This window comes from Euphorbia lathyris, chromosome 10 (assembly GCF_963576675.1).
Source record: "Euphorbia lathyris chromosome 10, ddEupLath1.1, whole genome shotgun sequence".
Taxonomy (NCBI): Eukaryota; Viridiplantae; Streptophyta; class Magnoliopsida; order Malpighiales; family Euphorbiaceae; genus Euphorbia; species Euphorbia lathyris.
In genome coordinates this window covers 41,457,290-41,529,378 of record NC_088919.1, presented here as the reverse complement: position 1 = coordinate 41,529,378, position 72,089 = coordinate 41,457,290, and the positions used below count along the sequence as shown (strand labels likewise).

The window sequence follows — 72,089 nt, the reverse complement described above, 5'->3', positions numbered from 1 at the left end:
CCTTATCTCTATATTTTTTTTTATTTTTTTCTCTCTCATTCTTCATTTTTTAATGTTCTACAATTTTGAAATTCCTTGAAATTTCCAATTTTTTTCAAAATCCCAGATTTCCGAAAAAAACGAAAATCAATTTCGTTGATATGGAAACAAGTCTACGAAAATCGCTCTTATCAAATTGAACGAGATTATTAACTACCGCATCAACCCATCGATTCTTCTAAACTATGTCATCTCCATATCTTCCTGAGAATCAACACAATCAACATTATCGTCTTTTGTATGATCTTCTCTGTAATCACATTATGGCACTTGAAGTTGGCCAGAACATTCACAAAAACACATGCTTAGAAAAGAAGTTAGGAGGGAAAAGTTGTTACAATAACTTTTCTTTTATGTCTCAATACCTTAACAAATCATCACGTATAGAAAAAAAAGAAATTAAAATCCGAATCCTAAATCTAAAATCTCAAAATCCAAGAATTTTATGGAAAATCTCTTAGATTATTTCGGCATCAATCAACCATTTGTACATTGATTAGAATTCGGAATTGATTTTGTAAATTTCAGAATGTCTCTTTTGTAATTTTGAGAAATTTGAAAATTCCAAGAAGAAGAAAGAGAAAAAAAAGAAGAAAGAAGAAACTCTTGTGTTATGACACTTATTTAACAATGTGTAGGCAAATTCCTCAATTATATTACCGACAACAACTAGAGACACTTATTTTGAGGGAAAAAAAACAAGTATCAATTTATAAAACAATATAACCACATGTTTTTTTTACATAATAATTTAACCTAAATTATAACCAAATACTTATTTTCAGGTCATCGTTTCATTATATTTCTTTGATTTGAATTTTAATATTAGGTCCCGTTTGTTTGGGGAAAAATATCGTGTTCTGGAAAATTTTATGCAGGGAAAATATTGTACAGGAAAATAAAATATTTTCCTATGTTTGGCAACAACACTGAAAAATATTTTTCGGTGTTTGGCTACAACACTGGAAAATATTTTTCAACCACTAAATATATTCTGTATTTTTTTTTAATTTTCAGTTGTATATATAAAACACAAATAAAAATGTCTCAAACATAAATAATATTCATCATAAAGTTCATACCACATTTTGATAAAAAAAAAATCTTCCAAACACAAAATAAAATAGAAATACGTTATCCATACATAAAGTTCATGTCGTAAATAAAAAATATGCCCAATTACATAATAAAATAACTAAAGGCTTTCATCCATATTTTTTTCAAGTCTAAAGGCTTAGCAAGAAAAGCATTTGCAACAAATTCATGATCAATCAAATAATCATAAGCACGGTTGTCAAAAAAATAATCATAAGCACGAACCAATTTAACCCTTTCAAAACCTTCAATACTCATTACTTCATGTAAAAGAGTCTCCACAAATATTTTTTTTTTTTGCTTTGTTGATGGCATCCCAATCTCTTCAATTGCAGAAGTCAACTTAGTCAGTTGTTCATATATCTTTTCTTCACTTCCATCAACAGTAGAACGAGTTCTCTTCTTATGTGACCTTTTAGCAGATGTTATATATATATATATATATATATATATATATATATATATATATATATATATATATATATATATATATATACTCTCCTTTGATGTAAGCACATCATCATACATAGACAAATCATCAATCAAACTACTTTCATCCAAATCTATGGCCTCATCCATATTAATATTAGAGAAAGATTTTGCAAAGGCACCAGTGGTAATATCCCTCCCAACAACAATTGCCATCTCATCATACATGGCAATTTTTTTATTCAAAAATTTAGCATGACCTGAATGTGCCTGTATAACATATAAGAGATAACATTCTATATTACTTTATTCGAAATAATAAATAACAAAAAAACATAGAACATTAAATTAGTTTATTACCGCAACTTCCTCACCATACACTTGTTGCTCAGCAGTTATCATCTTCATGTTCTCATCTCATCCAAATCCACTCTTACTTTTCAGTGCAATAATAATCTTCCAATCATTTTTTATAGTTCTCAAGTGATTTTCAACATGGTCAGGTTGACAAGTAATAGCCATTTTTTCACTTATTTCATTTGCAACACGAGCAAAGGAGGAAGGCTTAAATGTGGAAGACGGTTTGTTCCCTTTCATTGCCTCATCTGTAAGTATTTAAAGAGCCATAGTGGACATTTGTGTTGTCCATCGAAGCTGCTTTCCTTTGCCTTTTGCTTCTTTTTGTGAAGCACTCATTATAAACTAATAAATAATTATTCACAAATGATATCAATTATAACAATAAAGTTGTAAAATAAAGAAAACAATGCATTGAAAAATACACATAGTTAGATTAGTACACATTAAACTTCAAAAATATTAAGACACAAATCAACATTAGTACACAATAATCATTCATCCAACATAAACTAATTGTTTATTGCAGTATAATCGTTCCACATAGAGTTTGCTATCACATCTCTCTTTGTTGCCCATGCCCTATTTTCATGCATCTCTTCTCTTTGACTCAATTGAGATCTTTGAGTTGTTGGTGCACTTGTGTTGTTCACTTGATTCATTATAACATTTTCAGGATCAACTCCCATAATATGATTATGCAAAATGCAACAAGCTAGAACAACATCTACTTGTGTTTGGTAAGACCAAAATGGTCGAGAATCCAATACACGAAAGCGTGCCTTCAATAACCCAAACGTACACTCAACAGCAGTTCTTAACGAAGAATGTCTCATATTATATAACTCTTTTTGGTTTTGAGGTAAGTTGCTACCATATTCCATAAGATGGTATCGGACACCTCGATATGGAGTTAAAACTTCATTTCTAATGCCATAACCGGCATCACCAAGATAATATTTACCTAAAAAATTAAAAAGAAGTCATCAAAATTCTTTTATATTTTTTAATCATTGGAACTATGTTTTGCAATACTATTCGAATTTCATACCTTCGGGAATCTTAAAATCTTTAGACAAAACATCGGTTAAGACGCGAGAATCATGTGCACTTCCTTCCCAACCAGCTAGCACATATGTGAATCGTAAGTCAAAATTAATAGCTGCTAACACATTTTGTTTGGTTTCTCGAATTTTTCCACGAAATTTTCCTTGAATTTCAAAAGGAACATTTGCTAGTACATGAGTACCATCAATTGTTCCGACACAATCCTAATACAAAAAATATTCAGTGAATATCTTATTTGTATTTTGTCAATTTCATACTTAAAACAAACAAAAAATTTAGATAAGACTTGTTTGTTACCTCAAAATATGGAAAAAATCTTTGGTTACTTGTGATCTGTGTTGGACATTCATGCTCAGGATTCCTAATGAGCTGTTTGTACAATTTTAAAATTGCAGATAATACAATTCTAAAATAACGATGGATTGTTTCTACAGATCTAAAAAATATTGCTCCAACTACCCTAAACCCAGTATTATGCCCTATTACTTGCAAGAACATCATAACTTGTTCCCTAACAGACATATTTATGGTCGGTCGTATGAGATTTTGACTATTGAGAACATCACATAGCTTATAAAAGACCATAAGTTTCATACGAAGTTGATTGATACAATGCATATCACCCCTTTCTAACACACTAGTTATATAAAATTGTTTTTCATGATCTGCCTCTATACGAGGTTGTCTCGTTATTCTGGCTCTTTTTCTTTTGTTAAAAAAACATTGTTACAATGGTTACCACTATAGTAGCAACACCTTTCACTACGACATTAATATGTTCTTGGTCCATCTATAAATCACCAAAGAGATTCACATGTATTAAGCACAAATGAAGCACCAAAACTGCACCAATTAAGATAAAAATATAGCTACAAATTACCCTTGGAAAACTGCCTAAAAACCACAGCAAACTTACCCCCAAACTGCTAAAAAACAGCAACAAATTGCAAAAAAAAAAAAAAAAAACCCAGCAGCAAACGTACCCCCTCAAAAACAGCAGCAAACTGCTCAAAAATAACAGCAAACTGCTCAAAAACAGCAGCAAACTTACCCTCAAAAATTGCACCGATTAAGCTAAAAACAGCAACAAACATATCCCTAAAAACAGCAGCAAAAAACCTTCAAAAACAGCAGCAAACTTACCCCCCAAAACTGCACCAATTAAGCTAAAAACAACAGCAAACATACCCCTAAAAACAGCAGCAAAAAACCTTCAAAAACATCAGCAAATTGAAAAAAACAGCAACAAATATACCCTCAAAAACAGCAGCAAATTGCTCAAAAATAATTAACGTAACGACGAATCAAATGAAGTCCCAAACTCTTCTCCTTCTTAAGCAAGTGTGTCGTTTCTCTACAAAATAATATGTAATAGGATTATGACACGAAAATCCATTTTGACACCCCTGATAGCAACCCAAGGACCCTAATACAACCAACAACAACAATGTGTATGTAAGCAAATATTACTGTCACTAACTAAAGAGACTCTCAAACTGTAAGAGCATAAATTATTAACCGGATTAACAATAAATAATTCTACATGTTGATGGAGAACTGACAAAACTTAAGCTTCTTTTCTTTATTTTGTTAATAAAAAGGTAACGAGAATCACGAAAAATAAGCCACAAATCACAAAGTGATCCAAATGACTGAGATGAGAACAAAGTTGTGATTTTTGAATTCTACATTTTTTAGGCAAAATCAATCAAATTGGCATCTGTAATTAGTTTGATTTGATCCAAAAATGTTATCAATTTTATGTGTAATCAATTACATCAATTTCCCCCATTTCCCCCAGACAAAATCACAGCAGCAACTAGCAATCACAAACCTAATTCTAGCAAGAACACTTATAATAAATCAAATCAGAGAACCGAAATCAGCAAGCGCAATTATGTTAATCATGAAATTGATGGGAATCGAAACATGAAACGAAATGGAAGCTTACCTTTTCAAGATTTGAAAGTGGAAGATACGAAGTAGAGCTTAGTTGGATACTCTAGCACCAGAAGCACAACGGCCAGACTCGATAGAGAGGCTGAGAGAATCGAGATGAGAGTGAGACTAGTAGACTGCGACAGGGAGATCGGAGATTCAGATTCCGGTCATCACAGAGGCCTGAGAGATGAGATTGGGTTGGCAAAGTCGAAGAGAAGAGATATGAACAAAATAACCAAAAATAAATAAATTACTTGGATCAACGACAGAGGAGAGAAAGGAGACTGGCAATGGAGAGAACGATGAAGAGACGAGAACGCGTAAAGAAGAGGATGACGTTCACGCGTGTGTTTTGGAAAATGTTTTACCCTTCTCAAAAGGGTAAAGCATTTTCCCTTGTTTCTTCCTTAATTTTCCATTGACTGACAACTTATTTTCCTTTGACTTATTTTCCTGCCCAAACAAACACTGGAAAATTGAGAAAATATTTTCCCCCAAACAAATAGGGCCTTAGTATTTGCGCCGTTTTCTCTGAAATCCAAATATTTCCATACTATGCCTATATATTTCTTGTGGTTTATTCACTCTTTTCTTCCCAATGATGGTTTAGTCTCTCCCTTATGAGAGTGTCTCCCTCGCGAGAGTGTTTTCTGCTTTCTGTTGTATGACTTCTAGTTAAGTCTTCCGATTCAGTTCGACTTTTGGGCGTTGGTGAAACGTAATTCTGTTTTTTGGTAATGTAATTGTTTTACATTTTTGGATAATGTTATGCTTTCGGTTGTTTGGCTGTCGATTATGTCTTCAGTTTGTAGTTGTTTAACTGTCGATTATGTCTTCTGCTTTCAGTTGTTTGACTAGTAGTTACGTCTTTTGTTTTCAGTTATTTGACTGTTGGTTACATCTTCTGCTTTAAGTTGTTTGGTTGTCAATTATGTCTTCTACTTTCAATTGTTTGATTGTCGGTTACATATTCTGCTTCCATTTTATGGGTAAATGTAACATGCGTTCTGTTGTTTGATTGTCAATTATGTCTTCTATTTTTGTTTTGTGGGTAATTGGTTTACGTTTTTTAGGGAGATTTATTATTGACATATATGTTTCAATAATAAATAGCGATAGCTTACTTGGTTTTGCTGTTGTATGAGTAACCAAAGAAAGGAGGATTGGCATATCTTTATATTCAATATTTTATCAAATCTTATCTCGATCTCGCTCAGTTTCACTATTCATATAATAGTAGGTGTTGGTATATTAAATCTTTCTCATCTCTAACATTATGATTGCCTAAGTTGGAACTATTGGGGTCTCGACAACCCCCGAGCAGTGTGATCACTAGGTGAGTTATTGAAAGCTCATAAACCAAACTTTGTATTCTTAATGGAAACTTTAATGGATAAAAATAGTATTAAAGGTTTACGAAGAAAATTTAGTTTCGATGGTTATTTTTCTGTTGTGCGCAGGGTCATAATGGGGGACTTGTGGTTTTGTGGAAGGATGCTTGTAAGGTATCTGTGAGTAGCTTTTGGCTCATCATATTGAGGTTTCTGTTGGTGATCTGGTTCGAGGTGACTGGAGACTTATAAGATTTTATGGGTTTGCAGACAAAATTATGTAGCATGAGTCTGAGGATCTTTTATATAAAATTGTGGAAAGTTATACGCTTTATAGCTGTTTCATTGGGGATTTTAACTGTATTCTCAAACAAAAGGATAAGTGGTGTAGGCTTGCAGATCCTCAATATCTAATCAATCAATTCTTGGAGGCAGTCATGTCAAATGAGCTTTTTCAGTTAAGTATGAAGGGTAGTTCTTTTACTTAGAAGCGGGTGAAAGGGTCTGCTCACTAGGTTCGTGAGAAATTAGACAAGGCTCTGGGATCAGCCACTTGGATGCAGAAGTTCACTCATTATAGTCTCTCCAATTTAATTTCTCCTTACTCATATCATTCTCCGCTGTTATTACAAACTGAGGTTAGCATTTCGATTTCGCAGAACCATCGGTTTCGCTTTAAGATGGATTGGAATAACGAAGAGGGTTTTATTGATTTGGTGAATAAGTGTTGGTCGGAACATGCATTAGCATCAGTAACATCTTGATTAGAGGCTTGTATATCACTTCTGGATCGGTGGGGTTCACATTGTCGAATCTGATTTTCTAAAAACATCAGTCGTTATAAACAACAACTGTAGACCCCCCATTATGTTAATCTCTTTTATCATGCCCAATGGAAATTAAATTTGGTGCTTGTATCTATTAGAAAAAATGAGCAAAAATGTACTTACTGGAAGAGGGCGACTGAAATTCAAAAAATTTCCATGCTACTTGCCAATACACGATAAAAAAAGTCAACCAGATTGTGGGACTTACTAATGAAGAAGGAGCAATCCACATGGATAGCAATGGTATGTATGCCATAGTGCATAATTATTTTCATAAGTTGTTTATGGCTTTCAAGGTTTTGGATTACTCTTCTATCAATGTGGTTCTTTGTGCCTTTTACTTTTGATGAATTTACTGTTGATATATCTCAAATGCGTCTGGATAAGTCCCCGGGTCCTGGTGGGCTTAATCCTTGGGGTTTTCAACATTTTTAGCCTCAAATTGGTAAGGATGTATTTACTGCTTGTTCAGGCTGGTTGGATTGTAATGAATTTCTTGTCTCTTTTAATGGTACTATTATAACTCTAATCCTAAAATGTGAAAATCCAAATCGTATGACTGATCTTTGACATATTTCACTATGCAATGTGTTATACAAGCGTGTTGCTGAAGTGCTAGCAAATAGATTGAAATTAGTCCTTCCTAATGAGATATCAAGGAATGAACCAACTTTTGTTCTGGGTAGGTCGTTGATTAATAGTGTTCAAATTGCTTTTGATTCATTGCATTTCATGAAACGGAAACAACGAGGAGGGAAATGAGAGTAGCGCTTAAAATTGATATTAGCAAAGCTTATGATAAAGTTGATTGGGGTTTCTTGCAATCGGTTATGATTCACATAGGTTTTTATGATAAATGGATTAAGTGGATTATGCTTTGTATTAGTTGAGTCGTCTATTTGGTTGTCATTAATGACGAGTTAGTAGAGGTTTTGTCAAGGCTAATTACCAAAGTGGAGACTGAGGGTTTTATTATAGAATGTAGAGCATGTCCTAGCGCTCCAAGTATTTCCCATCTCTTTTTTACAGATGACAGTTTCTTTTCTTCAGTGTGTCTAAAGCAGAGATTAGAAAGGTAAAAGATATTCTCGAAGTTTATGAAACTATGTCAATGTATATAGTCAATTTTTTGAAATAAGGAGTATTTGTTAGTTCGAATGTTAGTGAGGAAGATCGTAATACTATCAAAGCTCTCCTGGATGTTTACTCTCCTTTGGATATGGGTAGGTATCTAGGACTTCTATTTTTTATTGGTAGGTCTAAAAAGGATTTTTGTTTGTTTCTTAAAGATGTGACTTCTTAAACATTTCAATAGCTGGACCTTTCGATTTCTATCTGTTGTAGGGAAGGAAGTGTTACTGAAGTTAGTAACATAGGTTCTCCCCACTTTCTGCATAAGTACTTTTTTCTTCCAAAATCAACATGTTATCCAAAAAGGTGTTCGCTGAGGACTGGGAGAGGAGATTCGGTTTCAATATGGCATGATCCGTGGTTAATAAATGAAGAAGGTTGTCACATCACTCCTATTTGCACTAATGAAAACAAAGATGCGATGGCTTTTATTCTTTTTATACCAAGAACTTACATTTGGAATCGGAGTAGGTTGGTTGAATGGTTCTCACCTCGAAAAGTCGATATTATTTCTAACATGGTGGTGTCTAGAGATGATAAGCCCATTTGACATTTTTCCAGAGATGGTTTGTAATCATCTAAATTCGATTATCGTTTGCTTGAAGATACATGTACGGGGAACCTGGCTAGACCGGACTAGAGTCGATTATGGAGCCTCCATATTCTGGGTAAAATCAAATTGTTTATGTGGAAATATATGCTAAACTATTACCTCTTAGACCAAGACTAATACACCGACATGTTATTATTTCGAGCAATTGCTTATTATGCTCATCGGATGTTGAACATGATTGGCATTTATTCTAGGGTTGTAATTACACCAAGGCGTGTTGGGAAGTGGATGGTTTGCAAGCTCATGGACCCGAATATGATTGGGTGGAGGACTAGGTCTTGTATATGCTATCAATAGTGGGTAGAGAAGAAGGGAGCAGGTCTGCTGTTATTTTATGGGAAATCTGGCAGCAACGTAATGCCAAGTTATGGATGGGGAAGTGCCAGTCTCCCATGGTTGTTGTTACAAGTGCATGTCATTTTCTGTCAAACTGGAAAAAAAGCGCGAAAGGAGGGGCTGGTCGAGTTCAGGAGGCTCGACGTGAACTGGGACAAACGGCGGCCCATTGGTAGAAGCTAGTTGTTGGTTATGTTAAGTGTAACATTGATGTTTCCGTGTTTCAATCAACAAATAGTTTCAGTATAAGAGCCATTCTTCGGGGTTGTACCATCAATTTTATTGCGTGTTGCAACTCTTTTATGGCAGGTAGTACTTAAGTTTTGCTAGCTAAGGTGTTGGCTCTCCGTGACGTGATACTCTGGATAGCTTCACTCCACTTTCAGAATGTTCAGTTCGAAATAAATGCCAAAGGGGTGGTGGATCGCATTTCAACAAAGGTCCATGATATTACTAAGTTCAGGGTTGTTATGAAAGAAATTCAAGATTTATTACTTATCCGCCCAGATTGTTCTGTGGCTTTTGTCTCTAAATTAACGAACGGTATGGCCCATTCAATGGCTAGTCATTCCGGTTCCAATGCTAATTTTTTTAGTGATGTTGTCGATCCTAGTTATTTAGATGATACTTTTTTTATTATGATAATGTTTTCATTTCTTAATCATAGTCAGGTTTTTAAAAAAACAAAAAACAAAAAAAAAACAAATTTAATATTAGTATAAAGTAAAGTTTAAGGATTTTTATTATTATTATTATTGCTTCTTTTAATGCACACAGTTTGTTGAATGATTGTTAATTCATGACTTGCTTACATAAGCGTCATTGTAAGAAAAGAACTTTATTTAAGGGTCTAAGTCCTCCATGTCATATGAAGGATTCTCCACATATTTTTAGACATGTGGCTTGACCTCATTAATGGAGGACGTTTTATGGGTCCAAATCATACATGTTACAAAAATGTGAGGATCCTTCGTTTGCACAGAGAACCTAGTTCCTTATATGATTGTCCAAAAAAAAGCATGCATCAAACAGTATGGATGACAATTCATGGAGGCATATCATATTCACATCATCTCAATTATCGATTGGTATTAAATTAGCCAATCCAAATAAGCCAACTATCTTAATTAGAATTAAAATAACATATAAGAATATAAAAAAGATACAATAATATTTTTAAATATATATTCTTGCGACCAGTTATGATTCGCATGAGTTTCTGTGATAAATAAATTAAGTGGATTATGCTTTGTATTAGTTCATTCGTATATTCAGTTGCCGTTAATGGCAAGTTAGTAGGTCATATGATCCCCGAAAGGGGTTTGAGGCAGGGGGACCCATTATCATCATATTTGTTTATTATATGTAAAGTGTGTCCTGGCGCTCCAAGTATTTTCCATCTTTTTTTAGATGACAGTTTTCTTTCCTTTAGTGCTTTTGAAGTAGAGGGTATGAAGGTAAAAGATATTCTCGAAATTTATGAAACCATGTCAGGGTAGACAGTCATTTTTTTATAAATCATGAGTATTTTTTAGTTCGAATGTTAATGAGGAAGACCGTAATACTATGAAAGCTCTATTGGATGTTTACTCTCCTTTGGACACGGGTAGGTATCTGTGACTTCCATCTTTGATTGGTGATGCTCGTAAAGTATATAGCATTTAATAGGATGAGTGTATCTTATCGCAACAAGTAATATTGTGCTAAGCACGAGATCGAACCACAAAGACTATTTGTTACAACTAGCAAATCTACCTAGAATGATCTAATTGTTTAGAGGGTTGGATAAATGTTTGGGTTTGTGAAGAACTAATTAACTAATTGAAAGCAATAAAGATAACAAAATAAAGTGAACAATTGACAGGGTAGAAGGTGGATTTATATGGATGGCACAATCTAGGCTGAGGAATCCTTTGATTATATCCTATGTATGGGTTTTAGGGAGTTCAAATTTATGTTTTACTAGTGATTGAAGGTAATTGTCCTAAGTGAAAGACTAATGTGATTAGTATTGTCCTTCCTATTCACATGCATTCGGGTGACGGCTTGATTAGACATATACCCTAGGTCATGCAAAGCATTAGGTTTATTGACAACTAAGGCTAAAGTCGTAGCCCAGCCACGAAGCCTCATTCCTAGTGGTCTCTAGCGAAGTCAGGTTAATACAAATTCAGTATAGACGATTCCGTGGTCAGGTTCTCATCTATCTATAATCCTATTTAATGTCAGGGTCACAGGAATTAAGCACATTATATACATAAACAGGCTAGTTGATCATTATCAATGTTCATTCTAGTATAAATCTTGTTCCTAACATCATCTAGGCATTAAGCATGCATAAACTGATCAATCAAAAGGTCCTAGATCCATAATCATACATATTCATACAATCAATTTCATCCTCATCCCAAATTGGATGGGGATCAGTTCATAGACAAACCAATCATAGCAATAGAAAGTAAGGGAATAATGGAAAAACATCTTCAATTGAATATAATCGCAAAAGATAGAAGGGAAAGAGAGAAATCTAGAACCCGTTTTGCCGATTCCAATTACAGAAATAGAAGATGAGGAACTTCTCCCATCAATTGTTCTTGAAAGAAATAAAAACAGAAATTGAAATTAAACTAACCTAGAAAGCAGAAAATCTAATCTAAACAAAAATATAAATCTACATTGTGGAGAAGAGAAAGCCCTAGCGGCTCTCTGATTTATTCAGTGGCTCATCCCCCCTCAAGAATTAGGATTAGCTCCCTATTTATAGAGTTAGGGAGGAAACCCTAATGTCTCAAGGGTAAAAAAAGAAAAATTACAAAGTGTTTTAATGGGCTTTTAGGGCCCGATCCACACATTCCAGCAAGGGGAAGGCGCTGGTGCGCCTTTCCCCGCCTCGTCTCATCGAGACAAGGAGTGTCTCGACGAGACGAGGGCCTGTCTCGACGAGACATGTAGTGTCTCGACGAGACAGGTCCTAAATGGGGCAATTTTGCTCCGGAATTTATCTGTTTAGGTCCCTGGGCTTCCGAAAAGTGCTCTAATGGTCCCTGATGAATCCCAAAAGCGCTCTGATGGTCCCTGAATAATCCGGAAATGCTCCAATAGGCTTGGGTCTAGTTCGAAAATGCTCAAATAGGCCTAAAAACACATGAAAACACAAAAAATGTCAAAAATAACGGAAATTACTAATTCTAACTAAAAGATAACAAAACGATAATAAAATTAAAAGGAAATAAAGCAAAAACGAGCTAAAATGATCCTAAAAACCCTATACAAATGGGAGCTATCAATTGGTAGGTCTAAAAGGGATATTTTTGGATTCTTAAAGATGCGACTTCTTAAATGTTTCAATAGCTGAACATTTCGGTTTCTATATGCTATATCGAAGGAAGTGTTGCTAAAGTCACTAGCACAGGCTCTCCCCACTTTCTACATGAGTACTTTTCTGCTTCCAAAGTCAATCTATGATGAACTGCAGAAAATGATGAATTCTTTCTAGTGGGATACGAAGGAGAATGGAGCTCGATGAATTCACTGGTGTAGTTGGAATAAGTTGAGCATGCGTAAAGATCATGATGGTTTGGGTTTTTAAAATTTACAGGACTTTAATTTGGCACTGCTGGGAAAACAGGCTTGGAAACTTATTGATACTCCTAATACGTTGGTTAACCGATTGTTCAAAGCTATATATTATGCTCGTGGGTCTGTCATTTTTTTTAAATTGTGCAATAACCCTAGTTTTGTTTGGAGGAGCGTATGAAGTTCGATTAAAGTTATCCAAAAGGGTGTTCACTGGAGAATTGGGATAGGAGATTCAGTTTCAGTATGGCATGATCTGTGGTAGACCTGTTCAAAAGCCCACTGGCCCGCCCAGCCCGTCCAAACCCGCTCTTCAAAGACTGGGCTTGGACGTATATATTTAGTCATAGACCCGGTCCGGTCCAAACCCGCTTAGGCTCGCATATAGAGTAGGTTGGGCTTGGGATTTGTCTCAAAACTCAGGCCCAGCCCGACCCGAAATTTTAATAATAATTTTAATTTAATAACTTTTATAGTTTAATAAACTTTATATTCTAAAAATAAAATTTTTAAATTTCTTCAACATAAAAATTTCCAAACCATATATTTTTTAGAATTGGTGAACATGTATATATTTTTGTTACTATTTTATTTATTACTATCAAAAAAGTATTTTTTTTGATTTAGGATTGCGTTAATTGATTTTAATTAAAATAATCCTCTAAAATTTAGTTTATTGTATTTTATTATTTATATTTATAGTATAATTTTTTAGTTTAATTTTAATTTTTAAAAAATACAAAGATATTAGTTGGGCAGGGTCGGGTTGGGCTTGGGAATTAGTTCTTTTAGCTTGGCCCAGCCCAGTCCGAACCCGATGTAAATATAGTGCGGGCTTGGTTGGGCTTGGATAAAGTAATTATGTGACAAACCTGGTTAGGTCCGGCCCAGTCCAGCCTATGAACATGTACAATCTGTGGTTAATAAATGAAGAAGGTCGTCAAATCACATCTGTTTGCACTAATGAAAACGAAGATGCAATTGTTTATGATCTTTTTTTACCAGGAACTTACATTTGGAATCAGAGTAGGTTGGTTGAATGGTTCTCGCCTCGAGAAGTCGACATTATTTCTAACATGGTGGTGTTTGCGGAAGCTAGAGATGATAACCTCATTTGATACTTTTCCTAATATATGGTTTGTAATCGTCTAAATCCGGTTATCGTTTGCTTGAAGATACACGTACGGGGAACCTAACTGGTGCAGACTGGAGTCGATTATGGAGCCTCCATATTTCGGGTAAAATCAAATTGTTTATGTGGAAATTATGTGCTAAACTATTGCCTCTTAGACCAAGATTAATACACTGATATGTTATTATTTCGAGTAATTACTTATTATGCTCATTAGATAATGAACATGGTTGACATTTGTTCTAGGGTTGTAATTATGCCAATGCATATTGGAAAGTGGCTAGTTTGCAAGCTCATGGACCCGAATGAGATTGGGTGGAGGACTAAGTTTTGCATATGCTATCAATAGTGGGTAGAGAGAAAGGGACCAAGTCTGCTGTTATTTTGTGGGAAATATGGCAACAACGTAATGCCAAGTTGTGGACGGGAAAGTGTCGGTCTCCCATGGTTGTGGATGGGGAAGTGTCGGTCTCCCATGGTTACTGTTACAAGTGCATGCCATTTTCTGCCAGAATGGAAAAGACGCGGAAGGCGGGGACTGCTCGAGTTCGAGAGGTTTACTGTGAACTTGGACAAACGACGGTCAATTGGCAGAAGCCAACTGCTGGTTATGTTCAGTATGGGAGCAGTTTTTCGGGTTGTACCAACAAGTTAATTGTTTGTGTTGCAGCTCTTTTGCGTCAGGTAGTATTGAAGTTTCGCTAGTTAAGGCGTTGGCTCTCCTTGACGCGATACTCTCAGTAGTTTCATGCCACTTTCAGAATGGTCAATTCAAAACTTGGATGCCAAAGGGGTGATGAATCGCATTTCAACAAAGGTCCATGCTATTACTAAGTTCGGGGTTATTATAGAAGAAATTCAAGTTTTGTTACTATCTGTCCAGAATGTTCTGTGGCTTTTGTCCCTAGATTAACGAATGGTGTGGCTCATTCAATAACTCGTCATTCCGTTCCAATGTTTACAATGTTTTTTTAGTGATGTTATTACTCCTAGTTATTTAGATGATACTTTTTATATTGATAATGTTTTCATTTCTTAATAATAGTCGGTTTTTTAATTTAAAAAACAAACAAAAAAAATTAATATTAGTATAAAGTATAGTTTAAGGATTTTTTTTTTCATTATTGCTTCTTTTAATGCACTGTTTGTTGAATGATTGCTAATTCATGACTTTTAACACGTGAATATCATGTTGAGTGTATTCACAAATCAATATAATTTTACCAATGTAATAATATGAAAATTTTGAATCTATGTTCAAATGTGACTCTTATAATTTTATAACTTCATGACGAGATATTTTAATAATTTTAAATGTAAATATAGTAATCATTTTAATTATACCTATCATTTTATTAGTCCCTTTCCTTTTTACCTAACACAGTGTTTACTTTCTCTACTTTGAAAAGCACACTATAAAGTTTCTATCTTTTATCAATATTGATTCTTTGGTCATTCTATCTATTTTTTTTTCGGATTTTAACTGAACATATCTTAGCTTTTAGGACAGCCATAGTACGATACAAAATGAACATGTTAAAAATCTAAAAAAAAATAGACAGAATGATCAAATGGTTAATATTGACAAAAGATATGAATCTTGTAATGTGTTTTTCAAAATAGATAGACTAAATAGTATGTTAAATAAAAAAGTAGAGATTAATAAAATATTTACCCTTTTCTAATTAAGGGCTCACCCATCATCCTTTACCCATTGAATAAACAGCTCCCTGAATTTGTCATAACAGTAGATTCACTTTCTAAATTTTCCAATCATTTCTAAATTTTGCAAGTGTTTCACCAGACTTGATTATTTTGTATTACCAACTCCTTAAATTGTTTATAAAAATAGATTATATAAAAACCTATTAAACCTAAATTCTAAAAATACTTCTGTTGCAGGGTTGAGAGGTCGAATAAATGAAAATTAAAAGTTTATAAAGTTTAAAAAGTTAAACTACTTTATGGACAAGTTCAGGGAGTTCGTGTTACGGAATAATCAAATTCAAGAAACTGATAAGACACTTACAAACTTAATCTATTATTATGGACAAGTCCGGGGAGCCCTGATGATGTAGTAAGCCAATAAAATAGTAACCCTAGTTCGTTGTTGGTTCATGTAACTCTATCAAACAATAAGAACATTTAAAATATAAATTAGTGACAACTTTTCCTATAAATTGATGTAATCACATACTTTTCATTCAAAGGAATATTAACAAACACACCTATGCAACTTACATTATAGATAGATCATACTTGAAGTAGACTTGTGTATTAGGCATTCCTCTCCAAAGTGTGCTCAAATCCTTCTCATCATTGTCTATGAAGTTTCAATGTCACTGTACTCAGATGCCCCTTCATCAAAATCAGGATCACTATCAAAATTCATATCCTGAGTTTCTCCTGAAGTATTCTCTGAAGTCTCATCATTACCCGCTTTTAGAATGTCTTTCAGGTCATCTAATATATATGGTTCTACCAGTTTCCAGAACCATATAGAATCATTTCTCAGAAATCCTAACCAAAACACTCTTCCCTTTCTCTTCACTCTGCAATTCAGAGATTTTGCTTTCAGTGATTTAACAACCTTTTCGACACCCTCGCTACTTCCTTTTAGCCTCAACAATATGTCGCCGGATGGTGATCTGTATCCCCCATACATATACCAGTACGCAAGAACTTGCGGTGACAACCACCGATGAATTAGCTTCGGTAATGTGGCTCGGCCTTTTGGCCAGAACTGTTCTGCGTAGAAACCAAAGTAAGAGTGTCTGATAGTCGAAAATCTGTACGGTACCTCATCGTTACTATCAGTTAGTTTACAGGAAGGATGTAGCCACTCATGATAATGATCATATAAATGTCTCTTCAGAATAGAATGTGCATTAGAATTCTCGTTTAACTCGAACCGAATCATGTGTTCCTTCCTATCTTCATCTGATTCAATTCGCAAACCACCTAACAGTAACCCCACTAAAATTTCTCTTTGATCTTTGCTTAGCTTGAGGCTAACAGGCTTCTTAACCACTTTCCTGGTCAATGTGAGCACATAATCAAGCTTTTCAATCAATGAAGGTTCAATGTCATATTTCTTCCGACACATGAGATCGTATATTTTCTCCGCCTTTACATGTTCTCCAGAAGAGAGGTAACCTCCAAGAATAATATTGCATGATCTGGGGTTAATACCAACAGCTCCTTCACCGCACATCTGGTTGAAAGTCTCTTCGGCTAGTACAAGGTTACCACTTTTCACCAAAGAATCCAAGTATATAGTGTAAATAGTTCGATTTGGTCTGCAATCCTTAAGGCATGCCGAGAAAGCTAACTTCAGTTTATCATGCATATCTAAATCAAGGTACATGTTCATTAGATCAACAAAAGATGGCATGAGGGGCTTCATACCACTCTCGGTGAACTCTTGCATGAGTGATTCTGCAGATTCGACCTCCTTAGCTTGACATAACACCTCTATGATTTTATGATATGCTGCAACACTAGCAGAACCAAGATGCTCCTGCATTTCCCTGAAAAGCTCAAGTGACTTAATATGATAACCAGCCTTGGCAAAAACTTCCATCATATATACAAAAGCTTGTGTCGGAATATTTCCATCCATTTGTAGGAGTTTGAACCAAGTTCTATTGGCTTCCTCCACATCCCCCTCCTTCGAACATGCTCTCAAAACGGACACCAGCACTTCCTTATCCTCCTGTATTCCTGCTTGCTTCATCTCTTCTCTTATTGATGAAATTCTTTCTTTATCTATTGTGTCCTGATAACTATGTAGCCAAATTAGGCCACCATAAATATCCTTCTGTATCTCAAGTCCAGATGTCACCAAATTATGAAAAATAAATTCAGCCTGCTTAAGATATTGCTTCGCAGAGCCCCCCGGTTTGGTAACAAGAGCTTTAAAGAGAGAATTCTGCAAACTCAGCCGTGGCTGGTAACCTCCAAGCTGAACCATACGATTATAAATAGTACATGCTTCCTCCAGGCAACCAGTAACTGGTGCACTAAGATATGCAATCACCAAAATGTGAAAAGTGGATTCACTCGGAACACGTCCCTGATTGATAATATCATCAAAAACCTCTCTGCACTTGGCAAATTTTCGTTCCTTGCCCAGGTAATCCGCTAGCTTTGTAGACAGAGCAAAATCAAATCTATACCAGTGCTGCTGCATCATCCATTTGTATACCTAAGAAGCAATTAAAGTGACTCTCATTACTCTTCTTTGCTTTAGTTTGTTCAAACAAAAAACAATCATTGAATTCCAAAGTATAGAGGTTTGATCTTGGCTTCATAATTCTAATATAAGTCTCAATGACAACCAGAATTCTAATTTCAAGTGACACAGGAAATAATTTCTAACTAATATGCCAAATTAGCATCTTAATCAGTACTTTAACTACTCAACATCAGCAAATAGATAAACATGAAAAACGCAAATGAATTAGGGATTTTAAAAAGGGAATTGAAAGAAGTACCCTAAAGCCAGTTTCGTTCTCGCGAACGCGGAAGCAATGAACCACAACGTAGGTAACATCTTCCTGCCTCATCCATTTCCTCTGGCCATTTAATATCCTCACCAAGGTCCCAGCCTTATGCGCTGGTAACTGCTTACACAGCCAGGCCAATCTAGACCGCCTCCATTGCTCTGGCAACTCCTCCAACGCCTTGACCTCCAACGCCGGTGCATCCACTTGTTTCAAATCTACACCAGCACCCAAATTTCCCAAATCACCGTCGAAATTAAAAAGGTCAGTTTCATTCTCGTAGTTGCTTGCCAAGTCCCACTTCTCTTCCAATTCCAGAGAAGAGTCGGATTCGCAGGCCAAGTGTTTGGCAGAAGTACTGAGACACTTTAGACTGCGAAAAGAGCGAAAGGTTTTACGGGTGAGGGGGTAATTGCAGAGAGAGTGAAGAGAGAGGCGGTGGCGGAAGTCGTGGAAAGGAGAGTGAGTGAGAGAGCGGAAGAGGGAAAGAGAGGAGAAAAGAGATGAGCGCATAGGGAGAGTGAGGATTGAATGAGGGTCAGGGTTTAAGAGGGAGGTGGGAGAGGTGAGGAGCTCTGGAGCTCTGGCGAGCATAGCCCTGAGTTGGGTTTTAAGAGGGTTATAATCAACGGCGAAGAAGAAAGGAGATGAAGACAGGGTTTCAGTTGGGGATGAGGCTAATGTACTTGCGGGCCAAGTTCCGGTCGAATACTCAAAGGCTATTGCTATTTACCGCCTCCATGTTACTTATCACCGCCCCTTTTTGACCCTGTCCCTCTTCTCATTTTTTTCATCTAAAATTCAAAATCACCACTCTCCCGAGTAAAAAAAACGACTTTTACAAAAATAGAACCGAACATTTCAGAAGAAGATGATTTCGAACACGAGGTATTATTACGATCCTAAATTCCAACAAAATTCGGTTTCTCTTTTTTTTTTTTTTAATTTGGCCTGAACGGGCAGCATGTGCCGCTCGTTCCAGCCGTGGGACGGGCAGTGTGAGCTGCCCGTTCCTACCTATGGTGGAACGGGCAGGCTGCCCATTTAGCCTAAAAAAGGCCCGAAACATCCTCAAATTTAATTTTTTGTATTTTTTCAAGTTTTATTAATACCTGTTATGCATTTTTTGTATATTTAGAAACCGTTAGAAGATTGGAATCCCGATGGCATTGATTATAGTTCCCGTTTCATAATGGACACCGTTTTCCCTTCGTGTCAAGATGTTGTTGATTGGGCAAAACAGATAGCTATTCAAAATGGGTTTGAGATTATAATATCTTTGCACAAACATGGGGGAAAGCAGACGTTGTTGAGATGTTCACGGGATGAACGCTACAGAGGTGTTCTGAGAACTTCTGAAGATACTTTAATAAGAAAAAGTAAAAGTAAAGCGTGCAGATGTAAATTTCAGATTAAAGCCTATCAACATTCAGACCTTTCTGGTTGGGAGATACAGACTTAGGCTGGGTTAACTGGTAAGCATAATCATACGTTACGTGTGTATCCAGAGGGAAGTCGGCAGATGAGTGGACTCAGTACCGCATCTAAAATAACTGTGCGTGATATGAGTTCAGCTAAAGCAAAGCCTTGTGCTATTTTAGCAGCAGTTAAAGAAAAGCATCCAGCAGACAACCCAACAATTAAACACGTCTATAATTACAGGGATAAGATGAGGAAGGATGAGTTTGAAGGTAGAGACCTGGCTAGTCAGTTCTACCATATTACTGTCGAGAATAAGTATGTTCATTATACGCAAGTTGATCCTCATTCTGGTGTGATAATGCATGTGTTTATGGCACATCCAGAATCAGTAGATTTATTCAGGACCTGTTACTGGTATATCGGTATTGATTCAACGTACAAAGCTAACAAGTACAAAATGCCATTTGTTGAAATTGTTGGGATGATGCCATGCAATAACAACTTCAAAATTGAGTATGCCATAATTAAAGATGAGACTGAAGGGAGCTATCGTTGGGTCCTGCAATGGCTGAGAGTTTTGATGGAGTTTGATCTCAACCCGACTGTTATTGTTAGTGATAGGGTGTTGGGGTTGTTGAAGCCGATCCAAGAGATTTTTCCACATTCAGCACACTTGCTATACACTTGGTATATAAATAAGGATGTAGAAGATCGGGTGTACAGAATTATGGGAGATAAATCATGTGCCACTAAATTCAAGAATGGAAAATGAAGAACAATAATACAATCCTTAACCATTGCGGAGTACGAGAAAAATCTGAGCAAGATGAAGGATGGCGATGACTAGGTATCAAAATCTTATCTCGTACATTGAGGGGACGTGGTTGGTGCATAAGGAGAAGTTTGTTGTTGCTTGGACGAAGGATTTCCTACATTTTGGCAACACAACTTCTTATCGTGTGGAGAGCGAACATGCGAGAAGCGTTGAAGGGTGGGAGAGCTTCTATGATGATAGGAGAGCACAGTGGACCAGATTGGTTAACATTAGGGGCAATTAGTTGTTATTATGTATTTTGTAGACTTTGAGTATTAGTTGTTATTGTGATCCAGTTATGTTTCAGTTAGTTGTATTTATGTTACAGGTACTTACAGTTGTGTTAGGCCATGTTCTTTATCACTTAATTTCAGTAACAATCAGTTCAGTTCAATTCAGTTCAGTTTCAGCATTCAGTTTCAGCATCCAGTTTCAGCATTCAGTAATTTATCATTATTTATTATATTATAATAATTATTATTATTTATCTATAATTTATTATTATTGTTATAAATTATTATTATTATTATTTATACTTTATCATTATCTATAAATTAGATAAAAGTGAAGAAATGATAGTTTATTAAAGTATATATCGTTTAATAAAAAAAAATTAAAACTAAAGTATGCATCCATATTTAAAAATTAGGAATTGCATCCATATTATGAATTGTTTCTAAAATTTACCGAATTTATCAATGTTAAGGATAAAATTGCACCATTTTAGACGTTAGGGGTAAAATTACTCCTGATCCAAAACGTTATTTTTGCACTTTAACCCTTAATTAGAATAAAAAGTTAAGAGTTTATATTCATATGAAAACTTGTATTTAATTTTATAGGCTTTAAATTATATGTAAATTTGTGTTTGTATGTAATTTGTATTTTTAATTTAAATTAGACTCATTTTTATTTAATTTCATAGGCTTTTATCGAGCCAAGATTTTATCAACCCGAGCTTTTATTTGATATTCAATTTAGTTTTATCTTTAATAATATATTTATTTATTATTGATATTATTAAATTTATTAGAACCATTATTATTATTATAAGTTTATTAATGTCCAATATTATCATTAAAATTATTTTAAAGTCTAATATCATCATTATTGTTAAGTTCGGTTAAGTTCGGTAGCATTCAGTTAAGTTCAGTAGCATTCAGTTAAGTTTAGTAGCATTCAGTTAAATTCAGTTCAGTTCAGTTCAATCCAGTTCAGTATTCAGTAGCATTTAGTTCAGTTCAATTCAATTCAGTTCAGTTTTTTTCAGCGATAAAGAACAGAGCCTTATATGTTGTTTGTGAAAGAGTTCTGTAATATTCTGGAATGATCCGGTTCTATTTCATTTAGTTACAGTCATGTTTCAGTTAATTACAGTTGTGTTACAGGTTGTTTGTGAAAGAGTTCTGTAATGTTCTGGAATGATCCGGTTCTGTTTCAGTTAGTTACAGTTATGTTTTAGTTAGTTATAGTTATGTTACAGGTTGTTTATGAAAGAGTTCTGTAATATTCTGGAATGATCTGGTTCTATTTCAGTTAGTTACAGTTATATTACATGTTGTTTGTGAAAGAGTTTTGTAATGTTCTGGAATGATCCGGTTTTGTTTCATTTAGTTACAGTTATATTACAGGTTATTTGTGAAAGAGTTCTATAATGTTCTGGAATGATCTAGTTTTGTTTCATTTAGTTACAATTATGTTTCAGTTAGTTACAGTTGTGTTACATGTTGTTTGTGAAAGAGTTCTGTAATGTTCTGGAATGATCCAGTTATGTTACAGTTAGTTACAGTTATGTTACAGGTTGTTTGTGAAAGAGTTCTGTAATGTTTTGGAATGATCTGGTTCTGTTTCAGTTAATTACAGTTATGTTTCAGTTAGTTACAGTTGTGTTACAGGTTGTTTGTGAAAGAGTTCTGTAATATTCTGGAATGATCCGGTTCTATTTCATTTAGTTATAGTTATGTTTCAGTTAGTTACAGTTGTGTTACAGGTTGTTTGTGAAAGAGTTCTGTAATGTTCTGGAATGATCCGGTTCTATTTCATTTAGTTACCATTATATTTCAGTTAGTTACAGTTGTGTTACAGGTTGTTTGTGAAAGAGTTCTGTAATATTCTGGAATGATCCGGTTCTATCATCTATACATCATCCGCCATCTCCTGACATCCAACACGCTCGGCCTGTGAAGCATGTGCCCTCTGGGCGTCCGCCATCATCCTCTGCTCCGTCCGCATCCTCCGAGCAGAGGCAGTAACAACACGTGAGGATGTATGCCTGTGTCCAGAACGCGCTTCAGCAATATCATCCTGTAAATTAACCAAAAAAACAAGCAAATACATTTTTATTTATTATACTCAATTTCTCGTTTTTCGTGTTTTTTTACTATTTCGGACCTGCCAACGGGCTGCCCGAATATTTTTTTTTAAAAAAATTGAAAAACGGCCCGTTTTTTGCCTGGGCGGGTGACTCACACCATCCGCCCCAGGCCAAACGAGTGGCGCACCATGTTCCACCATTACGCATGGCGCACCCGTTGCCACCATAGGTGGAACGCGTAATTCATGCGTTCCGCCTATGGTCGCAATGGGAGGCGCACCCGTTTAGGCAAAAAAATACGAGTTCCTCCTCCGATTTCGAAGGCGGAACTCGTGATTTCGTTCAATTTTTGTAAAAAAAACTTACCATAACCTTCATCAAGCCTTTTTCCATTCCTTGCTTTGGTGCCATGTCGTTTTAGGTCGGTTTTTTTTAAAATCTTAAAAAGCTAGAGAGGATTTGAGAGGTTTTGAATTTTTAGTTTGGAATTGTGAAAAGGGTAAAAATGTCAAAAGGAGGCGGTGATAAGTAATTTAGGGGCGGAAATAGCAGTTCACATACTCCAATTCGTAACAAAATCTACTGTATCTAATGCACTTTTATCGTGTGGGTTGTTTTAGCTTATAAAATATATTATTTTAATTAAATAGGATTACGTAATTTGGTTATTATTGTTTCAAAAAAATTAATCACTAATTTTTTATTATCAAAGTATCTAAAATGTTTGTCGTGTTACAAATAACCAACAAAAATATACGAAACTACTTTAGTTTCGATAAACTTGTTTGGAAAGTTTGATATAATTGCCAAATAAATGTCAAACAAGTTATTTCAAATTTTCAATTTTTCTATTTGATAAGAATAAAATTGATATTTTTTTGGAAATATTAAAAATAAACTTTTACCATATATATTAGGGTTAAAATTGCACTTCCCATTTATCTATATTCTTTTATTTTTTTTATCTTATCTAATCCTCATTAAATAATTATAGGAAAAAACTTGTCCAAACGGGAACTAAGGTTTTCGTTTGCGGCGAGGAGATGATTAAGATTTTCGCTTTACAAAAACAAGGATATCAAAATTAAAATGAACGTTGATAATCTAAAAATTGAAAATTTCAAAGAGTTGGTGATGTTTTAAACAACTTTAATTCTTCAATTTTTTATTTTTGAGGTCATTTAGACGTTGTTTGTGAATGATAGAGAAAGTGAATGTTTAAAGAGAAAGCTCCGAAAATAGTGATTTTGAAAAATAAAAAATTTGGTTCCATAGTAAATGTGGTACTAAATAATTTTAATTCTTAGAATTTTTTATTTTGAGATCGTTAACGACCATTTTTATAATGTCAAACTAAACGATATTCGTTTTCAGCAAAACGAAAACCATCTTTCCTATTTAGACCAAAAAAAAAGATTGATATTTGACATCACATGAAAACACGTTTTTTATTAACTTTACCCATAATTATATTAGAAAAAAAGTCATGATACTTTTTTATCTTTTCTATTTTTTTTATATTGTTGATTTTTTAATTTGACACATTTAACTTTTGCTCAATTTTAACTACACTCAATCTCTACCCTACAAGTTCAATATAAAATGTATTTAGGTGTGGCTCAGAAAGATGCGATGATCTTTATAATGGAATGATCATTACATTGAAGGCCTCCTACCATATTTAGTTGCGTGTTACAATTTTTTTTGTAATGAATTGAGAAAACTATGATTCTCATTACATAGAAAAATGACTTCAATTTCTATTACATCCAAAATATGTAGTTCTAATTTCCACTTTCAAAACTCCATCTAACTTCATTTATTGAATATCACATCTCACCCTTGTAAAACACGTAAAAAGTAGAAAAACGTGAAAAATAAAAAATGATAAAAAAATGAAAAAACATGAAAGATAAAAACAAAAAAACGTAAAAAGAAGAAAATAGAAAAACGGTGAAAACGTTAAAAATTGAAACTAAAAAAATGAGAAAAATGTAAATAAAAAGTATGAAAAAGTGAAAAACTATACACTGATTTATTGATTCAGTTAATATAAATTTGTATTTCATTCCAATTCAATTTTTTTGCTTTTTTTGTGTTTGCCATTTTTTTTTTATGTTTTTCTCATTTTTCAGGTTTTTATGTTTTTCTTTGATTTTAATTATGTAAATAAAATTTTACGATTACATTTAATTACAAAAACATAAGTATTGTAATGGTAATTACATTCTGTTATTTTTTTATTTCTCAACTAAACATGGTATTTAATGACATTACAACTTTGATTACATTGTATATTATATTACACAGGGCCGGCCCTGGGCATAGGCTCGAGGTGCGGCCGCCCAGGGCCCAAGACTAAAAAGGGCCCAAAATTTTTAATTTTAATGAATATTTACTATTTTTTTAGTTATAATACTCGTTAGGTCTAAAAATTGATCAAATAATATGATATTTTAGGTCTAAAATTGATCCAAATTTATATTTTTAGATTTTTAAGTATAATTTTTTTTTTTATCAAGGGCTCATTATTTGTTATTTCGCCTGGGGCCCCTAAAATGTCAGGACCAGCCCTGACATTACAGATTGGAATCTTAAGGTCATGTGAACATACTGATACGTAATATATGGGGTAAATTACACCCATGGCCATTGAACTTTATTCATTTTAACATTGTGGCCACTGAACTTCAATTGTATGACTATTGGGCTTTACACTTTTTAACATCGGTGGCCACTCAACGCTTCAAAACGACTGTTGATGGTCTCAAAATAAAAAAAATCGAAAATTTCCATTTGAGGTCATTTGGGTATTGTTTGGTTAGGAGAGGGAGTGAATTTTAACATTGTGGCCATTAAACTTCAATTTTTGAGATTTACACTTTTTAATACTAGTGGCCACTCAACGCCTCAAAACGACAATTGACGGCCTTAAAATAAAAAATTTGAAGAGTCAATAATATTCTAAGGAACTTTAATTCTTGAAATTTTTGTTTTGAGGTTATTTAGGTGTTGTTTGGTTAGAAGAGTGTGAAATTTTCGTTTTGAGGTCATTTATGTGTTGTTTAGTTATAAGAGTGCGAATTTTCAGAGAGAGAATTCACTAATAAATATGATTTTGGAATATAATAAACGTGGTTTCATGGTAAATGTCGTTCTAAACAACTTTAATTCTTGAATATTTTTATTTTGAAGTCATTAACGGTCATTTTAAGGAGTTGGTTAAAGTTAAGTGATACTAATATTAAAAAATGTAAAATTTAATGGTTATACTGTTAAAAATGAAAGTTCAATGGGCATAATGTTTATATTTTATCCGATTTTTTTAATTTTTTGATTTGAAGAAGTTAATAAAATTTGGGTGTTGCTTCTTACCGCCTCCAATTTAGCTCATACCGCTCCCATTTGGACAATTTTGCCTTTTGAAAAAAAAATTAATTTTTGAAAAAAAAAACGTCAAATTTGGTCTAGGTGGGTGCTAGATCCGCCCAGCCAATAGGCTGGGTGGATGGTATTGGCTGGGCGGATCTAGCACCCACCTAGACCAAATTTGGGCCCATGCACAATCCTATACCTTTTAGCGACGAAAAATACAAAATTCTCTAATTTTTTGTGATGAAAAATGCTAATCGTCACAAAAAACATGCATTATGTTCATGATTTTCTTGACAAAAAAAATTGTAAATTTTATTGTTTCCGACTCATAATCATCCATTTTCGAGATTCGAATTGTCGCATATCAATTATTTTCATAATTTTAATTATTATTGTTCGAGTTTGTGATTTTAGAGAAAGAATTTTTAGTTTTTTTTATCAAAATTATGAAAAGGGCAAAAAAGTCAAAATGGGGGCGGTAACAGTAATTTGGGGGCGGTATGGAGCAAATCACTAAAATTTTTAATTGCTTAACAAACATGACTGAAATTATGCTATATTGTACCCAAGGGTTTTCCCAAAATTCTGGCCTGCTTTGACAAGTTCATTGAAGGAAGAGGACCAATTTGATGGAACAAATGTTATCAGAATTAAAAAGGACATCAAATCGGAATGGATCACTTAGTCGAATCGAATGAATTGGATTGATCGAACCAGATAACGTAATAAATAAATAAATTAATTAAATTTATATATATATATTGAATATACATAATTAATTTAAAATTATTTTTATACATTATATATACCAAAAATAAATTATAAACAACTTTTGGTTTGTTATTTTTTTATTAATTTGAGTTTTAAATATATGACGAGTAAATTAAGTTCAGAATAAATTGAAATATATCAACGTATTCTATGCCATGAGATATTTTTTGAAAATATATTATAAACTCAAAACGGACAAGTGGTGAATGAGAAATTGATGCTCATCCCACGTAAAAAAATAAATAAGAAACTTAACTAGTTTATAAGTAAATGCTATTAATAAGCTTTTAACTAATTACTAGGGAAAATACTCTCTCACGTGCAAGGGTTAGGGGTGTTCAAAAACCGAACTGAACCGAAATAACTGATGAATTTCGGTTTTTTCGGTTCGGTTTTCGCTCTATTAGGCTCAGTTTCGGTTTTAAATATTTAAAAATATCGGTCGGTTCGGTTTTTATGATAAAATAACCGAATTAACCAAACCGACCGAAATAGAGATCAATTAGATTTATAATTTAGGTAGAGACTTTATATGACCTGGACTTTGCATTTTCCTCCGACCATCCAAAGAATATAATTATTTATAAATTTTTTTATCAATGTTAAGTCTAATACATTAATATTGTTCTACTAAGAAAAATACATTAATATTGTTCAAACATTGCACTAATATTGATCAAATCAATAACATTAGTACAACTTATGGTTGTAATGTGAATTGTGGTCATAGAATATTAGAATTCAACTATTTATATCTTTAAAATTTGAACCACTTTTGATTTACTTTGATTTGACATCTTTTTTTTGTAATTACATTTTAATAAAGTTTAATTTTTAATTTTCAAATTTTACACAAATTAAAACTTATAAAATTATAAATATTAATTTATCTTTTATTTTAACTAGTTAGTATGTGTTAAAACCGAAAACCGAACCGATCGAAATAATTGATTCGGTTCAGTTTTTATTTTAGGTATTATTCGGTTTTCGGTTTAGTTTTCAAACCGAACCGACCGATGAACACCCCTAATAGGGATGCAATCGATTAACCATCGAGTTAGGAGTATACCCGCACAACATGAGCGATGCGAATGCCGCATCTTAATTTTTTTTTTTATCAATTAATAAGATCCCTTAACTTGGCTTTACTAATTAATTTTTTTTTAATTTTCAATTTTTTTCCAGCCCTACAATTGCCCATTTTTTTAGTTTTCAAAATTTTTCCCAGCCCGCCTAATTTTTTCTAGCCCACCTAATTGTTAGAGATCGGTGTCACACCGGTTTCTGGTCGGACTGCTGGGTTCCGGTTCAATCCCAGATCTCTCCCGGACCGGCCGATCCCGTCCGAAGCTGATAACATTGGGTGGAACTGAAATTGGATTGTGTTGATCCTAACCTCCGTTTAAATTTCTTTCCAAACAAGCAAGGTTAGATTAACCTCCTCCAGCCTCCAAACAAAACAAAACAAGCGACCCTTAGCTATTTTGTTAGCTTATACTGTCTTTCTTGTTCGCTTGATGAACCAGCTTCTTTTACGATCGAGTTCATATCTATGGCGGCATGGCAATCGATTGTTAAAGGTCCAGTTACTTTCCACAAATGCTGCAACTTCTTCCTTCTCTTCCGCCTCCTCGCCACAAATCGACTCTCTGCAGCGTAGAATCTCCACGGCGGGAGATCCTTCAGTCTCGATGATATCAGTTATTGACCAATGGCTCGAAGAAGGCAAAAAGGTTAAGATGTCTGAGCTGCGAAAATTCATCAAGCTACTTCGCAAGTACCGCCGCTGCAAGCAAGCCCTTCAGGTATCTTATTTCTTTCTCATTAGTCTGTGCGCCTAATTATCATTTCAATGGTGAATTTTTGTTATCATTCAGTTTTTTTCAGTTCTTGTACTCTTATGCCTAACATTAACATCTTTGGTTTGATTGAGTATCCCTCTGACTGTGGATTGTTTTAATTTTCTGTAAAAAAAAGCTAGGTTTTTCGAGTGAATAATGTCGAAACAGTGTAATTGATCCAAATTAAGTTCCTAGAAAGTTGGTTTTTAACAGAAGAGAATGGTGAAAAATGAAATGTGTGTCAGTTTTGTAATTGATGTTGTGAAGTTGCAAGGACTGTATGGAGTATCTTTTCTTCTCCTAGTTAATTTTTTTTATGTTTCTAAGTTGTTGTGATGAATTGAACGATGCATGAGTTTTCCCCAATTGTAGTTAACGGCTTCTTCCATACAAGACACAAAAATGTATTTTATAAGCCATTTATGAGGAGCTTTGATTTTATGAAATGTATATGTATAGTGAAATCCCTGAATCTTGGGTCATCTTTATGTTAGATCTCGGAATGGATGACTGGTCAAGGGGGCTTTAGGTTGTCAGGTTCAGATGTTGCAGTTCAACTGGATTTGATTGTGAAAGTTCATGGGTTGGAAAAAGCTGAGGCATATTTTAACACCATCTCTGAAAGTTCAAGAGACTACCAGGTTTATGGTGCTCTTTTAAACTGCTATGCGTACGCTAATCAATTGGAAAAAGCAGAGACCATCATGCAGAATTTAAAGGATATGGGGTTTTTAAAAACTGCATTACCTTACAATGTAATGCTAGGTCTCTATTCTCGGATGGGTAGATATGAAAAGATGGACGCCTTGATGCAGGAGATGGAAGAAAAGGGTATTGAATGCGACACGTTCACTTTCAATATCCGGTTGCAAGCTTATGTAGCCTGTTCTGACTTTGATGGTATGGAGAAACTTCTAACAAAAATGGAAGCAGATCCTCATATTAAAATAGGCTTTCATTCTTACTTAGTTGCAGGGAATGGTTATCTATTATCTGGCCTTACTGACAAAAGTTTGAAGTTATTGAGGAAATCAGAGCAATTAATCAGCGACAAGTCAAGAAAATTTGCTTATGAATGTCTCCTGACTTCATATGCTGCTGCTGGGAGCAAAGCTGAAGTTTATCGTGTTTGGAATCTGTATAAGCAGATGGGGAAGTTTTTCAATGCAGGGTATATAAGCATGATAGGTTCATTAGTGAAACTGGATGATTTGGACAGTGCTGAGAAGATTTGGGAGGAATGGGATTCAGGGATGGAACTATTCGACATTCGCATTCCAAACTTAATGATTAGTGCTTATTCGAGAAAGGGTGACTGGGAAAAGGCTGAGGCATATGTAAAGAAGATAATAGAGAAAGGGGAGGAGCCTAATGTTATATCATGGGATCATTTGGCTGCTGGATATCTGCGCGGTGGTCAGATAACGAAAGGAGTAGAATCGATAAAGAAAGCAATTTCAACATGTAAACCAGGACGTACACCCAGGCTTCATACTTTGGCCACATGTCTAAATGAATTGAAAGATCAAGGAGACAAGGAAGCAGCAGAAGAGCTTTTGAAGATGATAAACGAGCAATGTCATTTGTCGACATTTGCTTATGATAGATTGTCCAGTTGTATTAATGATGAAGACCTTGCGAGCAATGTGTTTGATCAGATTGAAGATGATGATGGGATGTTTGATGAATCACCAACAGAAGCTGCCTTACCTGAAACGGAAACACCTGAAAACTGATTAGTTAAGCCACATTGTTGGTGATTCTTCTTAGAAAACCCCTTTTTGACTATGATAGTTTTACTGAGTACCTGTGTTTGATTAAGCTCTAATGTAGTGATACTATAATTACTAATTTTTATTGAGTACTTAATCACTTTTGTACTGGTACACTTGTACCTAATCTTGAATCGCTAATTTAGTGATTATGGGCAGTCTCTGCAATGTTGTGTTATCATATTTTGAAGAGAGCTGGCAATATGGATAAAAAGGCAAACCTGTTGTACTTAGATAGCAATACATTCAACTTGGTATTTAAAATCGAAACAATTTGATATCGGTTTCTGATTTTGATTTTGTTGTTTCGAACCTGTCAGATTTTGAAAAGGAACCTCAAAAGTTACACTCCATTCACATGAATCCAAGCAAACCATAAACCCTAAATGCATCAAAACCATAAACCCTAAATGCAATACCTTGGTTGACATGCAATATCCTTACGAACTTCCAAAAATAATGACCATGTGCCTTTCAAAGTTAAATTGCAATTTCGTTTCTACCCCTCCCGTCCAGAAAAAAATGTGATTTCAACCCATGAACCACTAACGATGCTTGGTATTATTTAGCTTGCTTCGATTATTTAGAGGTTGGATCGAGAGAAAATGGAGAATAAATGGTTTTGCAAGTTGATCATTGAAGGAAATGAGTTTGAAAATGAAAAGTACGAGAAAATGGGGCTTTTATAGGTTTGCCAAACTATTAGGATATTTTTATCCATCAAAGAAATAAATGGAGCAATTTTATCAGTAACATCTAAAATGATGTAATTTTACCTTTAACATTAGCAAGTGTGTCAATTTTAGACATCATTATAAAACACAAATATTTTGTACCAATTGCATATCAGTTGGTTCTAGAAAAAAAAATCATATTTTCTGTGATTTAATAATAGAATTGGAGATTCCACGAAATATTTGATTTTTTTTGTTCAGGTACAAAATACAATATAATTTTTTATAAAAAAATTCCACATCTATTTACATATTTACGATTGTTACTAATAAACGATAAAAATAACGTAAACGTGAAGTGTAAATAACAAGATTAATAATAGAGAAGACTATTTGATTGATTAATTCAGAAATTGATCTAAAATTACTATTGTCGGTCAATGTTAGGTAAAATCGCATAATTTTAAACATTAAAAATAAAATTAATCAAGTTAGAAATATTTTTGCAAATATATATAAAAAATATCTATAAAAAATGTAACCACATGCATATTTTGTAACCCCTGAATTCTCCAATTTGATGAATAAAAAATTAGAATGGCATTGGAGAAAATTTAACCTCTCCTCAATCAAACCCGCGCCTTAATGAACCAGCTTCTTCTACGATCGAGTTCATATCTATGGCGTCCAGGCCATCGATTGTTAAAGGTTCAGTTAGTTTCCACGAATGCTGCAACTTCTTCCTTCTCTTACCCCCCAACCCCCACCCCCACAGCGCAAATTGGCTCTCTGAAGCGTAGAATCTAGACGGCGGTAGATCCTTCAGTCTCGATGGTTTCAGTTATCGACCAATGGCTCGAAGAAGGAAAAAATGTTCAGATGTCTGAGCTGTGTAACTTCGTCAAGCAGCTTCGCAAAACCCGCCGCTACAAGCACGCCCTTCAGGTATCTTATTTCTCTCTCTTTAGTCTGTGCACCTAATTATCATTTTAATGGTGAATATTAACATCTTTGGTTTGATTAGGCATTCCTCTGACTGTGACATTGTTTTAATTTTCTCTAAAAGCTAGGTTTTTCAAGTGAATAAAGTCGAAACAGTGTAATTGATCCAAATTAAGTTCCTAGAAATTTGGTTTTTAACAGAAGAGAATGGAGAAAAATGCAATAGGTTTGAGAGTTCTGTAATTGATCTTGTGAAGTTGCAAGGACTGTATGGACTATGGAGTCTCGTTTCTTCTCCTAGTTAAATTTTGATGTTTATAAGTTGTGAATTCAACTATGCAATTTAATTCCCCCCAATTGTAGTTAACGGCTTCTGTCATATAAGACACAGAAATGTATTTTTAAAGCCATTTATGGGGATCCTTTGACTTTATGATATGTATATGTATAGTGAAATCCCTGAATCTTCAGTCACCTTTATGTTAGATATCGGAATGGATGACTGATCAAGGGGGCTATAGGTTGTCAGTTTCAGAAGTTGCAGTTCGACTGGAATTGATTGGCAAAGTTCATGGGTTGGAAAAGGTTGAGGCGTATTTTGACAGTATCTCTGAAAGTTCAAGAGGCTACCAGGTTTATGGTGCTCTTTTAAACTGCTACGCGAAAACTAAACAATTGGAAAAAGCAGAGGCCGTCATGCAGAATTTAAAGGACATGGGGTTTGTAAATACATTATCTTACAATGTAATGCTAGGTCTCTATTCTCGGATGGGTAGACATAAAAAAATAGACGTTTTGGTGCAGGAGATGGAAAAAAGGGGTATCGAATGGGACATGTTCACTTTCAACATCCGGTTGCAAGCTTATGTAGCCTGTTCTGACTTTGATGGTATGGAGAAACTTCTAACAAATATGGAAGCAGATCCTCATATTAAAATAGACTTCCATTCTTACTTGGTTGCAGGGAATGGTTATCTGAAATCTGGCCTTAGTGACAAAAGTCTGAAGTTATTTAGGAAATCGGAGCAATTAATCAGCCACAACTTAAGAACATTTGCTTATGAATGTCTCTTGACTTCATATGCTGCTACTGGGAGTAAAGCTGATGTTTATCGTACTTGGAATCTGTATAAGCAGATGGGGAAGTTTTCAAACGACGGCTATATAACAATGATAATATCATTAGTGAAATTGGATGATTTGGATAGTGCTGAGAATATATGGAATGAATGGTATTCAGGGATGGATATATTCGACATTCGCATGCCAAACTTGATGATTAGTGCTTACTCGGAAAAGGGTGATTGGGAAAAGGCTGAGGCATGTCTAAACAAGATAACTGAGAAAGGGAACGAGCCTAATGCTATCTCATGGGATCATTTGGCAGTTGGATATCTACATGGTGGTCAGATAACAAAAGCAGTAGAATCGATAAAGAAAGCAATTTCAACGCGTAAACCAGGACGGTTACCCAGGCTTCATACTTTGGCCACATGTCTAAAGAAATTGAAAGGTCAAGGAGACAAGGAAGCAGCAGAAGAGCTTTTTAAGATGATAAACGAGCAATGTCATTTGACGACATTTGCTTATGATAGATTGTCAAGTTGTATTAATGATGAAAAGCTTGCAAGCAACGTTGATCGGATTGAAGATGATGATCGGATGTTTGATGAATCACTAACAGAAGCTGCCTTACCGGAAAACGCAACTGTTTGAAAACTGATTAGTCATGCCACATTGATGATTCTTCTTCTTAGAAAACCCCTTTTTGACTATACTAGTTGTACTGAGTACCTGTGTTTGATTAAGCTCTATTACTGTAATAATAACTAATGTTTATTATTGAGTACTTAATCAATTTTACACTGGTATACTTTTACTTAATCTTGAATTGATAATTTAGTGATTATGGTCAGTCTCTTCAATCTTGTGCTATCTAGCAAATTTTTTATAGGCAGAACTGTTGTACTTAGATACCAATGTCTTCTAACATGCTTTGTTATTGATTCAACTTTTTGTCTTTAAAGGTTAAACATATTATTCTCTGTTCATAGCGATGGATTTCCTCTGGATATCTAATTTTGGTAGCTCTTTGGTTGTTCATATATATGGTTTGTTGTTGTTTATTGTTTAATGTTGGTGGTAGAATCCTAATCAAACCTTTATATTCTATTGTTTTGGAGTGAAAAGGTAAAAAAATATACTAAAAACATACACTAAATGATGGTGGATTAGTGTCAAATTGGTCTCCTCAACTTGCTATGTAATTAGTTGCCTTGAACTTGATTCAAAATAACTATTAATGTTAATTTTAATGATTAAAGTTTTTTTTCGAAAAGTTTTTTTTTTGTAAGGAGAAGGAGAAGAATATGATATTTGTTTTTTTTTTTTAAAAAAAACAGCTTGTGTTTTATATAGCTGCAAACAGAAAGAAAATTGACTAACATTATTTGCCACATTATCAAGCCAGCAAAAAAATCAATATTACATATTGTGTCATATCAGTAAAGTCAACATGTCACATCATCAAAGTCAAACTGTAATCCTATCGAAGTGTAACACCTTTAGTGTGCGTTTAACATGGTTTTTCCTTCCCATAAAAATAATTTTTTCCAGCTTTCCCGCAAAACAAAAATCAGCATTTGATAAATGTAGAATTATTTTCCTTAAAAGCTGATAAAGTTGCATTCAGAAAAAGTTAAAATATATACTTTTTGGAGAAATCAGCACGAAAACTGATATTACTCTTTTTACAAAAAAAAAAAAAAACTCTAACTTTCAATTTATTTTCAAACAGAGACCTAACTTTCACTTTAATTTTAAAAATAACAATGATTTTTTTTAACTTTTATTATGTATTTATCAAACACTTATCAACTTTTTTATTACCGCATTTTTTCATTTCCTCCACCATTATGTTGACCACAAACAATGCCAAATTGACTCTTAGTCAAACTTTTTTTTTTTTGCTAACTGTTTAAAGCACATACCATCTTTTATAAAGAGAAATTTTGCATTCCTCTACTTGCTAAATACTTTAAAAATTGTAGTTTTTTGATAGCAGTTAAAGATAATAACACAAGTTTTGTTTGGAGTAGTATCTTTTAAGCGAAAGATTTGCTGATTCAAGGTTGTAAGAGAAAGGTTGCAAGTGGTGAAGATATTATAATTGGTCATGATCCTTGGTTGATTGGTGGAATCAAAGGGAAACCATCTACGATTCTTCCCCAAGAAATTGCAGATGCAAAAGTTTCATCTCTTTTTGAAGTTAACTGTAGAAGATGTGATGAAAAAGTCATAAGAGATGTTTTTAACGAGGAAGATCAAAACTTTATTCTTATTTTACCGCTTTCTAGTAATTGCGTTCAAGACATTTGGTTTTGGAGTTTAGAGAAGGACGATTCTTTTTCTGTGAAGAGTGCTTAAAAATGGTTATGTAATGGGACCTGGCTGGTTGATAAATAGTATGTGGAAAAAGATGTGAAGCTTGAAAGTTCCCCCTAAGGTGCGTAATATGCTTTGGCGTGTTTGTAGAGTGTTTTGCCTACAACTATTGTGCTTACGGATAAACGTGTAGCTGTCAATCATGTTTGTGCTATCTGTAATTTACATTTTGAGTCTATTTTACATGTGTTTAGAGATTGCATTCACACTCAGTCTGTTTGGAACGCATATGGTTTGGATAAAGTGTTGGGTGACGATTTTCTTTGCTTTAAAGATTGGTTGGAATCCATTCTTGCGAATTTGTGCTAAGAATTGCTATTTGTAGGCTATGGCTGTGTGGAATATGTGGCTGAATATAAACAATTATATTTCGAATAATTCAAGGAATTATGCATTTTTTTTGTTTTCGTCTCGTGTGCATTGGGTTGAAGGAGTGACATGATGCTCAATCAAAGAGGGTGAATGTTTCTGCCCAGGTTGTTCCAGGTGGGACATGGTCTACTCCGGATGCGATTCGATGGTTACGGCCTCCTCCAACTCGCTTTTAAACTGAATGTGGATGCCTCTATTATCTCGGGATCAAGTTTGCTGGATTTAAGTGCGGTGCTGTCACGTCCGTGTCCAAATTTCTAAAATTTATACCTAGATATTAATATATATTATTATTATGGGGTATGTGATTTTTATTTGGTGTTATAGAAAAAATTGGAGTTAATTTGATGGGTTGATGTGCAAATTAAAAGAATAGGGTAATTATTAAAAGATTATATAAAGATTGAGGATCAAAATGGATATTTGTCAAATTTGGGATATAAATCCCAAATTGTTCCAGGAGCTACGATCATCATCTTCATCTTATTTCTTTCTTTTCTTTTCTTCTGTGTTTCTTTTTCTTTCACCGTTTCTTTGATTTACGGAGATTCGACCGTCCAAATCACTTGAACTTTAAACTATAGCATCCTTAGGCATAGATCTAAATCCTAACCGAAGAGTTTTTGAGTTTCGGAAGCGTTTGGAGGGACAACGTCTTAGACAGGATTTAGAGGCGAATTGAACGAGTTGTTTTCTTCAATTAGCAGTCAAGGTAAGTCACTATCAACTATATTTTAAATTTTATGTATATTGATATATATATATGATCAAAGAAGTTGCAGAAATTGATATTTCAAGGTTTATACGGGTATTTTGTAAAATTTTTGTGTTTCTTTTTCTTTCATTATTATCAAACCGTTCTTCGACCGTTTCTCCACCGTTTCTTTGATTTACGGAGATTCGACCGTCCAAATCACTTGAACTTTAAACTATAGCATCCTTAGGCATAGATCTAAATCCTAACTGAAGAGTTTTTGAGTTTCGGAAGCGTTTGGAGGGAAAACGTCTTAGACAGGATTTAGAGGCGAATTGAACGAGTTGTTTTCTTCAATTAGCAGTCAAGGTAAGTCACTATCAACTATATTTTAAGTTTTATGTATATTGATATATATATGATCAAAGAAGTTGCAGAAATTGATATTTCAAGGTTTATACGAGTATTTTGTAAAATTGAGGTTTTTCATGATTTTGCTTTGATTTTTCTTCTTATTTGAGAGATACTGCTACTGGTTTATATAATAAGTCAGTGGTAATGTCTCACCGTCTTAGCTGATCTTCCTTTAGGTCGGGTTTGACAGGTGCTACGGGACTGCAACGACAAGTTTTGTAGAGCTTTTTTCAAACTTGTGCAGGGTGATTTTTTGCCTCGTGTAGGGGAAGCTATGGGCATTCGGGAAACTCTAAGTTGGCTCAATATAAAGGGTATGAACGGTTGTCTTGTTGAAACCGATGCAGAGGTGATTTTAGATCTTAATCAACATGCCTTCATGTCTTATTACGGCCTTGTTCTTGATGATTGTAATAGGTTGATTCATTCATTTAATGATGTTAGTATCATTTTTATTAGTTGTTCTGTGAATAGTGTTGCTCATGAACTTACAAGGACATTTTATTCTATGTCAAGACTGATGAAGTGGTATACTAGTTCTCCAGATTTTATTGTTCAAGCCTTGTATTCTAATTCTATTTAATGCATGATCTTTTCTTAAAAAAATCAAATATTATAAATTTAATTACCAACTTTTAATTAAAAATACTTAATAGTAATATGCTTTTATTGTTAATATTATTTTTCATAGTTGCATTAATATAATAAAAATTATATAAAATTTATTTAAATAATACATATGTAAATTAATTAAGTGGATTACTAAACCCAGCCATGAATTCCCACCCCTAGCTCCATGAAAAGACCAAACTACCCTTTACCCAAAATTTGAAAAAACACAAAACCTCTCAAATACCCTACACACTCTTTGATCAAATCCGGACTAATTTGTGAACCAAAACATGGAGTGTAACAACAACCGTAAAGGGAAAGCGAAAATAATAAGATTTACCGTTTTTGTTTTTTGATTTAAGCTTAAAAATTGAATCTGTGGGTGATTTTTTAAAAACGCCGGAATCGCAGTCGGGCGTATGAACATCACGCCCGACCTACGGTTCCGGCGTATGAATATCACGCCCGACCTGTGGTTCGGGCGTGAGGCTATCACGCCTGACCTATGGTTCGGGCGTGATGTTCATACGCCCGAAGGGTTTTAATTAATTTAATTAATTTTTTGTAATTTTTAGTTTGTTTAATTTAGTTTAACTAAATTTTTATGTCGTAAATTTTAGTTGTTGTAAATTTTATTTTGTTTAATTTAGTTTAACTAAATCTTTATTTTGTTAATTTTAGTTAAATTTTTATTTTGTTAATTCAGGTATTTACGGGTTAAATTCAATAGCGGACTAATTTTTTTACGGGTTTAATTGAACAGCGGACTAATTTTTTTTACGTAACAGGTATTTACGGATTTAATTCAATAGCGGACTAATTTTTTTACGGGTTTAATTCAACAGCGGACTAATTTTTTTTACGTAACAGGTATTTACGGATTTAATTCAATAGCGGACTAGCTATTTTTTTTGCTCTCCCGACACGCGGGCGTGTGCCTATCACGCCTCACCTTGTGGTCGGGCGTGATAGCCCCACGTCTCACCGTGTGGTCGGGCGTGTAGCGATCACGTCCAGCCACACGGTGAGGCGTGGGGCTATCACGCCCGACCACAAGGTGAGGCGTGATAGGCACACGCCCGCGTGTCGGGAGAGCAAAAAAAATAGCTTTTTCCTCCCCAAAATCCATGAAAGGGTATTTTCGTCCTTTCACGGGGCTAGGGGTGGGAATTTGGGGCTGAGTTTAACAACACCCTTAATTAATACTAAAAGGACGAATTCATTGTTTTATTTTAAATTTTAATCATTAACTTAACAAAATGATAGATATATGGACTTTTAAGAAGATATACGGACTAGGTGGTTAGTTTTATCAAAATTCAATATTCTATTTTCAATTATTTATCGTTTAAGATTTTGTTTAATAACAACTTTCCGCACTTAAAATTAATATATTAAGTGTTTATCGGTTTTAAGCTTGTTTGATAACACAACTTTTTTTTCAGTTAAGTCCAAAATCACTTGTTTTGGTTAGTCAAAGAATTTAACTTAAATTTTTAGGCTTAATGCATATATACAGACTAAAATTCATTACGTATTTTTTTAATACTTAATTTTAAGTTTTATCAAACACCACCTAAAAAAAATTTGAATTATAAATCGTTTTTATTTAAATTCACTCATTTTCTCTATTTTGCTTTTGTTAAAATTTCTCTCTTTAATAATGTATAGTTCCAAGAATATATGGAAAGTTTATCAAACAATAGATTATAAGGTAATATTTCTTTTCAAGTCTTATTTAATGAAGTTACAAAATTTTAGTATATTTTTTTTTAGAATGGAGTGAGATTAATTAATGTAACATGAACTTAGAACTAATAAATTGTAGAATAGATAGTAGTATTATCTTACCATGATTCCGATAATAAAGTTTGACTGACATTAGCATTTATGACCTGATGAGATTAGGGATAAAATTGATCTAAGCCCAAATTGATAGGTAGGTACCGGTTTCTAATTTCAGTGGCGGCAGCGAGGGCATCCCCTCCTCCATCCTCCGCGTTCATTCAGTTGCAAACTACACCATACTTTCTCCTCTTCACTCTTCACCGGCGTTGTTCCGACACTCAATTTCAGTGGCGGCTCATCGACGACTCATTAACCATGGGAGAACAAGAACTAGAACGAGACCACAAAGACTTCGCCGATGGTGGAAAGAGAAAGCTTGACGCTTTCGAACTCGCTAAACAGAAAGCCCAAGAAATCGCCTCTCGTATAGCCAATGACGCTGAAGCAAAACGCCCTCGACTCTCGTCCGACCAGACCGTCTCTGTCTCTCCATCTTTCCCTGGTAATCTCGCCTTGCGGTTTATAGGGTTCGAATGTGTTCATTATTGCTGAAATAAACTACTCTTTGCACAACTGAAAATTTTTAGCTTCAAGAGACTTGACACGAATATATTTATCATTTCACTGCCCATTATTTTTTTTGGGATCTTCGCGGGTCAAATTTTGAACAATTGATCGAAACTTAGAAGGGTTGGGTAATCTAACCATTGTCTGATTGGTTTTTTCTTGTTCTTTGTGGGTTTTTGAATCTTGGGTCGTTGCTGCTGAAAATGTTGCTCATTGAGCTTGCCCATTTGAATAAGAATGGAATGGGAAAATAATGTGAAGATACACGATATGAGATGATGATGGTGGTACGAGAAGTTAGAAATTGTTGTTGTTTATGAGATTGATGCTTTAGCTTTAATTAGATGACAGCATTTTATAGGGTAAAGGAAGAAAGGAACTACACTTCCAAGATGCATGGACTTATTAAAAAAAAAATTTGGAAAACAAGATTAATGTCTAGTAAAAAATTTCTTGCCAAACGGGATGGTAATTAGAGGAATTCTAGGTTCGGTCACATTTACTTTCTATAATGACTGCTTAATTGTCTTCCAGTTTCCAGCCATGCAGTCATTCTTCAAAGTTACAAGTATTAACATCCATGGAAATTAAAATTCAGCTATACTTCAACTAAATTTAAACCCACAAAAAATTTTAATTATGTTTTTTTTTTTAAATCAAACATGATGCTAGGTAGTAGGATGATAATGGGAAATACCATGGCATGCCATTCCTATATGCTGAGTGCTTTATATCTATTGATGTTTTTGTTTTATGACTATCTCTTCAATTCAGTCAATATCTACATTATTTCTTTCTTGTTTTTTTTTTTTTTTATGATTGTTTATAGATAAGTTTCACTTATCTTAGTTTACTAATCTACAAATGTTTTCATATTCTTAAGTTGTAGGTTCTAGAACAAGTATTAATTAATCTTGTAATCATTGTGCATTGATCTATCTAGTTTATCCATATTTCACTAATGCCATAGTTTTTACCTTATGGTTTCTTGGTTAAATTTTGTTTCAGTTCCCTTCATATCTCAACCAATTCAGTATCATGGTTCACAAGGCACAAACAAGAAAATTACAATTCCCAATGGCAAGGTGTGATATTTTTCTTGCTGTCGTATATAATGCAGATTGGCTGGACATCCTTGCCTTACAAAAATTACTTATTTCTTCTAGGTTGGCGTGGTTATAGGGAAAGGAGGAGAAACAATTAAACAGATTCAACTACAATCAGGGGCTAAAGTCCAAATTACTAAGGATCAAGTTGCTGATCCCCATTCTCTGACAAGGGATGTAGAGCTGATGGGTACTTCAGAACAAATTAGTAGGGCAGAAGAGCTCATCAATGATGTGATTTCTGAGGTATTATTTGTCCAAAACACTTTCATGCCTCAAACATTGTCTTTCAGAAATTGAGAAGGATGTTCTCCTTTTAATTATGCCTTTTTATTTTGATGGACCAGGCCGATGCTGGGAGCTCTGCTTCATCTGCAGTTCATGGATTGAATGTAAAGCAATCTGGAGCTGAACAATTTGCAGTGAAAGTTCCTAATGACAAGGTGAATCAAGTATTATATGTTAACCTTTGATGCAAGTATAACAAAAATGTTAGGCTACATTTTTCTAATTTTGTGTTGTTGATTGTTGTAGGTGGGGTTGCTCATTGGAAAGAGTGGTGAAACCATAAATTATATGCAAAACAATGTCATGCTGCATTTTTCTAATTTTGTGCTGTTGATTGTTGTAGGTGGGGTTGCTCATTGGAAAGGGCGGTGAAACCATAAAGTATATGCAAAACAAATCAGGAGCTCGTATGCAGGTATGTGATAGCAAAATCATTTGGAGTTGCTATGCTAGATTTGTTCTTTTTAAGGAGTTTATTTGAAACATTGATCTCCAATTATTTATGACTTGTTTTATGGTAGAACTGAACTGACGATCAAATTAAGTCTTATGATTCAAGGACGAATTTGGATGGGAAATATGAGTTCTACTTTTTTAGAAAATATTTATTGTGCTTTTGCCTTGCATCCTCCCCCCTACGAGTTTTAGGACATTTTTTGTAGGATGATCAAATAAGAGTCTTAGACAGAGAAGTGGAAGAATCCTTGTATATTTCATTCAAAGGGAAGCAATACATTTATACAGATTTGAAATTCTAACTAAGGAAAGATAACAACTCTAGAACCTTTAGTTGCTCCTAAGATTACTCTATTTAAAGCTATACAAATGTAACACTCTCCCTCAAGTTGGAGCATAGATATTGATCATGCCCAACTTTGTACAAATACAATTGATTCGAATTCCAAGTAAAGCTTTGGTGAGCACATCAGCTTATGGTTTCCTATTCTGACATGTGGAGTAGTGATATAAATCCATCCTCTAGCTTTCCCTTGTGAAATGACAATCTACTTCTATACACCAAATCTTTTATTAACATAAGATGGTTGACAATATAAATAGTTAAGGCCCAATTTAAGCTTATAGTTAAGGCCCAATTTAAGCTTATAGTTAAGGCCCAACAACATCTTTTATATCAATTTCTGACACCCCCCACACGCGAATGACCCCTAGGTTTGAAGCGTGTACAACACGGCCCCATCTTACCATATCTTTTTAATTTCACCAATTAATGAGGTTGTCAGGATTCGAGCCCTCAACCACTTGGTCTAAGAGGCTTTGATAGCATGTCAAGGAACCAATTGAATCAAAAGTTTAAGCTGCTAATTAAGGCCTAAGAATAACTTTTATTATTATGTCTGACGCCTCACGTGAATGCCTGCTTCTTTGCCTAAATCTCTAATTTCTGATAATGGGTCCTTGGAGTTTGCTAAGAAGTTTATAGTGGATTGTGGGGCTAGAAACATGTAGAACACATACTCATCCTACCATGTGTAAAAATATAATCAACAAATGGGTTTGCCAGGATTAGAACCCTCGACTGTCTAAGAGGCTATGATACCATGTCATGGAACCATTTGAACTAAAAGCTCAAGTTGTTAATTCAATTGGTTCCATGATAATTACCACACTACAAGTTCCTTAGTTGAGACTGAACAAACTCAATATCACTAAGTAAATAACATGGCTATATAAGTTCACAAGTAGTTGTTGCCATAGCCCTGTATTCGGATTTTGCACTTGAGCAGGATACAACGTGTTTCTTACATTTTCAAGAGACGAGATTGTCTCTAACAAAAACACAACCAATGATAGGTGTCAATTTGGAAGAGCTCTCGCATAATCAACATCTATGAAACCTTTTTATGGTGTGATGACCACAGTTTTGATATAAGATACCACATCTTGGAATACCTTTTTAAATATCTAAACATATTACTAACAACATGCATCCCAATGTGAGGTTCCATGAGAAGACATAAACTGACTTACAACACTTACTTGAAATGCAATATCAGGGTGACTTATGGTAAGATAGTTCAATTTTTCAAGCACCTTTCAATACTTTTCAAGATTCAAGAAAGTCTCAGTCTTCCGGCCCTGGGCCTAGGCCAGGAGTGTGCTGGCCTAGGGCCCAGGGCTGGAGGGGCCCAAAATTTTGTAATATGTCTATATATATATGTGTGCAGATTTTTTTTTTTTTTGTTTTGTTTTTATATATATCTCCAAATACAATTCAGCCTTAGACTCATTAAATTGTTATTTTAGACTTAAAGTCTAACTGTCCATTAACTCTCTTTTTTCTGCCTAAAGCCTAAATATTTAGTAATTTAGAGTTCTTATTCTAATTCTTCTTCAGAAAACGCAGCCCTAAAGCTTTTCAATCTCTAAAAAATGCAGCAGTAGATACTGACCTCTTCTTCTTGGCATATTTTTCCAATCTCCACATTGGCCAAATTTTTGAGGTTAATCCTGAAATTTTAAACAGAAACTATTCATCAAGAAAATTATGAAATGCTTTGTTCTATTTTATATAATGATTTATTCAAACAGAAATATTCCTAATTGCTTTCTTTAGAATATATATTTGACTTCTGCTTTATTTTATTTTATATAATGATATATTCAAAAAATTACAAATGCTTTTTCTAAATATATATTTGAATCCTGTTTGATTAATTAAGTTTTTCTGATGACATGTGCATAATTTAAAGTACATTTTTTTTACGGACTATTTTTTTATTAAAGGGGCCCTTATTTCTTATACCGCCTAGGGCCCATAAATTGTCAGGGCCGCCCCTGCATCTTCATATTTGAACTTCACATTTTCTTACATGAAATGCAATATCAAGGCGAGATATGGTAAGGTAGTTCAATTTTTCAAGCACCTTTGTCTCCATCTTCCGCTTTAACTTCACATTCTGCGTTATATGCGCATCACAAGTCTTCGCATTGTTATTAAAGGCACAAAGAGCACTAAGGCGCAAGGGGGTCCTGGAGCCATGCCACATGGCACACGGCGATGGCGCGTGCTAAAGCGACACAAGAAGCATTAACAAAAATAAAATTATAAAACTGTAAATGATAATATTTAAACTATAAGAAATTCTAAATTCTAAATCAAAATGCTATAACTTATAAATACTAAATCATGACAATATTTGTTTGTACACATGCATAACATAATTGTTAATGTTTGTTTAAGTGTTTGTTACTGTTTGTAATAATGCACAATAACTGTATAAGTAGGCGAACACAATTCTGTTTGTATAAACATAGTACAAACCTAGTAGTGATAGTATGAAGTACAGACATTCTGGAATGAATCAAATATTAATACTCTATTCTGTTTGTACAGATGCATAATAATTGAATGCAAACACAATTCTATTTGTACAAACATAGTACAAAGTACAATCAATCACAGTGGAATAAATCAAATATCAATTTAGGATCAGAGCACTGAGCACTAGAACTAAACAGTAAACAGAAGCGGAAGTTTATTAGATCATTGTGTTGTCAGTTGTGCGGCTCTAAATCTTACTCTTCCAATTCAAACGTGTATCTTTTGTTTTTTGTTTATTTTGGACCCTTGGAGGTGTTTAATCCAAGGGTGAATATAAACCTACAATAAAACACTTAAAAAAAACCCTAAATACATACATATGCCGCCGGGGTACACCTCTGATCTCTCTGCCTTGGCGCACAAAGGCACGCCAAGGTGACTATGCCTGCCATGGAGGGTGGTGAGGCGCAAGGCCTGGTGCCTTGTGCGCCATGCGCCTTTGGCGCGTCTCAGGCGTGCCATTAATAACTACAAGTCTTTGCCTCAATTAAGCCATCATCTTTGAATAAATCTAGGCAATATTTCCTTTGAGATAGACAAATTCCCTTACTACTGTGAGACACTTCAATTCCTAAAAAGTAGTTCAATGGTCCTAGATCCTTCGTCTGAAAACGAGTCCAGATGTTCGACTTCTTGATTCCACTTTCATCACTCTCAATAATCACTAAACCATCCATGTAATCTAGTATAATGTACCCAGAACTAGGTGATGTAAAAAACACTTAGTGATCATATGCACTTCTTCGCAAGCCAAACTCAATCACTACATTATTGACTTTCCCAAATCAGACACGAGGAGATTGCTTCATACAAAGACTTCCCTTGTTTCCTGACTCCTCTTGAGCAACAAACCTAGTGGTTGTTCCATGTAAACCTCTTCACATAAATCACCATGTATGAATCTATTATCTTGGCTGATAGGTCGAGTTGCACACACGAGAGAGGAAGTAGAAACTACTTGTTTGTTGACCGTGTGAAAAAAAAAAAATCTTCCTCTAAATAAATCACTAGAGGGAGAAGACGGACTAGAACTAATGAAAGGTGTATTCTCGATGAAGGTAACATCAAGGGACAACAAATAATGATCAAAACAATGAGAATATTAACGATAACCTGTTTGTTGACTGGAATAACCTACACAGATACACTTAAGAGCTTTAGGATTGAGTTTTGGAACATGAGGCATCATATCATGAACGAAGCAGGTACGTCTAAACACTCTAGGAACAAGCTGAAACAACATTGTTAAGGAAAAAGAAAGCTTTAAGAACAGAGGAGGGCATACGATTGATCAGAAACCATGCAGTGGATGCATACAAATAATCAGAAACCATGCAGTGGAGATAGCATCAATACAAAATCCTTTAGGAACCTATATATAGAAAATAAGTGCTTGAGCAACATTTAGTAAATGGCGATTTTTCGCTCAGTCACCCCATTCTCTTGTGTCAATACAAGAGGACTGATGAATGATGTCATGTTGTGAAAAATAGGTACGGAAGGAAGATGAAAAATATTCTTTAGCATTGTCAATATAATGAAGTTGAAGAAGAGAGGGAGAGGTACTAGCACATACCATTTTTCTTGGAAATAGACACAAGGCTAGAATCAAGAATGTAGGACCCATCCTTTATTGTCCCCCTACCAAGAACCTACTTTCTCTCAAGATTTGGAATATGCAATGGTGGCGGAAGAAAAAGTACAGCAATTTAGGTCTTTGGTAATAGTAAATGGAACTAAGACACGGATAAAATAGAAGATAATTTGATGGAATGTGTTAGATATGTGTTGGATAACCAATTGTTGAAGCAACAGAACCATTAGCTAAGGTAACACTTGGCACAGTAGATGAGGATTTAAAATCTGCCAAATACTTGGATTGTCGGTCATGTGGCCGGTGGCTCCTAAATCAATAGCTCAACAGTATGAGAACATGGATTAATAAGCAACTGAGTTACCTATATTAGCTAATTTCTTTGACACATCACTCTTGTTAAATTCTTCCATTTGAAAGTCCCAACACGGAATATATAATCATCAAGCCTGACCCACAACTTCAAAGCCAAATTAAGTATAAATGAAGCCCCTCATTTCAATGCCAAATCAATTTTTAACCAAATGCAAGAACTCCAAAAAAAATAAAGCAGAGAAAACAGAAGCCCAGAAAACAACCACCAGCAGACCCACAGAACAGGAAAAGTGACCGGATAAACTTATTGGAAGGGGAGAGACGAAGCCAGGAAAACTAAACCCGAAGTCGAAAATCGGTGGCATGGAGAAGATGGCAATTGATGACAACGGCGTGTGAGACCCACGCACAGCTGTGACCCCACGTTCTATAGACAGGATGATGGAGACTTGTCCTTGCTTCCTGAGTCAGCAGTGAGAAAAGATGGGCAGGATAAAATAAGTAATAAGGCCAAAATTTTCTTCAAAACAGACACTGTTCTCTCAGAACAGAAACAGAACACCAAAGAAAAGAAAATCCAAAATAGAAAGCCAGAAATTCGACTAGGCTCTAACACAATGTAGACAGTGGAAGAATTCTTGTGTATTTCATTCAAAGGGAAGCAATAAAGTTATACAGATTTGAAATTCTAAGGAAGGAAAGATAATAACTTAAGAACCTCTAATTGCTCCTAAGATTACTCCATTTACAGCGATACAATTGTGGCATGAGTGAAGCATGATGGTGCAATTTGTTTCATAGTTTTAGCTGCATTGCTTCTTATTTTTCCTGTCTTTATGTAGAGGGAATTGTACTGTGATTACTTAGTAAATTTCTGTACAATCTTATAATTGTAGATGCCACTTCCCCTCCCAATTTTTTTTACTCTAGTTTGAAGACATTTATAGTGATTTGCTCGAAATAATTGGGCAATAATGCAAAGCTCTGGTTCTTGTAGTTGGTATTCTTCTATTCTTAAAGTCAAACGCATGAATCAGTAGCCAGTTTTGCTATATGAAGTTATGAATGTTTCCTCAGTTCTTATGGCATGGTTGATGGAATATTACTTCTATGTTTAGACATCTCTTATTTTTTGCATGAAAGTTGTTAATCACATGCTCATTTCTTCAGATAATTCCCCTTCACCTTCCTCCTGGTGACCCATCAACAGAGCGAACAGTATATATAAGTGGTTCAGAAGAACAGATTGAGGCAGCCAAAGAGTTGGTTAATGATGTAGTTAGTGGGGTAAGTTGTTTTAATACTATTTTCTATTCTCGCCTATTGCTTTGTATACTCCTACAAGATCAGTATTTGAAAGATTCAAATGACCATGTAATTTTTCTTGCCATGGTGAATGCCAATTCGAGTGCATTGTAGTTAGTATCACAGGTTTTTTATTATTCTTTTCCAATCGTCATTCCTGTCTAATGTCCAATCATGATCTGCAGTCCGAACTTCAATTTGTGTTTGGTCATAAAATACTCGGAATTAGTATGTAATTGGTTTTCGGTTGAACTAGAAAAACTTTACTGAACATGAATTGGAACACCTATTACAGTGGAAAGTAGAGTAGTAGGCATACAATTTCCATGTGTTCTCATTAAAAGTCTGATGGTTGATTTAAGATTTATGTACAACTTTTGGGTGTTTATTTCTGCATTTTTACTGGATTATTTACGGGGTTATGTTTTCCTGTAGAAACGAATCATAGATCCATCTGGGACCAGTAGTTATGCACAGCCAGTGTATGCCTCAGCTGGTAATTGGGCACAGACAGGACAAGCTCCTGCACAACAACTGCCCCAATATGGATATGCACAACCAGGAAACCAACCTACAGCTGCTTCATACTATGGAAACTATAACCAGTCAATCTCTTGGGATCCGTCAAATCCATCGGCTATGTATCAAACACCTCAGCAAATGACAGGATATGGTTACTATGGACAACAACCTCAAATGGGATCAGCTGCTTTCGATCCTACCTATGGCTACAGTCAGCAGACACCAAACTATGCAGAAAACATCCCTACTCAGACTGAGCAGCAGAAACCATATGCTCAAGCAGATGGAACAATTCCCTCCCAATCGAATGAAACAGCTTCAGCATATCCACCTTCCACATATGGTCAAACATATTGGACTGGACAACAGCAACCTCAACCAGGATATGATGTAGCCACTTATGGAGGGCATGTTCCCCCGTCAGCAACACAGGGAACGTATGGACAAGTTGAGTATCCTCTTCATCCATCTTCTGCGTCTGCAAATTATGCTCAGACGACACATCCTGTTGCTTATGGACAATCACAGGCAGAGGCACAACAACCATCAAATAATGGTCACTCACAGTCATTGGGTTATGGAGCTGAAACTCATGATGGCAATTTGAATCCAGGTCATGATCCGAAGCCTACTGAAGAGAAAGTTAAAGTTGAACCTGCTTAACTGTTTCATCTAAATCCCTTTGCCATGTGTTGATGTTGCATTTACATAAGAGTGCCTGTTTTGCACTTGTATATTGCATTTTGTCATAGAGAGGGATATGTAGTTGTAGGCTTAGAATTGGGAGAAATTGTCTGATATCTTCTTCAGTTTTCACATTGAAACTTGGAAATGGTAGAATGTGTTAAGTTGATTTAAAGGATTAAGCTTAAGATAATGTTTGGCATATTTTGGCCCTCTGCCCTGATTATGGTTGAATATGAGCAATAATTATAAAAAAGAAAAGGAGTTATCTTCAGTGACATTTGATATCACATTCACATGGCAGCCTAGCTTCATTTGGAGCAATCAATTATGTGCTCAGTTCCGATATGGTAAGATTACAACTGGTCTTCTTATTAAGAAGATGCATGTTTGGAACTACTTGTTTTTATTATATGTCGTTTTAGGTTTTTGAATTTGTTTTCTCTATATATCGTTTTATATTATTAATGCACTTTTAGAAATATTTTTCAATTTTGCCTTTATTTATGGTAACTTGGTAAGAAAGAAGTTTAGTATTAATGTAAATAATTGTAAAAAGCTATAAAAATTAAGAGAGCAGATTTTTGCATAGAAAGTAGAAATTATGAAAAGGTATTAAAGCTAAATTAGCCATATTTTAGTAGTGTAATTAACGTTGCATTAGTTTTGAGGGGAGAACGAGAGAAAAGATTATGGATGCAGTTTTGGAAGGCATGGAGGTTTATTTTGGGTAATTATATCCATACCCCCTTCCATTTACTTTTCATGAACTTCAAAACTTTACTTTATCACTTGAGCTTTATATTTTAACACTAAGTTTACCATTGAACATGTTAAAATAACTGATCTCAAATATTTTTTATGAAACCGGTAAGTTTTACAATTAAGGGTTACTTGCTATTTAAATGGTTATTTGTTCAATGTTAAAAAGAGGGCTATTTTCTAAAAAAAAAAAAAGAGGGCTATTGTGTAGAATTTAAAGGTTATAATATTCGATTTTGAAGTTTTAGGAGTATAATGTATATAAAAGAAAAGTTCAGACTATCAAAAAAAAAAAAAAAAAAAAAATTTAGAGGCTGTAGGTACAATTTATCCGTTTTATTTTATTACGGAAACAGAAATCTCAGTTTATATAATTACTGAATAATAAATGAACCACCATCTGTGGATCTGTGGCGCAATGGTAGCGCGTCTGACTCCAGATCAGAAGGTTGCGTGTTCGATTCACGTCAGGTTCAAATTCCACATCTTTTTCGTTTTTATATTCCCTGTTTTTTTTTTTGCATAAAAAATTAATTAGCGTCTACTCTTGGCCCTTGGGCCTTATTTTAATGCGTCTACTCTTGGGCATTGGGCCTGATTGCGGTTGAATTTTTTTAACATTATGTTCTGTTTGCATTTTTACCTTTTTTTTTTTTTTGTCACAATACCATTTAATCTGGTAAATTGCACCTATGGCCTGTTAACTTTTATTTTTATTTTTATTTATGGTATAAAAACTCATAAACTTTGCACTTTATTTTTATTTTCACATACAATATTGGCTTAAGGTTCAATTTGCACCCTATTCTATATATTAGAAGTCAATTAGATACACATTCTTTTAAAATCTACAAATCAGTCTCCAACCTACATCAAAGCCACCAAATAGTAAAAACAAAAAAAAAAGAAGCATAATTAGGTGGAATAAATAAGATATACCAACTCAAAATCGGCCATTTGCGAGGAAGTTATTGAAGTTTTAGGATTCCTCCTTGGCAAAGTGACTGGTTATGAACTGAATGAAGGAAAAATATTGTTAATGAACATATATGAGAAGGTTCTATGGTAGATAGGTTTAAACATATGAATTACCAAAATCTGAAATTGAAACAATACCAAAAACTACAAAAGAACAAAGTAGGTTGCTCAAAGTCTGATGCCCTCTTAATTGATTGAGGATGAATAAAGCCGAAATCGGTAATATTAGGATCAAGAGAGAAGAATCTCATACTGAAAATTACTTTAGTCAATTGCATATTAAATTTGTCTGGCTAACTTTGTGGCGTCTTATGTTTCACGAAGATTTCGACTCATTGAAAATGTAAATTATGGCATCTAAAAAGTTTATTTTGATAATATAATTTAAAAAAGGAAACGAAGAACTATGCTTTTCTTTTCCAAAATCTACTGAAAACTCCAAGTGTGTAGCATGATGAATAAACTATAGTTTCTCAGAAGGTATAGTTACAAAAATTGTAGGATATTATAGTAAAAATCCCACATCAAGATGAATTTACAACAAACTCTATCAAACCACTCAGAATTGATGCTTATACCGTTCCAGACAAACAAATAACTAAATTTAATCAGAGGTATCAGTAAGACAGGACAGACAAACCATAATTCGCACTAGGAAACTACACATTAAATTATCCCGTGATTAAAACAATTCGATATTTGACAAAACAACCAAAGCATATGCAATTCCAAGTACCAAGAACCTCGACAGATTATTTCAAAGTGTTCTTTTGAAAACAGAGATAGAAAACGTGGTTACCTTAGAAGACAGTTTACAATTTCTTGTTTTTTTGTTCATAAGATAATGCCTATTATCCAATCAACTTTGAGCATTCTCATTGAACACTATGTCGCAGACAGAAGATATGGATATCTCAATGATGTTGTAAAATTCCCTGAAATAAAAACAATATTAGTCATATAAAATCAACTTATTTTGAGTGGAAGAAACGAGAAACCTGCATTTGTTATTGCTGGAGGATTCAGATTAAACTGTTCTCCAACATGAGGCAAAAAAGAAGTTCCCAGATAGAGAGAAATGGGGTTGTTATCATTATTAGAAACATGAACGAGCCAGGGCAATCAACACAATAATTTGTAAAAAAACAGTATGACAACTAATGAGCATACTCATCAACAGAGAGAAAATCATGTACATCCACAAAAGCTCTAAAGTAAGAGCTGACTGAGACAGTTACCAGAGTGACATTTTAGTGTTAAATATTTGCACGAAAAGTAAAATTCTGGAGTTAAATATATCTCCCATCTTAATCTAGTAATTGAGAGCACTTTGTTGACCAGAATAAGATAGACAAAATAAAAAAACTTTTAACTCCACCAAACCTGCCAGTAACCTTTTTCCGCTAGAGGGACATATGTTTGGTAATTTGGTCATCCTTGAAGAGTCTCCAGTCAAAACCTCCAATTACAACCTAATCCTGGTGTTGCTCGATTTAACCAAATGGATCTAGTTTGGACATCCATTAACTATAACATCAATCCAAACAGCAGCAAAAAGCAGACAAAAACAATTGTTGGAAACATTCATTTCGCTATATTTTGGAGGAACTCATTCAATTTCTAATGAAATTTAAGAAATAAAGAACGAAACCTTACGCAATGAAAAGGAAGCTCCTGCAGCATGAATTGTGATATCGTTGGGGTTTCCCGTGAGAAAATCGTGCAAAAGTTTTAAAAAAAGGACAAATTAAAAGATAGAAAGGAGAGAATCATAAGAATTAAGAAACTATTGACTTCTCATCAACATTAGTTAAACTTATGAATTTTCTACCTAATAAACAGAGCTAACCAATCAATGGGGGTAACGTAGAGTACCTTTTAACTTTAGATTCTATTCTCATACGTACAATCTTCAGATGCACGAAATATTGAAACTTTCACAACCCCTCTGTTTTTTAGCAGCTCAAGCACACAAACATCTCCTTTTTCCAGATTATTGTCCATAGAAAATGCACTCCATCCTTGTCCAATATCGCAAAAGTTAAACCCTCTTTGATAGAGATGAATTTCCCACTCCCTTCCATCAGCAACTTGAAGTTTCATATGCCTACGAGCTTCATTTAGATACCCGGAAAAACTAATCAGCAGAAAATGCAATACAATGTAGGGTGAGCTACAGCTATATCTTTTTTTTTTGAAATTGCTACAACAATATATTATTTCAATCCAAAAACTGAAAGGCTTCATTCATTGACATCTCATATAAAGGCTTACCAATATGGTATTATGAAAATTATATGGACGCCACGAAACCATAAAAGAAAGATTTTTAGGCATGTACTTCCTAGCAACAGTCATTGCCCTCTCACTTTTTGGGGTAGTCGGAGGACCTGTGACGAAAACCTATAACAAAGCGGTCGAAGCGGTTGGTTCCGAAAAGATTTTGAAAAAGAGAGAATAAAAATGTATAACAAGAAAAAGAAGGAAAAGAAAAGTCAGTGGAAACCGCGGTCGTTAAGTGGACGGCTCGCGAGCGCGCAGCGACGTGGTGTGAGCGCCTAGCGGCAGCCGACGTGTGTCCGACGACAGTCGGACGCACGTCCGGCAGCGCAGGGCGCGCGCTCAGCGTCCGCAGGATGCGCATGTCCGGTGGCGCGCGCTCGACGGCCGTTGGGCGCGCGCGCGCCCGATAGCGCGGACGCACGCCCGACGGCCGATGGGCGCGCACGCCCGACAGCCGTCGGGCGAACGCCCAACGACGTTGGGCAGGCGCCCAACGACGTTGGGCAGGCGCCCAACGTCAATTGGGCGCGCGCGCCCAACTAGGGTTGGGCGTACGCTCAACGATAGTTGGGCGTTCGCCCAACCCTGTTGGGCGTTCGCCCAACTAACGTTGGGCGTCCGCCCAACAATGTTGGGCGTTCGCCCAACTAACGTTGGGCGTCCGCCCAACAATGTTGGGCGTCCGCCCAACTAGGTTGGGCGTTCGCCCAACCTCTTTTGGGCGACGCCCAATCTTAGTTGGGCGTCGCCCAAAATTCTCCGGGACCCGTGCCTATTTAAGGCACGGATCCCCATGCAAAAAAGGAAAGGGGGGATTTTGGAGACCTTCTCACTCTAAGACATTTTTTAGAGAGAGAAAGTTAGTTTTTTGGGAAAAAAATTTTTTTTTTCCTAAAAATTCCGAATTTCCTAAAAGTTAAAATTTTACCAAAAATACAAAAAACACCGGAAAAGCACGATTCGTGGAATCAACCGACTTCAACCGTCAATACCGAACTTAAGGTATTATCCGAGGACTAGACTCGCTTTATTTTATTTTATTTATTTCCTTTATTTATTTATTTTTATGTTATAATTTTATTTATTTAGTTATTTATTTATTTATCACGTTTTACTTAATTTTTCATATTTATTTAATTTTCGTCTCGTATTAGATAAACGTTCGGTTTTGTTTTAAAATAAAAACCTCGTTTTAACATCCCAATACGAACCGTGATCCGATTCAAAGGTAGTTCGAGATTTTTAAAAACGTTGTAATTATAAGTTTTAAAAATATTTCTAAATAATGTTTTAAAATAAAACATCGTTTTAGGATTCTCCGTTATAGACTATGATCCAATTTTGGTAGTTCGGGGATCCGAAATGATAGAATAGATCTAATCTAAAGCTTTTGAATAAATCTGGAAAGTCGTGGACTGTTTCTATAATTCTGCATTTTCTGTCACTAATAGCTGTTTACCGACGGATTTTCCGTGGGTAAAGCTGCTGAAACTTAAAAAATCCTTTTTCCAATCCTTTTCTCATCTTTTTTTACATTTATTCTTGTATATGTATATGTATAATTATGCAATATGTTTTTTTTTTAAATTATCTTTGAGGTATATAACTAATAATTACCTAGTATGTATTTATTTATTTTGTACATTTGGGTATCCTTTTCATTAATTTGATTTTGCAAAACTATATGTATATATTTTCCTTTAACTCATTTAAACTATATTGGGTATTATTTTAGAGGGTTATTTACTTGGGCATTTTGGGGTAGTTAATTAGTAGATGTTTTGGGGATAATTAGATGTTATTTTGATGTTTAATGTATATTTGGGGAGGGTTATTCTCTATATATTTATTATAATAGCTATTTTGGGATATAAGGTTTATTTTCTTATTTTTAATGAATTTTGTTCATTGTTTTACATGTTTTTTTAAATAGGATAAAAGTGTATTATACTTAGTATTTTTCGTTATCATTATTATACATATATTTAGTATCTTTCACTTATTAATCTATAGATATATCCTTATTTTTAGATAAAATGTATATATATATATATATATATATATATATGTATATATGTATATATGTGTATTCACTTCACTTTTTGACCTTTATATGTATATATTTCAAATTTGTTTTATTTGGTGAATTTTGAGGATTTAAATGGTTCATTCTTGTGAATATATTCAAGTAAGGTTCCATTGAGTGAAAAAGGGGAAAATAAATCACAAAAAGAGAGTTTAATTTGTTGGTTTAAATTAAAGCTTTTCTAGATGTTCCTAAAGTGTAAATAACGTTTTCTTGATATCTTTAAATCGTTTCCAAAATATCATGTCTTAAAACCTTAATTCGTTCCAACGACGGATTAAGCGAACCTTGTAATTAAAACCGTTTCTTAAAATTGTTTTTAATAATAGAGTTTTTGAATTGTTTTCCTAATTAAATGGTTTTGTACAAAATAAATTGACTTGTATGTTTAATCACGTTTTCTTGTTAAAAGCTTTTATCTCAACATTTTCAAACGCTCGAGTCGTTCCAACGGCGGTTCGAGTGAATGCCATGTAAATTAACGGGGTTTTGAAACGTACCTAAATCGTTCCAACGGCGATTAAGGTACGAACCATGTAAATAAACTCGTTTTTTCGGGGAGTGAGATTAGCTTAGAGTTAGTGTATAGTCTAAAGCATAAAATCACACTGTGAATAAATCAATTCTCTCTTCTCCCCCTCTCTCTCCTGTATACTTTAAATTTACGCAAAATGGGTGATTCTTTACCAAAATGGCTTTCAATAATATATGCTCAAAATGGTTTTCAAAACGAGAAAGAAAAGGTTTCAAATGAATTTTAAACTTAAAGAAATATGCGATTAGTCCGTTATCGCCTAACACGCTGAGTAGGAGGCCGGTGGTTCATAACCGGGCGATGTCGGGGTGCCTAGTAGCCTTTCTCCGGAAAGGAGCTAGCCTTCTCGGCTCGTACCTAAGTTTTCCGAACCCTCACCGGTCTCCCGCAAGGGATCGGTGTTCATTTTCCCATTCGTGGGTGGTGACTCTTCCATACTCCGAGCTCTGGTCCTGCCGAGCAGCTTGATTCCATGATTGGTTGCTTTCGGCGCCAATCACCGCTTACGTCGCCATGAGGTGTCCACCCCCCGGTCCGCCCGGGAGATTAGGCCGCGGCACCTCATCTAACAAGTGGCGACTCTGCTGGGGAAGCGAGAAATTTGATTCCGGAAGGCGTGTATTAAGCCCTTAACGGGGACGGATCGTATTATTTCTTTTCGTATGCATTCATAAGCATTATTGCAAACCTTTTGGGTAATTTCCGCGAAACCTCTAGCGAGAGTCCATTTGTCGCTCGAAAGAGGCTAGTGTAAGTTCCCCCTTACAGTAAGGCGCCAAAGGGTCCCCATCCATTCGTTAGGGGCGAATTTGTGCGGTCCTGTGATGTCCCGCGATCAGCCGTGTCAGCATATAGTAGCCTTAGAAGTTGCCATAGGATTCTACCAAAAAAAAAAAAGAAGTTGCCATAGGATTACCCGTTACTATTTTTGATGTGATGAATGAATCAGTTCGTGTTTCCAAATTGCCATGATACGTGTCTAATCCTAAAATATGTAAAGAAAATGAAACGATACGTTAATATATACTCTTAAACCGATATACAAACTACCCCAAAACATCAAAACGATTCGAACTAAAGACGACTTAGTCATCTCGTATGAATGGATTTGTGCGACCCGACTGGTCCCTTTCCGTGTCCCGAAGAAGGCACATGTTCAGGAAATACGTTATGACGTAAGCACGTATTAGTACGAATTGGTTTGGTATTAAGGATAGTTATATCTCGATTCAAGAGACTATATTAACAGTAGCCGTTATTCACATTCTTTAAATAGGTTGGGATGAAACGAGATTATGACGAAACGAAAACAGAGAACATTTCTGTTTCGAATGACCCCGTTGTAACGTAAAGAGTTTCGCAAATGTGGCCCGTCCCTTCCGAATAAAAGACGAGCTCTTACGTTATGCCTTGTGTCATTCCTAAGAGAAATGGACGTGTCTGCAAAAGTGACTAAGAAAATAAAAGAAAAGCAAAAATAAACAAACGACCAAAGTCATTATGTATCTACGATGTATATCCATCCCGAGGGTAGTTAAAGAAAATGAACCAATACCGTTGAATACGTGTCTCGAGCCGGTATGTATGCCGTTTAAAATCACAAAGCCGAATTAAGCCAAACCGCTTAATTGCGCCATATGGACGAGACTATGGATTTGACTAACGACTCGATCATTTCGACCGTTACCAAAACTACAAGAAATATGGCCCGATATGTGCGTTTGCTTAAACTCGTGCCTAAATGAAAAAGAACGGTGATATCCCCGCTCCGAATAAACATGCGATTCAACGAAACGTTGATTTTCTATAACCACGCTAAGGTGATATATCCCGTAGATTGGGAGGAATAAAGAATTGTTGCTAGCCGAAAGATTACCGTGAGCTCAAATAAGACTCGCTGTCTTTTTGCGTAGCCAAAATGAGCAAACGGATTCTTAACGCTAAAAACAAACATGTTACGTGATGAGTCCGTTCCTTAAAATAAAAAGTGCTTTCATCACTAAATAAACACGTGGTTACGTCTCTCGATAGATCCAAAAGATCCCGTCGTAATCCAAAAATCGAGACACAAACCCACGCGAATAAAAGGGAACGAGTCATTGTCAATAACGAACGATTGGACTAAAAGAATAACTCGTATCATGTCTAAAAACTGAGATGCGCTCGAAGGGAGTCAAAACCCGAACTAATGCGTCTCGCAAAAAGACAAAAGACGAGTTATTCCGAAGGAACAATCTCACTTGGTCGATATCTTAGTCACTGAACGCGAATGCGTCAAAACGAACTGTATTATATGATGGATGATTTACCTTTCCGCAATAATCGATGGCATCACGCGTCCCCTGGACTGCAATGTGAGACCCAAACCAAAATCCTAGGAAAGAGACTTGGACCAACGAGTGCGTGGAGGAATAAGGGTGGAAGAGAGATGCTATGATACGTGTAATTAGACTGACGTTTGTTCTTCTTATCTTATATATCCGTAAATAAACGCACACACCACAAATCATGCATATAAAATCATGTATACATACTAATAGATGTCATTCGTGCAGACGTCATCATTAAGCGGTTGTGGTTCTGGGAGAGCAGTCAGCTAGTTAGGCAGTTCGATCAGTTACAGATTGACAGTTCCGAATCGGCAATTGTGGCTTCTGATTCATCTTCATCCGGGTATACTCATTCTTCCGTCAGTATGTCTGCGACCGACGAAAAAGTGGCCGGATTGGAAAACTCTGTGAACAACATTAATGAGCAGTTAGCCGCGATAGTGGCCCAGATAGCTAAGTTGGCCATGAAGGACGACAAGAGTGGCAGTAAGCACGCTGAGAATGAGGTGAACGATGGACCTCGCTTTGGGAACGAGGATGACTATCAGGATTATATCCGAAAGCAGCTCGAAAAAGAGAAAGCTAAGGAAGAGGAGTGGAAGCAACACATCACTCAGGAGGTGCAGGATCTACGTGGGGGAAGTTCCGAGAGTCAGGACTTTTATAACTTGAAGAATTGTTTATCGGCAACTGCTTTGCCTTTGAAATTCTGGCTCCCTGACATGAAAAAGTTCGATGGAACTGGGGATCCCACTGCCCACATGAATCAGTATGTTGCTGTGATGAAGCACACGATCCTGACTGAGGATTAAGTCCTGGGGCTGTTTAACACTTATCTAGAGGGGGCCGCCCTCACATGGTTTCATGCTTTGCCGATGGTGACGAAGAGGGATTGGAAAGAGTTAGCGAAGTCATTCATCGCTCAGTATAGCTTCAACACCATGCTTGAGGTCACTTTGAAGGAGCTTGAGAGCACTAAGAAGCAGATTGGGGAATCTTTTTCCGATTTTGTAAGAAGATGGAGGGCCAAGGCCACGGTTATGAAGCAGAAGCCGCTTGAGCAGGATCAGATCCGAATGGTAGTCGGTAACACCTTGCCGTATATTAAGAATGAGCTGCGGTACATGCCTTTTACCGATTTCAACCAAATGTATAGCTGCGCCTTGACAGTTGAGGGGGACGGAGAACCAAAGAAAGCTTATACCAAGTGGACGAAGTCTGGATATAGTGCCGGAGGGCCAAGTGCGAGTGCAGAATCTGCAGTAGTGAAAGTGCTTGATCTTAATGCTATCGAAAAAAGGCAGTTCGCCAAATTTGATCAGACCTACGCAAAAGTTTTCGAACGATTGCAGAAAAATGGGTTGTTGAAAGCTCTTACTATTTACAACAAAGCTCCACCTACTCAGCAGATACAAGCTAGGGGGTACTGCGAATTCCACAGCAGTTATGGGCATACTATTGAGAACTGTGAGAGGTTGAAGCACGAGATCCAAGATTTGATTGAGGAGAAGAAGATAGCTGACCCTTCGTCAGCGAACCCTTCCACTAGGCGTAATCCATTGCCTAACCATAAGGTGAGCATGATCGGGTCTGGGCTCGGAGCAAGCGTAGTCATGGAATCCTTCGGGGAAAAGGAAGAGGAGTTGTTGGACTCCGATGTGAAGAGTAATGTGGGAAATAGTTTATACGTGTCTGTTTTAGAGGGAGAGCCAACAGAAGAAGTGTTGGACGATGGAACTAAAACTGAGGAAACCGAGGAAGTATCATCTCAGAGGATCTTGCCTGTGTTGAAATTGTTTAGAGGGGTAGAAGACCCCGAAGCTCATTTGTATGGATATGTGTGTGCTATGTTTGGGGAGCCATACAAAGTGGAAAAAGTCGCTCCATGGTTCTATCTTTCGCTGGTGGGCGAACCTTTGAAATGGTTTCAATCGCTACCTGACTCGACTAAGCATGATTGGTCACTGATGTCAAGCTTGTTTTTGATGAAGTATCGAAGAGACAAAACATAGGCAGGGGATTATAGCGCGATGCAAATTGGGCCCATCAAACGTCCGCTTCCAACGGTCGGCAAGTATAATGAAGGGAAGGACCCCATGGAGCACTTGCATTTTTATCTGTCGGCTATGGGTCCTCTAGGTTTCAAAGAGGAGGAGATCACGGGCTTGTTTTGCAACTCATTGGCAGGAGAGTCACTGATGTGGTACATGTCTCTTCCAATGCACGTTAAAGCAGATTGGGCAAAAATGACTAAGAAATTCATCAAGAAATACGCCGCACGGGGATGTCCAGAGGAAATGCCTACATCACCCGAAGAGGAGACACCTAAAGCAGTAACAGCCATGTCTAAGTATAAGGGAGATGAGAACCCCATTGATCACATAAACCGTTTCCGTGCCTACATGTTTGACGCGGGAATTTACCGAAGTGAGTTAGTCCAGCATTTTCCAAAGACACTCATAGGAGAAGTTTGAGGTGGCACCGAATGCTCTCGGCAAAGACAAAAGGGGATTGGGGATCCCTCATGGAGGCCTTTGTGCAGAGGTATGAGATGTACATTCCGTGGACAGGGTCGTTGGAAGATTTAGAAAGGATCAGGCAATTTCCCGAGGAAGCATTCGTGGATTATGCTAGGAGATGGAGGTTCAAGTATGCCTCATGTCGGGTCACCCTGAGTGATCAGGAGCAACTCATGTGCATCCGGAAGGGTGCTATTCCACTTATGGCTAGAAGAATGAATGGAGTGTTCCTCAAGGACTATGAAGAACTGATAGGTTGGGCTCGGTATGGATCGTCGGACCCTTCCTACATAAATCCGAATGTCCCTCACATAATGGATCTGATGGTTGTGGACATTTGGGGAAGTTCCTCCGACGAGGAAGGTATCAATCAGAGGGTTCCGATCAACATCTGGGATGAGTCTGATGATGAGTCGGAAGTGGCTGTTAGCACCGAAGGAAAGATCCTGCCAGGTTTTGAGATCTTCAATGATGTTACCGACAGGGGCAAAGGAAAGGCAAGCTGCTTCATCGAGGAGATCATGATGTTAGATTTGAATGTCGAGGAGCAGGTGATCACTATTGAGGCCACTGTGGGAGCGGTGGATGAGCCCGATACCTCCAAAGCTTATGAGAAACCCGAGAACCCTGATGATGAAAATTGTATTACTGCTTTATTTGAATCCGATGATGTACTCGCCAACACTATCAATGAAATGAATTCTGATTTTGCTTACTTGCTTGATGTTGATCGTGATCATTCCATGCATTCTCATTCATATAACATGCCTACATTTGAAATCAATACAATAGAAATGTCAACTTTCAATCTTGGCACGGATGAAGATCCTAAACTTATACAAATTGCTCAAGAATTAACTATTAAAGAGAGGAAAGAATTCGAGAGAATAATTAAAAAATACGAAATAGTGTTTGCTTGGACGTACGAAGACATGCCAGGAATTGATCAATCAATTGTAACTCACCGTATTCCAACATACCCCGATGCTAAGCCCGTAAAATAGAAACTCCGACGCATGAGACCGGAATGGGCAGATAAGATCAGAGAAGAAGTAAAGAAGCAGTTGGAAGCAGGGTTTATCGAAGTAATCGACTATCCTCCTTGGGTCGCAAATGTAGTGCCCATCGCAAAGAAGGACGGCAAAGTAAGAATGTGCGTCGATTATAGAGATCTTAACAAGGCGTGCCCCAAAGATGAATTGGCATTGCCTCATATTGACGTGTTAATCGACAGTGCAGCATCGAGTGTCTTACACACGAATGTGGACGGTTTCATGGGCTACATGCAAGTTCAGATGGCCGAGAAACACAAAGCAAAAACCTCGTTCACAACTGAGTGGGGGACATACTGCTATAGGGTGATGCCGTTTGGTTTGAAAAATGCCGGGGCAACTTACTAGCGAATGGCTATGGCACTATTCCATGATATGATACACAAAGAGGTAGAGGTTTATGTGGATGACATGATGGTCAATTCGGAGATGAGAGAGGGGCATTTCGCGGCACTCGAGAAGTTTTTGGCCCGAATTGCAGAATTCAAACTAAGGTTAAACCCGAAGAAGTGCTTCTTCGGCGTTTCGTCGGGGAAAATCTTAGGATATGTAATCAGAAACAAGGGAATTGAGGTAGATCCCGACAAAGTGAAGGCCATACGAGAAATGCCGGCGCCAAAGAATGAGAAAGAAGTAAGGGGGTTTCTGGGGCAGGTTCAGTATATCAGCCGGTTCATAGCAAGACTCACCGCGATCTGCGAGCCGATCTTTAAGTTGCTACGGAAAGATCAACCCACGATTTGGAATGATAAGTGTCAACAAGCCTTAGAGAACGTCCGGAACTATTTGTCTAATCCACCTGTCCTGAGACCGCCTAAACTGGGAAAACCGCTTCTCCTCTATGTAGCAATCGAAGAGCGATCTATTGGGGCAATGCTGGCCCAAGAAGGGGACACCAGTGTGGAGCACGCGGTGTATTATCTGAGTAAGAAGTTCCTGGAATACGAGCTTAAGTATAACATGATCGAAAAGACGTGCGTGGCAGTAGTATGGCTAACAAAGAAACTACGACACTATTTTCAATCGTATAAGGTGATCATTATTTCCCGGATGGATCCCGTGAAGTATCTGTACCAAACTCCATCTTTAACAGGGAAGCTAGCCTGATGGTTGTTTCTTTTGTCCGAGTTTGATATTGAATATGTAACGAAGAAGGTTATCAAGGGGAGGGCTGTAGCAGAATTTCTGGCCAACCAACCTCTGAACGCAGAAGAGGAAGAGATAAACTATGATTTCCCCGATGAGCACTTGAACGCAATAGAAGTCATACCATGGAAAATGTTCTTCGATGGAGCAGTTAATTCGAATGGAGCCGGAGTAGGAGTGCTACTTATCTCACCAGAAGGAGAAAGGATCCCGATGGCAAAGAAGCTATCCTTCCCTCTCACCAATAATATGGCCGAATATGAAGCGTGCATCTATGGGTTGGAGTCATTAGCAGCACTAGGAGCATCATATGTTGAAATCTGGGGCGACTCAAAGCTGATTATCGAACAGGCATAAGGAAACTGGGAAGTGAGGGAAGAAAGGTTACGTCCATACCTAGACCAGCTAGAAGGGTTGGCCCTAAGATTCAATGAATGTCGTTTTTATCATATCCCTCGGGCACAGAACCAGGCAGCGGATGCTTTAGCCACTTTGGTGTCAGTTTGGGACAACCCACGGAACCTTGCCTCGAAGCCTTTGGTATTGAAGAGATCTCACAAACCATGCTACGAAGATGTAATGCTATTAGGGGCAGATGAAAAGCCGTGGTATTTCGATATTGTAAACTTCATGAAGAGTGGAACATACCCGGCAGAATCGGAACTTAGGGATCAGGTCGTGATTAGAAGGCTGGCTCAGCAGTTCGTCATCCACAACGACTTGCTTTACAAAAGGCACGTTGATGGTTTACAACTGAGGTGCTTGGATGTGGGAGAAGCCCGCGAAGCAATGGAATCAGTACAGTCGGGAATTTGTGGGGCCCATATAGGAGGAGCGGTGTTGGCAAGGAAGATCATAAGGCAAGGCTTCTATTGGCTCACCATGGAAAGAGATTGTAACGAATATGCGAAGAAATGCCACGATTGTCAAATCCACAGAGATTATAATCATTTACCGGCTATGGAACTGCACGTGTTAGCGCCCATTTGGCCGTTTGCGGCTTGGGGCATTGATATCATCGGGGAGGTGAGGCCTAATGCTTCGAACGGGCACAAATTCATTGCAGTCGCCATTGATTACTTCACCAAGTGGGTAGAGGCAGAATCATTTAGCAAGTTGGGATCTAAGCAGATGAGTGATAGGGGTCAAAAACCCCTATCTTTGGGTACGGTTTTAGGACGGTTTTTAGGGTTATTTGGCTAATAAGCGAGCAATTCTCGCATTTAAATGCTTTTGTGTGAGTTAGTTAGGAATTGAGAACATTCTATTTACTTTTCGTCGTTTAGGCCCGTTTTTTAATCAATTTAGGCAAATACGGCCGAAATAGCATACGTATTAGAATTCCGTTATCTTTTGAAGCTAATTGGTCCGTCAAAAGTCGCACCAAACGAAGCGGTTGCTCAAAATAAGCGATTGATGGATCAATTTGGCTTTTGGACTAATGTTTTCCGGATTTTTTTATGCGTGTGCAGGTGTGAAATCGGATGAAAAAGGTCGCGGAACTCATCGAGCTTGGATCGAGCGCGCTTCGGGTGAAAACGCTCGGCGAGCAGGGCCCCACGGGCCATTTCTGCTCGCCGAGCAGGCCCCTGGTGGCCTGCTCGGCGAGCAGGGGGCTGCTCGGCGCGAGCAGCCCTGCTCGCCGAGTAGCTTTTCCTGCTCGGCGAGCAGCCCTGCGGGAATTGGTCAAAAAGACCAATTCTGCCCCCACGAAGCCACGTTCGGCCCCACGTCTTCCTACACCAACTAGGACACGAAAATAGGTCAAAACGAGGCCCGAGACGCGTCTATAAATAGGAATTTTCAATTGTAAACTAGACATCTTTCGTTTTTGTAAATTATTTTAGCTTTCCCCTTGTAATTCCTCTCCATCTTCTCCATCTTCCTCAACCTCCATTGAAGCTCCTTCAAAGCTTTCCACCGAGGAATTACCAAGGTCCGTCCTTAAGATTAAGTCGCCGGCTGCAGAGTAAACAGGTTCCCTGAAAGGGATTTTTGTATCTCCTTTTATCTTTCCTTGTTTGTACTCTTTGATACAGTTGCCGAACTTGACTTATTGTATCTTGTGACAATTATCTTCGCCTTTAATAATAATTTAGCTCTTGTTTTGTTCTATGATTATTTGTCTAATCTCTGTCTTATGCTTTATTCAATTGGTTTAACTCATTCAAAAGCCCCAAAATCTAGTGGGCACATATTGCGAGCTGAATTTGACCTAGTCAGAGCCTAGGAGATTGACAAACTCTTAGTTGATTAAGCGCCAATTTACTGAGCCTTAGACCTAGTTTCGGCCTTAGGGAATCACGCGCTAGGAACCTCAGGAGGGTAAGCAGGGTTAATCGCCTTGAATACAAGTGACTCAGATTAGGTCTTTATTCAATAGACTTGATAATCTATCTTTATTATTATCGTTCATACCATGTTCCTTCGAATAGTTTCATTAATGAAAGATCAATTAGGGGTAGAGTAACTTAGCTAGGCGTAGAATAACTTAGATAATTTAGTTAGAATTAGATAACTTAGCTAGGATTAGTATAATTCAACCTAGGAATAGATTAATTAAACAAACCAAACTCAAAACCCCCTAAGCCTAGATAACATCCGAGACCAAGTAGCTTGATACTTGCAGAAATAAATCCTGTGGACGATAACCTGGACTTAAACCAGAAATTTATTACTTGATAACGACGGGGTACACTTATCCCTCAGATCGGGTTCTTCGGAATCCGCATCAAGTTTTTGGCGCCGTTGCCGGGGATTTAATTCTTCTGCAATATCGAACCAAAGGTCGACTTGTTAGTTTAGGCATTCTTTGTGAATATATTCCTTGTTAATATCATATATACTTGTTTATAATCATGATTCTTTTTATTACGTATCTATACCGTTTATACTTGTTTATATACACTTATTTATATATACTCATTTATGATAACCATCCTTGTTTACACTTACGCTTGTGTGTATTCGTTTGTACGAACATGTAGCTATCAACTTCACCTATACGTGTCTGTATATGTTTACCTATACCATTCTTATACTTGCACAAACCTGTATGATTTGTAAGATTTCCCTTCAGCTTTCATTTATTTCTGTACTTATCTTTTCTCAGCGTATGCCTACGAGATCAGCGAAAATACCGGTTGTCCCTCTTAACCCTGAACTTGAACGTACTCTTCGCAGGAGCAAACAGATTGGAAAGCTGAAGCAAGATGAGATCATCGAGCCTATCGAGCCCATCAAGATGACTGACAATGAATGGAACAATGAGAACACCGGACCAGAGAGCGACACTCGTCTGATGAGTGAGATCCTGGCACCCCACCGACATCAGCATTTGCCAGGCATTGCTGCTCCAAACATTCCGGCAAACACATACGAAATCAAGTCTGGTATAATTCACTTGATCCAACAGACCGGACTGTTTGGAGGAGAAGCACACGAGAGCCCGAATGATCATCTGGATCGCTTCCTAATGTGCGCAGACACTGCAAGGACCAATGGGGTCCCCCAAGATGCTGCTAGACTGAAACTGTTCCCGTTCTCTCTGACGGGGCAAGCTTTGGAATGGCTGAGAACACTGGAGCCCGGTTCAATCACGACATGGGCAGGGTTGGAGAAGGAATTCTTGTCTTACTACTTTCCTCCCTCGAAGACAGCAATGCTCAGGGGTGAGATCACATCCTTCCACCAACCCGAGCATGAGGCGCTCCACACATCTTGGACTCGATTCAGGAAAATGCTGCGCATATGCCCTCATCATGACATACCCAATCATCAGTTAGTGAGCGTCTTCTATCACGGACTGACACCCACAAACAGAGCCATTTTCGACTCCGCAGCGGGTGGAGATTTGTTTAGAAAGACAGCAGTAGAGGCATATGACATGATTAATGAGCTGGCCAGAAAGAGTGTGCAGTGGTAAGAACAGAAGCTCGCCGGCCCCACTAGGCAGCGGGTATTTGCTGTGGAAGAACAGGAACAAAATCCAGCTGTTGCAGATTTGAGTAGGAAGATGGATGTACTGTTGGCTACGCTTAGCCGACCTCCCACCTGCGTGCACTGTGGCGGCGACCACAATGGAAAGGATTGTCAATCAGGTAGCCCTTTCGCTGGAGATGGGGTGGAGATGGTCAATTACGTTGGGGGGCAGCCGAGATACAATCAGAACTACAACAACGGTAACCCCAACAACTACAACTCCTACAACAACAATGGCAATTACAGGAGGCCTCAGCACCCGAACCTCTCTTACGGGAATTCAAATCAGAATGTGCTCCGACCTCCTAGCGGATTTGTTCAAGAGCATAGAGAGCAGGGGCTTAGCATGCCCCCATACCAACAGCAAAATCAAGGGCCAGTGCAACACCCTAAGGAATCTGACGAAGTGATCACTCTTCTGAAGGAGATCTCAGCTAGGCTTGCCAACAACGAAGCCTTCTGCAAGGACTTGAGCAATCAGGTGGCTCAGATTAATAGGGACAGGCAGGAAAGGCCACAGGGTTCTCTCCCGAGCACAATGGAGAAGAATCCAAAGATCCTGAGAAAGGATTGAGTAAGGGGGAGAAATCGGGTTCTCCTCGGTTTTTAATCCAAAGTTTGAACAATTTGATTCTGCATTTTCTTTTCTTTTTGTTTTTATTTTGCTCCTATTTCCTTTTATTATTTTGGTTAATTGAATTTTGATCTCGTTTGTTTATTTATACTGTCAAACTTTGTTCCCCCGCATTCTATTATAAAAAAAAAAGAGAGAAAGAAAGAAGAAAAAAAAAAGAATAAGAAAAGAAAAGGGGGGGGGGGGGGTGACTCATCATCCCCTTCCCCACCTTCTTCTTTCCTTCTCTCTTCTTTCTTTTTTATCATATTCTTTCATTCTTCCTTTCTCCTTCCTCTTTTGCTTCTTCAAAACCTAACCCCCCAAATTCTTCATTCTAACCCGAATTCAAGATATAAGGTATGAATCTTTACCTATTTTTGATTTCTAACATGTTCATAGGCTTAGATTTTAGCTTAGGGTGATAATTTTTGAGGTTTGAGAAAAACCTAAGTTTTGTTTTTTTTTCCTTTTCTCAAATTAATATCTTGTTTGCTTTTAAACTCTTAATTTCCTTGCAATTTATCTTAACATAATGATTAATCTATAGTTTGGGTGTGATTTCTATTCTCAATTTGTGAATATTTGGAGAAATTGCTCAATTTGGGCAAAATCCCCATTTTAGCTCAAAGTTCAACTATTCAAATCATAGTTAGAAACTTGTCAATAGAGTTGTGAATTGCATTCTTTTTATGTTTTAGTCATTGGGTATCTTCAATTTTGCATGAATTTTGTGAATTTCGGGTAAAAGACTTAGGAACCAAATACTTATGGTTTAGTCCCTAAGTGCCTAAAGCTACGATTGTTGCCTATGAATGGTTTATTGGGGGTTTATGTTGAAACTTGTAAATATTTTCTAACTCTTCCATTTTTGGTCTATTCCTCAGGAAATATGGGTCGGAAAGGCAAAGCTAAGATCGTCGTCGAGAACGAAGCCGAATCTGAGGTCGAGTTCGACGAAAGCCTCCAAGCTAAGTATGATCCACCCTTTGGTCTTATTGATGAACGTGAGGGAATTTTGTACGATAGGTTTTCCAAGCAAGACCTTGCTACACACGTAGTTGTCGATCAAACCTTTTTATCGAGTCTAGGCTTAAAGAAGGATTTCAATGAAATCCTCAAATTCCACGGCTGGTATAGACTAGCCACAACACAGACTCCGGTTTATCACAACTTTACTATAGAATTCTTGACCACTTGGAAAAAGGAGCTACCCTTGGGCGGTGGGAAGCATTCTTTTAGGCTAAACGGTAAACCTTACCGCCTTGATGCTACCACACTAGCAGCCCTAATGGGAGTTCATAATCACCCAGAGGCGATCTCAGACTTTGAGAAGCCTATAACAAAAGATATAGCTTGGGAACAACTCACAGGCATATCAGACTTTAACTCCCAGACTGCTAGCCCAGTCGCTCTCCTAGACCCACTTCTCAATCTTGTTCACAAATTTGTGGCCCACAACTTATTGGGCAAAAACGAGAGCAATAAAGTCTCAAAGACGGAATTGCTCATACTGTGGTGCGTGGCCAACCACAAACATGTGGATAATGTTAAGACCATATTTGAAGGCTTCTCAAGCCAAACGAGCAGAAAACGTGGTTCCCTAGGTCTTGGGCACTTAGTTACCAACCTGCTTGAGAGCCAATTTAAAAATTTGGACAACCCCGAAATTGCTATTTACCCTACTTTGCTTAACTCCAAGTTTTTGGGGAAATCTACTTTTCAAGAAGTCTTAAACAGGAACCCAACTGGAGGAGCAAGTTCCAGCGGAGGGGGAAGAAAAAGAGCACGGGGTCCACAACAAAGGGACAAGGAACCCGAGGAAGAAGAACCTGCGACAGCAGGAGACCAAAGGGAACACCAAGCGCCGGGGACGGAGGCCCAGTTCCAAGCCATCAACACTATGATGGCAGAAATGCGAGATCTTAACCTACGGACCTTTAACACTGTTCAGCAGATGGACCAACGGTTCACCAACTTTGAGCAGAACATGGATCGAAGGCTTTCGGGTCTTGAGTACGTAGCGGCAAACTACTGCGAGTGCTACAACATGCCTTGGCCATACCCCCCGGCCGATCAGTAAGTTGTCTTCTCCACCCTAACTTTTTACACTCGTATTTCATGATTTATGATGCAATGTTGGAACTTATTGCATATTTTTAGTGTGAGGAGGAGGGGTAGACAAACTTACAATACAAAAATTGTATAAATTTTAAATTTTTGTTGCGTCGTGTCTAGTTTAGGTTTGCGTTTTGGTGTTTTATTTTTGCTTTATTTATGTTTTTGCATGTTTAGGACCTAAAACCATGAACCTCCTTCGAATCTGAACTTCGTTATTTGTCTTTGAGGGCTGAAAACCGAATCTAAAATTGCATGACAACTAGTTTAGGCGTAGTACACAACTCTTGCATCTGTAAAAGCATGAGCTACGGTTTGCATTTAGACCCTACTTTTGAAGAAATGCTAAAATCATTACTTAGGTAGATAACTTAAGAATTGAAGGCATGTGATATTAAACTTGAGTTTGGGGAAAACTAGTAAACACAAAATTGAAACCCAAAGAATCGTGAGCTGAATTTGAGCCTAAGAGCGAACATCAAAAAGCTCTTTTTCTTGACATTTTTGTGTGAATGCTTTGACTTGTGGAAGATTACAGATTTTGCACCTAATACTGTGTTGAACCTACATGCAATGATTTGAGATGATAAACGATGAATCAGCCTCATTAGAATTAACCCTTTTCTTTACCTTGTTTTTCTTTTTCATCCACTCTAGGAAGCCCCTTTGAGCCGACAATTTTTGTAGTTTGTAGATTTTTCTTTCGTTCTAACCCGTTTTTGCGAACCACAATTTGGTTCGCCACTTAACCTTTGTTTTTGCAAAGCTCGAACTGAGCCTTTGTTTTCTTCTAGCGCTTTATCTTTGTTTATGGCATTATAGTAGCAAGCCAAAAGGCTAAGAAGTGAATGAGCATCACTATCCCAAAAAGAAAAAAAAAGGGGGAAGAAAAACAGAAAAAAAAAGAGAAAAGAAAAGAAAAGAGACGAACAAAAGGGAAACAAAACTTCATTCCCCAGTTCCTAAAAATCAAAAACGTCTCAAGAAAGCATCCCAAAAGAAAAAATAATAATAATAATAAGGGATGAATAAAAAGCTCAGTCACTTCATATTTGCTAAAGCCATTTTAACTCTGTTTTTGTAGCGCTAGAACATTTAACCTTTGTTGTACCTTTAACCCTCTAACCACATTACAACCCCAATTAGAGGCTGTTTTTGATATCATCGGAGTCATATAGCATAGTAGAGGAACGCGGATGATCGTGCAAAATCAACGTAATCCTAAGCAAGCACATAAGCCGAGAGTAAACACTTTAGCCACCAAAATTGTGTGAAATGAGTGAACTACCTATGGTGAGGTGTTTTGCTCAGCGATCCCCTCAAGCTCGTTTAATTGAACATGTGTCCTTTTGCTTAAAACTATGACCGATGATAATTGAAATGAGGCTTTTGGATATCGTGTCTCTACTTTGTATTTCCGAATGCATGTAATTACAGATGCTCGAAATTGTGTCAAGCACCTAGTCAAACTGGGAAGTTTTCTAGCTTGCTTGTGATGGTGGGTTTAGTTTTTTTTAGTTTACTTGGGGACAAGTAAAGTTTTAAGTGCGAGGAGGTTTGATAGGGGTCAAAAACCCCTATCTTTGGGTACGGTTTTAGGACGGTTTTTAGGGTTATTTGGCTAATAAGCGAGCAATTCTCGCATTTAAATGCTTTTGTGTGAGTTAGTTAGGAATTGAGAACATTCTATTTACTTTTCGTCGTTTAGGCCCGTTTTTTAATCAATTTAGGCAAATACGGCCGAAATAGCATGCGTATTAGAATTCTGTTATCTTTTGAAGCTAATTGGTCCGTCAAAAGTCGCACCAAACGAAGCGGTTGCTCAAAATAAGCGATTGACGGATCAATTTGGCTTTTGGACTAATGTTTTCCGGAGTTTTTATGCGTGTGCAGGTGTGAAATCGGACGAAAAAGGTCGCGGAACTCATCGAGCTTGGATCGAGCGTGCTTCGGGCGAAAACGCTCGGCGAGCAGGGCCCCACGGGCCATTTCTGCTCGCCGAGCAGGCCACCAGGCGCCTGCTCGGCGCGAGCAGCCCTGCTCGCCGAGTAGCTTTTCCTGCTCGGCGAGCAGCCCTGCGGGAATTGGTCAAAAAGACCAATTCCGCCCCCACGAAGCCACGTTCAGCCCCACGTCTTCCTACACCAACTAGGACACGAAAATAGGTCAAAACAAGGCCCGAGACGCGTCTATAAATAGGAATTTTCAATTGTAAACTAGACATCTTTCGTTTTTGTAAATTATTTTAGCTTTCCCCTTGTAATTCCTCTCCATCTTCTCCATCTTCCTCAACCTCCATTGAAGCTCCTTCAAAGCTTTCTACCGAGGAATTA

General features: G+C 36.5%; 4 protein-coding genes and 1 non-coding gene across 9 annotated transcripts; 4 read left to right on the top strand and 1 right to left on the bottom strand.

The window, feature by feature from the left end:
- Nucleotides 1–15,982: 15,982 nt before the first annotated feature.
- On the bottom strand, nucleotides 15,983–19,059 carry LOC136208939 (pentatricopeptide repeat-containing protein At2g15820, chloroplastic). Its single transcript, XM_066000237.1, has 2 exons — nucleotides 18,372–19,059; nucleotides 15,983–18,082 (listed from the first exon to the last, which is right to left on the bottom strand). The coding sequence occupies exons 1-2, from the start codon at nucleotides 18,972–18,974 to the stop codon at nucleotides 16,199–16,201; spliced, it is 2,487 nt and encodes an 828-aa protein (XP_065856309.1). The 5' UTR covers nucleotides 18,975–19,059; the 3' UTR covers nucleotides 15,983–16,198.
- A 9,267-nt stretch (nucleotides 19,060–28,326) lies between these two features.
- LOC136208387 (pentatricopeptide repeat-containing protein At2g20710, mitochondrial-like) lies at nucleotides 28,327–30,895 on the top strand. Its single transcript, XM_065999239.1, has 2 exons — nucleotides 28,327–28,881; nucleotides 29,412–30,895. Exons 1-2 carry the CDS (start codon nucleotides 28,594–28,596, stop codon nucleotides 30,651–30,653), a joined length of 1,530 nt encoding a protein of 509 aa, XP_065855311.1. The 5' UTR covers nucleotides 28,327–28,593; the 3' UTR covers nucleotides 30,654–30,895.
- Nucleotides 30,896–31,939: 1,044 nt separating this feature from the next.
- Nucleotides 31,940–34,230, top strand: LOC136208338 (pentatricopeptide repeat-containing protein At2g20710, mitochondrial-like). Of its 5 annotated transcripts, XM_065999162.1 has the most exons (3): nucleotides 31,940–32,308; nucleotides 32,792–33,194; nucleotides 33,270–34,230. In XM_065999162.1, the coding sequence occupies exons 1-3, from the start codon at nucleotides 32,195–32,197 to the stop codon at nucleotides 34,019–34,021; spliced, it is 1,269 nt and encodes a 422-aa protein (XP_065855234.1). In that variant the 5' UTR covers nucleotides 31,940–32,194; the 3' UTR covers nucleotides 34,022–34,230. The 5 variants fall into 5 exon arrangements, with proteins under 5 accessions (XP_065855234.1, XP_065855233.1, XP_065855232.1 ...); XM_065999161.1 differs by having other exon boundaries at nucleotides 32,827–34,230; XM_065999160.1 differs by having other exon boundaries at nucleotides 32,792–34,230.
- A 5,521-nt stretch (nucleotides 34,231–39,751) lies between these two features.
- LOC136208724 (uncharacterized) lies at nucleotides 39,752–49,555 on the top strand. Its single transcript, XM_065999853.1, has 7 exons — nucleotides 39,752–40,131; nucleotides 41,205–41,281; nucleotides 41,363–41,548; nucleotides 41,650–41,745; nucleotides 41,934–42,005; nucleotides 48,013–48,129; nucleotides 48,583–49,555. The coding sequence occupies exons 1-7, from the start codon at nucleotides 39,945–39,947 to the stop codon at nucleotides 49,330–49,332; spliced, it is 1,485 nt and encodes a 494-aa protein (XP_065855925.1). The 5' UTR covers nucleotides 39,752–39,944; the 3' UTR covers nucleotides 49,333–49,555.
- A 964-nt stretch (nucleotides 49,556–50,519) lies between these two features.
- Nucleotides 50,520–50,591, top strand: TRNAW-CCA (transfer RNA tryptophan (anticodon CCA)). Its single transcript has one exon. It is a non-coding gene; the product is annotated as a tRNA-Trp (tRNA).
- Nucleotides 50,592–72,089: the final 21,498 nt, after the last annotated feature.

What these genes read in the sequence shown, in the direction of transcription:
- LOC136208939 (XM_066000237.1), bottom strand. Translation starts at nt 18,974, where the DNA reads ATGCTCGCCAGAGCTCCAGAGCTCCTCACCTCTCCCACCTCCCTCTTA. An exon ending in AGAACGAAACTGGCTTTAGG is followed by an intron (nt 18,083 to 18,371) that starts GTACTTCTTTCA and finishes ATTGCTTCTTAG; the next exon opens with GTATACAAATGGATGATGCA.
- LOC136208338 (XM_065999160.1), top strand. Translation starts at nt 32,195, where the DNA reads ATGGTTTCAGTTATCGACCAATGGCTCGAAGAAGGAAAAAATGTTCAG. An exon ending in GCTACAAGCACGCCCTTCAG is followed by an intron (nt 32,309 to 32,791) that starts GTATCTTATTTC and finishes CCTTTATGTTAG; the next exon opens with ATATCGGAATGGATGACTGA.
- LOC136208724 (XM_065999853.1), top strand. Translation starts at nt 39,945, where the DNA reads ATGGGAGAACAAGAACTAGAACGAGACCACAAAGACTTCGCCGATGGT. An exon ending in TGAAAGTTCCTAATGACAAG is followed by an intron (nt 41,746 to 41,933) that starts GTGAATCAAGTA and finishes TGATTGTTGTAG; the next exon opens with GTGGGGTTGCTCATTGGAAA. An exon ending in TTAATGATGTAGTTAGTGGG is followed by an intron (nt 48,130 to 48,582) that starts GTAAGTTGTTTT and finishes GTTTTCCTGTAG; the next exon opens with AAACGAATCATAGATCCATC.
- LOC136208387 (XM_065999239.1), top strand. Translation starts at nt 28,594, where the DNA reads ATGAACCAGCTTCTTTTACGATCGAGTTCATATCTATGGCGGCATGGC. An exon ending in GCTGCAAGCAAGCCCTTCAG is followed by an intron (nt 28,882 to 29,411) that starts GTATCTTATTTC and finishes TCTTTATGTTAG; the next exon opens with ATCTCGGAATGGATGACTGG.